We start from the raw sequence: 67,066 nt of genomic DNA on the forward strand, positions 1-67,066 counted from the left end.
CTATTGTGAAACCGTTGTGTAAATAAGCACTAGCTTAATGACTTCTAAAAGCGGACAACTCGGAAACGCACCCATCCCTTGAGTAATTAATATAAATACAACACTCACCCTATGGTAAGACTCGCGTGACGTTCCATAATAACCCTTGAAGAGACACACTAATGAAACACTACATTTAATGGAGGTAAAATTATTTTAAAATTAAATAAAAGGACAAAAGCGGAATTTCTGGTAGGTGCGAGGGCGGAATTCGCAAAATTAAGCCACAAAAGACAATTAATAAGAGACTTTTTTGTGTGGGTATAGTTTCTAAAAAGTTCGACAACCTAATACTTAATTAAAATTCTCGTTAATTGCAATGAGGAGCTTAAGGCCGCGTTTTAATTAATTCAAGTACGAGAGCAAATTATCCGTAAACGACACTTCCCGGCGGATTTTCGCGAATTTTTGTCAATTCCCTCCCCAAATATAATTTGGTGTCTCCTCGGCAATCCTTCATTCCGTCTGCAGCCGTCCGCAACACGGACGTTAATTAAAAGTTCACCCATTAAGACGATCTTATTTATGCAATTGCATTAACTGTCTTCTCGTCGACAAGAAAGTACCACCTCTAGTTACACTAATGGGATTTTATTTCTTTTCTTCCCCCCCGATCGAATTACACGGGACAGTCGCCCGATTTTCCAGCACAATTCGACCTGTTTGCTCAAAAGATGGATGTTCGTTTTAATGTGCGAATTTAACGGGCATAATGGCAATTGATTTATTCGCGCTTCACTCCCGCGGATTATTAATGGCGCCACGTTATTTTTCGAAATTGAATTTTTAATGTACTGTGAACGTTTCAGGGGTTTCAGTCAAGATTTTACGAGATTAATGCGTGATTTACGGGCGTTATTGACCCGGCGGAAGCGACTGGACAAATAGGGTGCGTGTGCCTCGAAGAACTCATGCAAATATGCGAATCACGGAGCTCCTCGAACTCTGCAGTAAAACTCTTCCAAGTGCTCATCAGTTATAGGAAGAGATTTTATTTCCTTCGTTTTAATAATCGTTATAACGGGCTTTAGTGCGAACATAAAACTTTCATATACGCGAGCAGAATTAATCTCAAATTCGCGACGTCTTTTACGTTTGATTTTTATCCAAGTTGTACGAGTTGCAAGTTTATTTCCTTTTGTTGAACGGAATTGTATACAAAATGTACACTTTTCGGCCATGAATTTCGAATTACGTAGAGTGGCATCTCGTTGAAAGTATCTTTCAATTTGTAAGTCGCATATATGGGATTTTTTGCTCTACATGTGGCCTTGTTATTGCAACTTGCAGTCGCTTTTCTCTCAAAAATCAATTTGGTTTTTACCAAGAAACAATTTCCGAGGCGCTCACTTTCGCCATCAAGGTGAAACCGAGGAGATAGGAAATTCACCAAAAGCATTCCTTGCGACCTCCTGGAGCGGGACTCTTCACTGAATTATTCACTCGGTTAAAATATTGATAACTCCATTCTACTTCCCTTGAAAGATTTGCACTATCAGTCGGCCTGGTGTTTTCGCAACTGCACTAAAAATAATTATCCCTTTTAGCTTTATTTCCTTTATCTGAACTGTTTTCCTTTTGTGTAAAAGCTTCATAATGAGATAACGTTACGCCATAACTGGATATAATGGAAGGGCCTGCGGCAACAGCTTGTTCATTTTTCCCCTATTACTGCGCTTAATGGTATTTGAAAAGCAGTGAATATTATATTAATATGTGAGATAAAAATACAAATCGGAGTTCGAACACGCGGAAATCCGATTATAACACCAAGAAATTGAAATTAGGATAAAAATCGTTTTAGCCATTTAAAAAATCGTCCGACTCAACTCCAGGCTAATTATCCCATTCCCGACACGTTCTAAGCGAAAATTAGCTCCATTTCCACCCCGCTGAATTTTTCACGCCGAGACAAGAGGCCTTTTGTACAAAAAAACACGTAATATCCTCTCTGATAAAAATGTAATTTTCCCTATTCGAAATCTTGTTTATGAGCCTTTCGTCACGAAACAATTAACCAAACGTCACACGTCGATTTTTTAGGTGCCCTGAAATTTCGGTCTAGCTCAATCCCAGCGGCTCTCACTGAACTTTAATATTGGGGCTTCCCAGTTTAAGTGCCACATTTCACCTGTGTTTCGCCGCCTCGAAATTATTCGCCCAAGTTAACTTTTATGTGTGAGAGTTATTTTATTGCAAGCGTGCATCCCTCGCTTCCTAATCAAGTCTCACCCTCTATTGTCATAAAAATACAATTCGGACTGATGTAAAGGGCGCTTGACCCTCTGAAGAGGGGCTCTGAGGGTGGGCTGTGGAGATAACGAGACGAGGTGCACGTGGGCCAGCATTTCACTTACGGGGAAATATTTTAGGGCAGGTAAGAATGAATTTTACGCCCAGGCTTGAACATGGAGAAAGGAAGTTGGAACTAGTCAGATAGGATAGAACTCACCATTTGCGACTACCGAAATACGAATTAATTCTAGTAAATCTCTGCAATTCTGAATATTTTAAATGGATACTCACAAAAAATTACAACCTAAACAGTTTAATCAGCTCAATGATACTGCAATATTTCTTGTCATTTGTTGAAAACAGTTATTAAAAAAAAAAACAAATTTTGGAGCAATTTCAATTTAATTTACCTCTGAAAAGGGCCCTAAGGGTGGACTGTGGAGATAACGAGATAGGTGCACGTGGGTTAGCATTTCACTTATAGGGAAATATTTTAAAGGCAGGTAAGCTATAAATTTTATGCCCAGGCCGGGCCATCGAAACTCGAGCATGGAACAATTCAAAAACAGAAGTTGAAACTAATCAAAAAAGCAAATACTTTCATCAAAATTATGTCACTTTAAATTTACCTAAAAAGGGTAAAAAAGTAACGTCCAGTTTTTGCAATTTCTAATAAGCAAATTCGAATTTCCAGTTACAGTAGACTCTTTGATAATTTTAAGTTTTTCCAGTCCCCTGGATTTCTCTCAATAAATTGAAAAATTTCAATTTATTTTGGTCCCCTCGTTAATTTGAACTGAAATTTAGAACTTTTTTCCTGCCAACACTCTATAATTTAGATTTTTCCCTCCCAAACTGTCGTTAATTTCAAGTATTTTGCGTGGGCGGACAACAAAAACAGAAAATGTCTGAACAAGCCAGTCTTAAAAATTCCATTACAGCTTTAAAATTAAAATCAAATTTTTTAACTCTTTCAATAAAGGGTTCTTGGAAGTTTCGTCGTAGCATAAATCAGTTTCACCAGAAGAATTCATAGCTTACAAAACATAAGTTTTACGATATTTTTTCAAAGTGGAGTTAGTGGATTTAACGCTCTCTTCTCTGATTGGTTTGTTTATTCTGACTATTGTCAGTTTGCTTTTAAACTCTCGTTTATTTGAATTTTTTCTTCTTTCTCTCGATTACTTGAATAACACTATATTTTGAACTCTCAATAATTTGAACTATTTGCCAGGTCCCTTGAATTTCAAATTATCGAGAGTCTACTGTACCTGCAAACAGGGTGTTATAGAAATCACGAAATTTGTTTATTGTCTTGTAGATTTCATCTGTCTTAAAGCAGAAACAAGGAATTGAACAAATATCCTTCGAATTAATACAAATATTAATTTTTGAAAAGCACCAAAGTTAGAGGATGCGAAAATCTATCATTTCCAAATAAAATTCTAAATCTGGCTCTAAACCTATAGAATCCCGAAATCTGACTATTGTCGTGTAGATGTCTTTTGTCTGATGACATAAACGAGGGATTGTTCAAAAATCCATAGAATTAACAAAAATATGAATTTTTGAAAACGACGAAAATTGGTGGATGCAAAAATCTGTCATTTGCAATTAAAAATTTTAAATCTGCCTCTAAACCTTTAGAATAACGAAATGTGTCTGGTGTCTAGTAGATTTCATCTGGTATTAAGACAGAAACGAGGAATTGTACAAATATCTACAGAATTAACAAGAATACAAATTTTCGAAAACGACCAAGTTTGGTTGATGCAAAAATTTATCATTTCCAAATAAAAATTCTAAATCTGGGTCTAAACCTTTAGAATCGCGAAATTTGTCTACTGATTTCATATCTGTTAAGACAGAAACGTGGAATTGTACAAATACCTACACAATTAAGAAAAATACGAATTTTTGAAAACGACCAAAATTAATGGATGAGAAAATCCATCATTTCCGAACAAAAATTGTAAATTTGGCTCTCAACTTTTAGAATTATGAAATCCGTCTTTTGTCCCGTAGATTTAATGTTTTAAGACAGAAACTAGGAATTGTACAAATATCTACAGAATTAACAAAAATTCAAATTTAAAAAAAACGGACTAGTTGTATTAACTATGAAAACAAAGTGGCAAAAGCTCATGACAGAAATTCAAGAGCCACCGTTGATGCTACAAACATTTAAAACCTTTATTTGTAGAAAACAGTTATGAAAAAGAAAAGAACACATTTTGGAGCAATTTCAATTTAATTTACCGAGCAATCTTCTTCAAGCAAAATTATATGTCTATTTGTTTTCATCAATTTTATTCCTTCCGATGCAAAAATGACATGAAATCGATTACTATAAAAATACCATATTTGTGGCTGTTTACAAGAAAAATACATTTCTCGTTATTATCTGGGTGTATTTCAGCTAAAATCGTAAAATGAGTAGAGTAGCTTTCATCTGATACATAATTTGTCTCTCACGACGCTATCTTAAGTATTGAATTATGACTCCCAAGGGAAATGAGCCCTGCAGGGGAATTCTGCATTTATAAGAACTACTTTTAAATTGTTTTTTCTATTTATCTCCACCAATTGCAGACTAATAAAACCGTCATAATTTGATTTCCCAGCAGGAAATAACCATTTCAACTCACAATACAAAACAATTAGTTGGGTGCAAACTTTATTGAAAATAAATTAATAAAGCTAGTTCAATAAATACGTAATTGAGCGTCCAACTTCAATTACTGTAGAACCCGTCTTGACCAAAACCTTCTTTTCCCCAACATCAACCTTAAAAATACTACCGGGGTCTATCAATACTTTATCCTTGGTCGGTTGCTGGAAAAGCGGGATTTTTCGATACCCCAAAGCGGGGTCTTCGAACCTCCACAGTTGTACCGCCTGAGGATCTGAAATTACAAAATACAAAACAATAAAAGTACCCTCCTTCTGCTTGTCTCACTTTTAATCTGTTTAACATTTTTCGCCAATTTCTGCACGACCTTGTTGTACGTGTCCCCGTCGCTGACTGTCAGTGAGTGCGAGAAAAGTCCCGAATTGGGTATAGGATTTGAGAACTCCACTTTCACTCCTGGATTACTCGCAAATTGGACGAAAGGAGACCCCGGACAACACTCTTTCATTTTTTCCTCTGCTGCTCCGTCGTCTGTGTATCGCACAACTACCACATCCACGTTCAGAGTATTAGCTAAATAAATCTTGTTCTTATTCAAGACGTCGGCTTCGTCGAACTCGAGAGTCAATGCGAGCGCTTTGGGGCCGAGTTGGTCGACTTTTTCGCGAGTTGCCTGAACGAAAGGCATTACACGCTTCATGTATTTCTTCAGTTCGGGTTTTGAGCCGAATTCCGTGGCTAAGACTTTATTGTCCGGAAATTTCCCATTTTTCTGCAAGGGAGAAGTGGTACAGGATTTTACTTTTACACTAGATAAACATGTCGCATAAATAAACACTCTTCTTTATCTTTCCTACCTCAAAGTGGCTCTTCAGCGTCGTAAGAATGCAGCTCTGCCACGGCGGAAACGTCTTCGCCACCCAAATATTGAGAATGTCCGGTTGGGCTACCGGCGCCGGTTTCGGATTTGCCTTCGTTTTGATCCCCTGCATGTACGCCTTCAGGTGGATTCGGAACGAATGCGCTGTCTCCATCAGATACTCTGACGATTTAATTTTGATCTCATCGATTGATCCGACTTGCGGCCACTTTGCTTTGAAAATGCTGCTTTGCTGCGGTGGAATCGGTAAGTTATAAGGGGAATTAAACGGATGATTAGAGACGTACTTTGCCCAGCAATTCCCAGACCTTTTCAGCGACGTGTGGACAGATTGGAGCTAGGAGGATTGCTTGAACTTCGATGAAACGAACGATTAGATCAACGTGCATCCCATCTAGACAAAGCTCCCGGTATTTGTCTCTGACCGACTGGAGCTCGAAGAATCCGGTCCGGAGGCCCTCTTTGAACAGCATCTTGCCATAAAACTCGTCTGTTTCTTTGATTTTCAAGTTTAGTTCGCTTTGGAACACTTCATCGTTAAAGGTAGTGGCCGCGCCAGTTCTAGAAGAGATTTTTCAAAGAAATTAACGCAATTACTTCCGGGATAATCTCCTTAAGTCGCGCGCTTTTAAATGAGCGCAAAAAACTGATCGCTGATTACTTTAAAACAACTCCGGTTTCCAATTCAACCTTCATCATGTTAATTTGCTTAAAAACTCTAATGAAAATCAATACGAAATTAGGTGATTACTTAGCTGATCATTTAATTACCTTATAAAACTCCGTTCGCCCGTAAACTCACCTCAGAGTCTGTTTATTCCCCAGAATCTCCTTCACCCACTCTATAAAAGTATAAAGTCTTAAAATCCCCGCATCGGCCATGCTTTCCACGAAATTAGCGTCTTCAACGGAGTCACCGGCGTCAGCAAGGCACAGTCGCGTTCCATCAGCGCTGAATTTGTCCACAGCTTCACTGAGAGTCAAGAAGTTACCGTCGCTCTTCGACATCTTCGCCGAGTTAAGAAGAAGATGACCGTTGGCACGGACGCTTTTCGGCCACCGGTCCTCCTCCTGAGGCCATATCGCGCAGTGATTATAAATAAAGTACGTCAAATGGTTCTGAACCAAATCCTTCCCAGAGACACGGACATCCACCGGGTACCAGAACTCGAACTCGCGTTTCATCAAATCAAGACTCTCTTTCTTAACTCCTGATGGTACAGGAGCGTTTTTGAAGAAGATATAGTCCCAGACTTCCGGCGTCATTTGCTCGGGTTTTAGCCCAAGAGCGTTGGGTTTGTTGGCCCGGAAAGAGTTCCCTTGGAGAAGATGCGCGACTGTGTAATATGCCATGTAAATGGTTGAGTCCGACAAGGACTCAATCAACCATTGTTGGTCCCATGGTAGTTTAGAACCCAATCCGTACGTGCGTGAGCACGCATGTTCGTGCAACCAATCCAAGCACCCATTAAAGTTACGTCGAACTTCGTCATGGTACGTGTTCATTTTGTCGAGAGCTTGATGGGCTAATTTCTTCCACGACTCTTCACCGTAGTCCAAGAACCACTGGTCGCACAAAGCCACAACGCATTCGTCGCCAGAGCGCGAAATTATCGTTTTTTCCGGTTCGTAATAAACGACCCCTTCTTTAGCATCGATTAGCTTCTTCTGCAGGTTCTTTTTGATGTCCTGGACCTTCTTCCCTTTGAACTCCCCAATGACCATAACACCGTCGTAGAAACTTTTTAGATAGACGAGTTCTTTAGCCTCTAGAAGCTTCTCCCTGTCGTTCTGACTCTGGATTTTCAACTTGTCGTACAAAAACACAGCGGAGAGAGTCCCTAATTCCGGTACTTCAAGGATGGGTACGGGTTCATACGGAAGAACCATTTCATCGGTGATTCCGTATTTTTCCCGGAACGGCTGCTTCTTTTTAAGGTCCACCAGAGCGGCGTAGTCGTCGGGAGAATCGGATGGTACGCTGGTAACGATACCTGTGCCTTTGTCTTCTTTGATGGTCAACATAGGCAAGGCGTAGATTTTGTCGTACTGAGTCATAGGCGCTTTGAGGGCGCACCCAAGAAGATCCTAAAGAGTTCCCATTAGATCGGAAAAATAAAGAAAGTTTTTACCTGTCCCAAGATCTCCTCAACCACCTCAAATTTCCCATCAACTGAAGTATATCCTTGGTAACTCATGTTAAGCGCGGACCTCCGAGTACAAATAAAAATCTCTCCTGATTTGGTACTAAATGCGATGTACTTCATATCGGGTCTGACCCAACAGTTGGTTTGGCCATACATGGTCTCTGGTCGCATAGTCGCCGCCACCAAGAAGACTTCTTTATTTTTGACTTTGCTAAAGTAAGAGTTTCAAACTGAGGAAATGGGAATAAGAGACATACTTTAGTTTGGCTGGGTAAGGTTTCAACAGCTTCATTTTAATGAGGGTGTACTCTTGGGGCCCCACTCCTTCACCTGTGGATCTGTCATGGTCCATGCAAGGTTGCCCATCACGCGGGGAATAGATAGTGTACCTTTTCCCAAACTTAATCTTATTGCGTTCTTTCAAACGAAGAAATTGCCACCGTACGAAAGAATCGTAAAACGGATTGACATCAGTGGTGATAAAAGTCCGCCGCCAATCGACATGCACCCCAAAACGATCAAGATCTTGGATCGCCAGAGGTGGGAAATAGTCCAACCAGTAATCCGCATCCGCGAATTTCTTTATTTCGTCGTCTTTAAGTCCAAGACTGTACATAATCTGCCATTGGTACTTGGCGGCGGCGGTTTTAGCCACCGCTTTACTCTAAAACTTTCAATTAGAAACAAATTATAGTATGGGTAGTCCCAACCTTCTTCCCTTTGCTCTTGTCTTTGGGAACCACATCGTCGAGTTCCTCAGGGGTAGTTTCATCCTCCCCTTCCGGAAATTTGGGTGGAAACCCAAAACTCTCCATTTCCCGTTTTAGTTTATCAGCGCACGCTTTAATCGGCATTCCAGTGACATGAAATCCGAATGGAAACAGCGCCTTTTTGCCTTTCAAGCGGTGATAACGAACCGCGAACTCTGCTTTTGACATGGAGAAAGTGTGCCCCAAGTGCAGCCGCCCATTCATGTAAGGGTACGGAAACGTGCACATGTACTTCTCATCCTCCGATTTTCGGGGGTTCTGAGGGGCGTCGACTTCATGAATTTTCTCTCGTTTCCATCGCTCTTGAACTTCTTGTTCGATTTTTTGCAAATACTCGACTTTGAAAGTTCCTTTGCGTTCAATTGCGGCCTACAATAAGTTGTTATGCATTATAAAATAAGTGTGCGGGTCACTTACCATTTTTGGAATATTATTTAATTGAAAAATTAGTAGAAATATGAGCACATATGTCACCACATGGCACTACTTAACCTCAACAATAACTGTCAACGAGACAACACGTTTGAACGGTCTGATGCAACAACACGTAATGCGAACCTAATTAATTTGCTCGGTGCAGTAAAAAACGTGGATATGTTTGTTCCCACGTGTCTCTGACCTCTTGCATCACCTGTTTTTACGGTTTGATTGCGTGACGTTTAGAAGTGTGGTTATGAAAAAAATGGAAAATTTTATTTACAAGATTTTTATTTATTCAACTAAAATGGAAATAACACAACAATTATGTACAAGGATCAGTCTAATCGTACTCCTACGACTTTTTTTCGCTATCCTCTTTTTCTTTCTCCAAAAGCAGTGCGCTCTTAATCCCCGCTTTCTCTAGCTCTTCAATTAAATCCCCAGATCTGTGCATTTGCAACAAGATATCACAGCCCCCCACAAACTCTCCGTTTATATAAACTTGTGGAATTGTCGGCCAATTTGAAAAGTCTTTTATACCTGCAAAAACAATTAGTTCAGGTTCTTTTACTCTTTTTATTACCTTGTCGCAGAGAATCGTCCTCCAAAACATCGTGAGCCTCATACTTCACCCCATGCATTCTTAGAATCTGGACTACGGCATTGCTAAAACCACAACGGGGCTGCTCAGGCACCCCTTTCATAAAAAGAACAACTTTACTTTTATCTACAAGTTTCTTAATGTCTTCGGCTGGTTTAGCACTGTAGAGCCTCACCAGAGTGGTGGCGGTGCGAAGGAAGTTGCTACTTTTTGAAAATACGTTTAAATTCATGTTTGAAAATAAGTTACCTAACCTCAAATTTACGTTATTTTAAATGACAGGCTGCAAAGCTGGTTAAAACGCGCATGCGTGGGCGTGTCTAAAGTTCTTAAATTAAAAAATTAAGAAACCGGCACTTTTAAATATATTGTAATTAAGTCTCATTATTTATTAAATTACATAGAACTTCAAAACGATTTCTCTTTGCTATTAAATGTGCATCATTTCTGTGTAATTAATTATTTTTTTGTTCAATCTAGGGACTTTCGCACCGTGATTTCATTCTAAGTTGGCAGTTGTTTGACATCTTTAGAGTTGACGGAAAAGTGAGCCGCAAAATCGATTTGTTTAATTTTTAACTAATATTTTAGGCAATTATTGCTGTTGCGAATTGCTTTACTGATTGTTAGATGCACCTGCTTTTGTTGAAAAACATTTGTAAGGAAATGATGTGATTTTTGTTTATTGTCTTTATGTTGGGCTAAAACTTGGAAAACATTGAGGTAAGACCGCGTTTGACAACTTTGGGTTTTAGTAGAAATATCTCATCACTTTAAAGGCTAGTTAGCCAATGGTCGTAATTATAATTCCGACCTGAAACCTCATGTTTGGTGTCTTTAATTCTAAATTGGTTTGTTCCAATAAAACCTTGTTAAACTTCTTGTATTCGTATTCAAATTCGTGTATTGTTAATGATTTTTAACAGTTTTTCATAAAGCATACGTTGCGCATGATTTTACATAAATAAAGGTTAATGTTTCTTTAGTTAAACAACTAAATATCTTTAATCACTTAGTTAAAGTTAATGTGCAAACTTTTACATTGTAAAACATTTTTCCTACTTTTTTACAAGTGTAATTAGTGAACGCGACTTTTTATTGTTGTAATTGTAAGGTAGGTTGGACTTTTTGGTATAACTTTCCAAGACGTCTTTTAATTTTCTCTTTTTAGGCGATGTCGTGGCCACAGTGGTCACCTGCCACTCAGCCACCAGTACCATCGGTACTGAACCCAGCTCAGCCCGTTATAAATTCCGCTCCAGCTGTGGTCCCCCCGGGTATGCAATACACCCCGGAACAATGGGCACAACTCCAACAACAAAACTGGAACCAATGGGCACAATGGCAGCAACAGTACCAACAGTGGCACCAACAATACGGCGCTGAGGTACTCTACCCCTTTGAAACTTTATTAATCTCATTAATTTCTTAGTACCAGAAATCTATCAACGCTCTTGCTGCTCAGGCGCAACTACCAAATGTTGCTGTTCCTCCTCCGTTGCCAACGGAGGTGAAGCCACCGCCCCCGGCTGAGGAGCCTCCTCCTAATATTCCTGCTTATACTACAGCACCGCCGCCGCAGCAACCCCAACGACAACAAGGGTATAATTTAGCGAAAGCTAGCGAGCAGCGGCCTCCAGTTCACTACCCTAAGAACAACAACCAGAACTGGCAAAATCGCGATTATCGTTTCGGAGAAAATAAAAGACAGTATGACCAAGGGGGTGACGATCCTAAACGACCAATGTTAAACAAACCTGATTGGTCAAGTCAGCCCCCACCCAGAAGAGAAAATATTGAGGAGTTATCCGAGGCTGAGAAAAAATTTGATAAACAGTTTGCAGATTGGGAGGCGCAGTTTAATAAATGGAAGGAACAGAACGCTGAGCATCCCGATAAGGAGCAATACAGAGAATATGAAAAAAAATGGGAGAGTTGGAGGGCACAGTTATTAGAACGACGCGAACAAATGAAGAGAAAAAGACTTGGTTTGAGTGTTGAATCGCCTAATCGATCAAGAGCGGGGAATCTTCAAAATCAGAGTTTGAATTCGCCACAGGGTTTGAACCAACAGAAGGGTCTAAACGTTCTTCCTAAATTGGGGGCGCCCCTTAGCACTCCAAACGCCATTTTTTCTAAACCGCCTCCAACTATGAACGACGAACCGTTAAAGTTCAAAGACCAGAAAATTGTTCCTGAGTTGGACGATGTTGGTGATTTCTTCAAACCTAACACTGGGGGCGGGATTCCAGGGTTGGACTTAGTTAAAGACGATCTCAAGTCAGGACAGAAGGAAAGTGACGATGTCGTGTTTGTTGATCCTGAAGAACGAGAAAAAGAGAAAAAGGGACCTGATTTCGACGCTATTTCCAAGGGTATTAATACTATTTTAGGCGACCAAAAACTACTCAATATGTTGTCGCTAGTCTCCCAAACTCAAATTCCTAAACAAAGTGATAGTCTCACTAACACTGTCTCTAGAATCAAAGATGGCAGCAACTTGGAGTCAAACTCTCAGCTTCCGTTTCCTGAGCAATCAAACCAGAGTTACGAGGAACATTCCAATCATAGCGAAACTTATGGACAAAGGGAATTTGTCAATAATTTTGACGACCAAACCAGAAGCAGTTTCACAATGACTCAAAACGAGGAAACGCGATTTGAAGGTTCCGGTAATTTTAATCGGAACCAAAATCAATTTGGGAATAGATTCGGCAATTTCAAAGGAAACCGATTTGGACCACCAGAAGATCAATTTAACAGAGACAGATTTGGGCCGGGAGGACCAGACGAGGGAGATCGATTTCGACCAAATCAAGATCGATTTGGCCCCAATCAACGCTTTGGACCGAATCAAGATAGATTTGGGCTTAATCAAGACAATTTCGGACCGAATCAAGAGCGGTTTGGCCCTAACAAGGATAACTTTGGCCCCATTCAAGATAGGTTTGGTCTTAATCAAAATAGGTTTGGATTCGGCCAAGAGAGGTTTGGCCCCAATCAAGATAAGTTTGTTTCCAATCAAGATAATTTTGGTTCAAACCAAGGCAGATTTAATGCTGAAGATAATTTCGGGCCGAACCAGAACAAATTCGCTCCGAATAAAGAGAGATTTGGACCAGGTCAAGACAGGTTTGGTCCTAATCAGGACAGATTTGGTGGACCCAACCAAAATCAGGATCGATTTGGAGGTCCTAATCAAAATCAGGATCGGTTTGGAGGTCCTAATCAAAATCCGGAGCGATTTGGAGGTCCTAATCAAAATCCGGAGCGATTTGGCGGTCCTAATAAAAATTCGGATCGATTTGGAGGTCCTAATCAAAATCAGGAGCGATTTGGAGGTCCTAATCAAAATCAAGATCGATTTGGTGGTCCGAATCAAAATCAAGATCGTTTTGGACCAAATCAAGATCGGTTCAGTGGCGATCAAGATAGATTTGGCCCCAATCAAGACAAGTTCGCTCCCAATCAAGATCGGTTCGGTTCCAATCAAGATAATCGTTTTGATACTAATCAAGACAGGTTTCCTCCTAATCAGGATCGTTTCGGTCCCAATCAAGAGAGATTTCCTCAGCACCCCAATCAACCTGAAGAGCTTTTTTCAAAGCGCAATTTGGGACCTAAAGGACAATTTGGCTTCGGTGGTGATAATTTTAATAAAGGTGATTTTAACAAATACAAAAATGAGCAGTTTGAAGAAAACTGTGATGATTATGATTATGATGCAGTGGCGGCAAATTTTGAGACTGAAGAACCACCGAGAAGCCTTGAAGAACCTTGGAAAAAAGACGCAGATTTTCAGCAACAGCAAGTGCCAGAAGTTGAGATGGAATCGAAACCAGCTGAAGAAAAATCAAATGGTATTTTCCAGGCAGCGACAGTCATTGATTATGACCATAAGTCTATCAAGAGTGGTAATCATGGAGTTGTTTGCAAATCAAAATATTTTACTCTTATTTTTAGTGGAACCTGAGGTACTGATTGAGCCAATTTTTATGTTTGATTATCGACACAAGCCTTTGAGTCGCATTCCATTGCCGCAAAGACCCAAATGGCTATCTGAAACCGTGAAGAATATTAGAGAGTTTGATCCTCCAGTGGTAAGACAGTACGAACCTCCGAATCTGCGAAGGTAAATTTGACTAAAAGGTTTGGAGATGTTCTCATTGGTCCCATTTAGGTACCCACCATCGGAGAACTGGCGAAACGATCATTACCAAGAAAACCGTTCTCATAATCGTCGGTACGAAGACCGTTCTTCCTTCGATGATCGTCGATCTTACAATGATCGATCTTACGAAGACGCTTCTTTTGATGACCGCCGGTCTTACAATGATCGCTCTTACGAAGAAGGTCCTCCGTTCGACCGATCTTATAATGAAGATGGTAAAAAAGATTGGAACTCGTCAAAATGGGAAGACAAAAAGTACAATGAAGAACGAAGACCTTTACAAAGAATGGAACTGGAAGAGGAAAAAATCAGCGACACTGAGTGGCCGGAAGATGAAGACATGGAGCCTCGAAACCCAGAAGTTCCCAAGTTTTTAAAAAGTGAGACTAACAAGCCCATTTCGAATAAAAACGCGATTTTGATCGAGGACTTGATAAGTGCACCGGGTCGGTATAAGAGACCACCGCGAATTGTGATAATTTTGAGAGGCCCTCCTGGTAGTGGAAAGACATTCTTAGCGAAACTCATCAAAGATAAGGAAGTTGAAAATGGGGGCTCCGCTCCACGTATTTTATCTCTCGACGATTATTTTATGATAGAACAAGAGAAAGAAGTGACTGAAGACGGAAAGAAAGTGACCGTCAAGGAAATGGTGTACGAGTTTGAGGCCGAAATGGAGGAGTCCTACAGGAGTTCCCTCATTAAGTCTTTTAAAAAGACCATAACTGATGGCTACTTTTCTTTTATTATCGTCGACAATATTAATGATAAAGTCAAGTATTTCGGGGAAATGTGGAGTTTTGCGAAACAGAACGGATTTCAGGTTTGTGGTATTTTTTAGTGGCTCCAAAACTACAGTTGTTTAGGTTTACATATGTCAACTGGATCTGGACGTTCAAACGTGTTCAAAACGCAACATTCATGGACGCTCTGAAGCGGACATAGAAAAATGCGTCGCGAATTGGGAAGCCACGCCGTCTCACCACCCAATTCTCGACCCCACAAGTCTTCTCCAATCCGCATCCATCCCAGAAGTCGAAATGGAAGAAGTCAATTCTCCCGAGAGTGACGTGCGTGAACATGACGGGTCGGAGGTAAGACCATGGTCAGAAGAACAACCCATGTTAGTTCTTAGGAATTGGCCATTGAAGACTTATTTATTATGTAACCCGTACTGTTTTTTTCACAGCACTGACAAAATGGTGTTTGAAATCGATCGTTTTATTTTTTTTAATTACGTTGTTTCTCTTTCTGTTCTTTTATTTTTTAATATCGTACTAAAAAGTCAGTCTCCCTCAGGACCAAGTAGCTAGAAGCAAGTGGGACAATTTCGACTGTTCTGTTGATAATCTCGGTAAGTTTTCAAGAAATCAAAAATCTTGGCTTAGTATTTTATTAGTGTAAGATAGTTTTGCGGGTGACGCATTTTACGAGTTGTAAAGTGTGTCGGGTTGGTGTTTTCAGCCCAGCGTGGGCCCCACAAATGGTACTCGCAGTCAAGCATTATTTTATGTTTTGACGCTTTCACGTCTAGAAAAAATACAGTTTTCACGTTTATTGGCGACTTTATTGAAATTATTTTAATTTCCTTTGCGAAGTTGCGAAATTGAGTCCTACTCAAAAAACTGTGTTTACTGCGACACTTTTTTCTAGATCGATGTAACGCCCAATTGACTCTTGGAACGATTATCTTTTATTTAGCGCTTCCAGGACTCCAGGAATTTTCGTGTCGCGCAACCGTGCTGTGCTGCATTGTGCACTTTTATATGTTGCAGCAAAACTCGATGGCGTCAGCAAGCCGCTTCGTCAGCGAACCATGGAAGAATACCTCCAACTGGACACCGACTGGACTCCCATCAAACCCGCCAAACCCGGCCAAAAGAGAGTAATGTCTCTGCGAGCTTCCGAGCGTTTTTTACGTTTTTTTGCAGGTTCGGTGGGCAGATCTGGAGGAACAAAAACAACAGGAGAAGATGAGAGCCATCGGGTTCGTCGTGGGACACACGAATTGGGACAGAATGATGGATCCGACTGGCGGCAGTTCGGCGCTAACTCAAACTAAATACATCGAACGAACTGGACGCTATAAAGTCGATCAGAAGTAAAGAAATAAAGCGCTTTTTTTAAGTTTACTAGTTTATATTCGATGTATAAGTGAAATAAAACAAAACGTTTCTAAGGTTTCCCGGCTTTTTCGTTAGTTCGGAGTTTGACGGGGATTTGCGTATAGCGATCAACGGATGTCTTCGCAGCGGCCGGATTATTTCTTCCTTTGGTCAAAGTTGTTGAGTTTAAAAATTCGACTTCTCCTTTGCGCTTTTGGGCTTCCGGGGTTCTAGCTTGCACGATGATAACCTGCTGGGTGCTATTCATTTCTTGCATGTGCTCTTGAATACAATTTTGGAGAATGTTGAGGAAAAATAAAAACGACAGCAGCGTCAACGCCGATAACGCAACACTGTGTTTTCCGCTGCCTTTCGAACTATGACTGCTGAAATTATTTATGTAAAAATGTGATTTGTTTAGTTTTAACTTACTGGCTGTGGATGGTACCACTAGACGGTCCACTATAATGCGTCCTTTCCAACAAACTCGGCTTAGCGGCCAGTTTGGGCACTAGCGGATTTAAGGACAAAGACATGTTTTCTTTGCGTTGCACTAAACACTTGTGCGGAATAATCCGGGAGCTTTGTAGTGTAACTTCGGTAACTGTTTATGCGGATGACAATTTTGAGCGGATATAATAGTTTTATAATCGCTTCTAATTGTTGCGATGACGCTAACTTCTCTTAAGGCGCAGATTTTTGTTTAATTGGTTAAATGTAGCGGCGCCGGTTACGGCCATTTTCACGCAGCGTTGCCGGCGAAACGGTATAGTTCCACTGGTTTTTACCGGTTCACTATTTTTTTAGTTCTTTTGACGTTTATTGTATTGTTTGGTACTTCGACAATTCTGAAAGGAACTCTTAAAAAAACTCGTTTTTTTAAACATTCTTTATTACTTCTACTACATTACAAATAAGCGGACTCTATGCTCTTTATGTATTGTATATGTAGACTTTTCAGTCAGAACCTTAGTTATAATTTGGTTTAAGTAAAATATTGGAGGTTTGATGAATAAATAACTTTATTGTAGTCGTGTTACAATTTATACTGTACATGAACCCCAATCGCTCGCAGCGTTCGCCCATTCGCTCAACCTTTCAATCATGATAAAAATAACCACATCCAACAAGCATGGACCAGTCCTTGATTTCCATCATTTCGACTAAAATCGTGTGCCATTATGAAAAAATAAATACTATTTTACAAATAAATTATTGCGTGAACAAAACGGTACTAGTTCAAACTTCGTTACATTCCAAATATGCTTGACGGCAGTTATCTCCGGACCTTCCTCTCCTTCCAGCTTCGTAGAGCAGGTCGAAAGTGGCCGAATTCGTTGATCTTTCCAAGATAAAACTGGCGGCGTAACTGTAATTTGATAATTAGTAACTTATTTGAAGAGGATGAAGTCGTACCTTCCGAGATGGCAGTAGAGGGAACTCTGCCCGACGTCGGTGGAGCACTCGCTGTTGGCATCACACATGAACTTCTGCATGCACGAACTTTCAGCGGTGGACAACGACCGCATGTACCCCTTCATCATGGCGATTCCAGCAACGGCGGCGTCGCTGATGGAGTCTTTCTTTCCGATGTTACGAGCGGCCATGGAGCGGTGCGAGAACGACGTCTTCAAAGCATCCAAGAGGTTCACCACGATGTTGATGAACTAGAAGTTGGGAGTTAGGTGGCGCCACGAAATGGTTAATTAGTCGGGTTAATAACGTACCTCCCCAGCTTGTCTAGCCAACATGTTGACCTGATTCGGATCCCTAAGCACCGTTGACATAATCGCCGCCAGAACTCCCTGTGCAACGCAAGCCACTACTAGTGCGAATTTTACATATATACACGCTGACAATGCTACCAAGCAGAAGCCGAACCGATCCGACCAAACAACGCACTAACCTGCATAGGTGAGCCGTTATCGACTTTGTCGATGCCGTCGCCGCCGCCGCCGGCGCCACCCCCAAGGATAGCTGTGAGGATCTTCAGACCGACCGAGAGGAGGTTAGCCCAAGGGGAAGGCGCGACGCCTGTGTCGTCTAATCCTTCTGATTTGTTCGGACCTTGATGAGTGCCGGGGTTGAAGATCATCTGCATGACCATGCCTGAGGAATTTTTTATTTCATGAGACGGGTTTTGATGAGTGGGTGCAACGTACCTAAGAGATTTGACCAAGAGAAACCCCCTCCGTTGTCGGAGATGCTGTTGGTTTGGATGTCATCTAAATCATCGAGGGCCACTTTTTTAATTGCGTTCGGCTTTTCGGCGAACTTACGTTCTATCCTCTGCGCGGGAAGTTGGGGGGTGCGCACAGGGACGAAGCCGCCGTCGGAGGGGTATGAAATTGTGCTGACTATGGAGCTGCTGACTAGAAGGGCGAAGAAGGCCCAACCGACTGATTGCTTGTACATTCTAGAAGATAAATAAGGACAATCTTATTTCACTTTTTTTCTACATAAAAACAAATAAAAGTCCCCTTTTGTTTGTTTCTTTTCCATCGGCTATTTGCGCGGAATCCGGATAAGCGTTCCGGTTCTATTACCTTCCGGAACACAACCAGCTTCACCCATTTAAAACAACATGTGAACCTACTTGTAAGTTCGTTTTTTCCCGGAGAATTTTTAACGGTACTTTCGGCACAACCGCCCGATCGAATTCCATTCCGTGCCATTTGTAGGTCACCGTTATTTGACTTTACCGTAATTTGTTAATTGAATAATCATCGTCACGTCGCTCTGTGCCAGAATCAAAAAGCACGAGAAGAACAGAATTCCTCTTCGGCCTACTTAAGCGTGCGATTGTGATGGTACTTTCTATGTTGTAATTTCTAGAACGCGATTTCTGAGTTTTTTAATGCCGCCCGTATTGGATAACTACGATAATTGGGGTCTCTTTTAACCCATTTTTTGTAATTGTTGGTGATTAGAGGTGGGTAAATGACCGGTGGTTGCCGTTATTATCATATCTCGGGATTGTAAGATGCGGTTCATTTCTTGCGCGATCGTCGAATTTACCACAACTGGGTCGGGTTTGGAGAGTAGGTCATTGGTCGGTGGACTTGTTGCACAGTGCATCAACCTTAACCAAGACATTGCCAGAGGGACAATCCTCTGGAAGAGCACTAAATACCAAAATACCTCGTAAAGATTTCCTCGAAAAACCAGGTATTGGACCCAAAAATCCACCTTTTTTTTTCACTGTTCCACCCTAAAGTGATAAGCCTTCCAACTCACCTTAAAATTCTTCACTAGATCACAGTCACAACAGGTAGACAGACATGCACTTGTCAAGATAACTACTGCAAATGCTTCTTAGATACCTTGAACTTGAGTTTATATACGATGACCCACTTACCTGTAGTCGGAAACGCCAGTGAGGAGTAAGCACAGCGGTAGTCAAACTTGATGGCACTCTCCTACCACTTCGCATATCATCTCTTCACCATATTGACCACCACTTGTCGTACTTGTTAATTTGTTTTAATTGCGTATGATCTATCAAGGAACTGGGTTCAATAATTGAGGCTATCTTTGAAATAATTGTAAAGAGCGAATATTAATAATGTAGGATGCTAAAAATGGATCAGTTAACAGATCGGTTAATTATTTTGGTAAATATGTACACGTAACGGTGATAAAAGTAAATTTAACTGTTATTTTCGAAGATATATTCGAAATTTTTTATATTATAGACACAGGTTGAATAACCGAGAAAGTCCTTTGTTTATGACAATAACTTACATTTAATTTACTTATTGTTTATGTTAAGGTCCGGTTGGTTAAGAAAGTTCAAGATTGAGTCATATTTTCGGAAATCGAACTTTCCGGGATTTAAACTGATCCGGATCTGAACTTAAGCGAGTTCAATGGCTTTTGAACGAAGGTGTCTGGGAGGTTTTAGATAATAAGTGGAAAAATTTTGACTGTTGTTTATCAGCAGTTTTTTTCAGGACTTTTTTAGGAGGATTCGTGAAGGCTTGTTTACGGTAATTTGTTTTGATCAGGTTCTGAAAGGTGTGCCATTTTCTAAGATAGCGTTAATTTTCCCATTTTCAGTGGTTTGGCCTAAAATATGTGGGAATTCTAAGCGAAGTTGGTCACCCTTAAATTTTTTTTCTTCCAATATCAACGAAAATTTGGCATTTATAAATTCCGTGGGAAATATTTTGGCCAAAATGTTTTAATTTGTAATGTACTGAGTGTTTAAATAAAATAAATTCTAGAAATTTTTACAAGACAAATATGTAATAGAAAATCTACTCGTGGGATATAATAGCGAATTAAATATTTTTTAAAAGAAAAATATTTTATTGGCGTTATTGGACATCACGTACTTCAAAATGGCGGCCAAATAATACATTTCAAGTTTTCTTTTTTTAATTTATTGTAAAAATAATCCTAAACAGCTTACTTTCCATATTTAAAAAATACAAGAAGGTAAAAAAGAATGTTTTTTTGAAATTTGTACTTTTAGAAAAATTGGAATTTGTCATTTGGTCGTCAGTTTGAAATATGTAGTGTTAAGTAGTATCAATGGAGTATTTTTTCTTAAAACAAAATAATTGTCTTGTAAAATACGTAAAATTAATTTTTCTAATCCATGCATGTAAGAAATGGGGAATTTTAAGCAAATTTTTGTTGAAATCGCCTGAAAATTTTTTTGTTGGCCGCTTCACCTGGATTTCCCCATTCATATGCGAACTGCAACGCGGCGCTTCGTCCTTGGCGACCAAGTAACTGTCAGGTCACATTTCTGCAATGAAGACGGTGTAATTTTATGGATTTTAATGCAGCCTACATTTGATTTTTCTGTGTCCATTTCTTCATGCGGTGACGTGCACTTTTTTAACTTGTGCGAACAAGGTGATACAGAAACCAAAAGTATGCTTCTGAAACTAGGTTATCTCGATGCGTTCATTGTGTAAGAAATCATCACTTTAAGTTAATGAAACTTCGGCTCGTTATCAGTGATTTATTGCTTTTAGTCGCGTCTGGTTTTGTGATAAAGCTAGTTAACAAGAAGTCTTGGTATTTTTATAGAAATATTTGGTGCAAATGCCTTGTTCACTTTTCTACTTTCTTTGCTTTCTCTGATTTCCAACAAAAAGATGCTTGATCTTTTCAACTTGTAACCTCCATCGGCTGCAGTATTAGACACAAAACTTTGAATATTCAGCCATCTGTGCTCCGACCTTCTGATTAACAGTACACCCAATTAAATATGAACAATCGACAATGGTATTAAACGCTTCCTACACAAGAATAATGACAATTTCTAGTAGTTTTCCCTGATTGTAAGTTGTCAAGCAATAAAATTTCGTAATCTGAGCATTTACATCTTGGAGTTTCTGTGACATAACGGAACGCTCCTAACTGTACCTCAATAACATACTTGGATGAAAATATTAGCACATACATGGCATCCTTTCGTCGGACCAAAATAAATAAATGCAGTACCAAATGGTACGATTATAATAGTGCAGTTATAGTTACGGGTCACAAACAACGCGGAGATGAGGTGAATGGAACTATGCTGGAAATCGTAACGTGAAAAGAAATTCTTGGGAATTCGCGATCTCATCTCATAGTTATCAATTTGTATCTTGCAATTAGTGCTCTTTAGATTCGGTCGGGATTTTCAAAACTGATACGAAATCAAACATGAACTAGTTTTGATCACTTTTATTTATTTATCTCCATTTACCCCGTACTGAATATTCCAATGCGGTTTTATGTGAAATTGTGCTGGTACTACATAATTATCTGGTAATTTTGGCAAAAGTGATTTGTGGCATGACCTAGAAATGCGTTTTTAGGAGTTTTATTTTTTTATCAGTTTGCTTTGAAATTTTAATTGGATGTTATCAAGGAAAGGTGGGAATAGATTCTGAGAAGTTTTAGAAATCTGATTTTTTAATCTATTTTATCTAGAATTTTGTAATTTGGTAGAATTAATGAATGACTCAAAAATAGTAACTTCCTCAAATTTCATAGCCGTAGCACTAAAATTACTAAAATTACGAATTTTAGTGGTGGAGGATGGATTTTTTTTTCTTATTTTTTTAAATGAACATTTCTTGAATTTGTATCTTTTGCTCTAGAATTTTGCAAATTGGTAGAGTTAACGAATCACTCAAAAATAGTAGTTTCTCCAAATTTTATAGGTGTAGCACCAAAAATACGAATTTTAGTGGTGGATAATAGAAATTTTTGATTGTTTTTTAAAATGAAAATTTGTAGAATTTGTGTCTTTTGCACTAGTATATTGTAATTTTGTAAAGTTAATGAATGACTCAAAAATAGTAACTTCCCTAAATTTTATAGTCATAGCACTAAAATTACAAAAATTACGAATTTTAGTGGTGGATGATACAAATTTTTGCTTCTTTTTTAAAATGAAAATTTCTGGAATTTGTGTCTTTTACTCTAGAATTTTGCAAATTGGCAGAGTTAATTAATGCCTCTAAAATAGTAACTTCGCCAATTTTTTTTAGTCGTAGCACTAAAATTACAAATATAAGGATATCAGAGATATTTTAAAAATAAAAAAAATGTAAATCTCGTAGTTTGGATGCCACACTATCGAAATTTGGCATGGTTACTACTTTGTTAATCAAGCTGAATCATAAATCTCTAGAGCAAAAAGGACAAATTTTAGAAATTGTTATTAAATATCCACTCTTTTCTCATAACAAAATGGAGAAATCGGGCTAAAACGCAAAAAACAATTATTTCTATTGGCTGGCATTGTCTTTATCGCAGAATTTTTTACAGCAAAAAACGCACCTGAACAACCAACCCGATCGTAACTCTTCATTCATTGGCTACATTGATTTCTAAAACTGAGATTGATTCGATGAATTTTAAACCAATTAAGAAATATCAAAGAATCAATTCATTGGATGGAGATCACAAAAAACACCCTAAACAGAAGAAAACCAGCTCTAGATTAGCTGAACAACTTTTCTTTGTTTGTTTATTGATCGGAAAAGACAAAAAATGTGCTTATAAATCATAAAAAATAGTAACTTCTCCAAATTTTATAGCAGTAGCACGGAAATTACCAAAATTACGATTTTTGAACGAAAATTGAACGAGCAAAACTTTCTAGAAGATCGCAGATAAATAATTTTTCAGTTTGACATTATTGAGATTATTATATTAGATAGATCTTTAAATCACAGGTGGTTCTTTGGATTCCTCAAGTTCTTTCAACCAACTTTTCAGGTTTCTCTCTTTCGATTCTTGTATCGACATTCCTGAATTGTTTTCGTTTCTCCTTTTAAATATATTTGTTCTCCTACTGTTTTCATGGATCTGAACGAGGAGAGAATTTTACTTTCCTTCGTTCCTTCCAACACTTTATTTTTGTTCGACAATTCTAATAGCAGGAAACAACCTTTAGAAAGTTCCCTCAACCACCTCAAATTACCCGTTTTTAAATTTTTATCGGCAATTTGACGTCGTCTCAGGACTTCTATTTTAACAAAAAAAATAAAGAATTCTATTTAAACTTATTTAACACAGTGAATATTCGCAATTTTGTACAAATGTCGTGTTGTTTTTTTATATTTTCTTTGATTCTTCTGGCTTTCCTGAAGCACCCAGTGATCTCTGTCCGACTGTCTTCATTAGCAATGCCATTGAACGCTTCCTCCTCAATAATAGTAGTTTTCCTTCCATCGACTTCTGGCACAACACCAATTCGAACGATTATGCATAATCGTGTCATAGCGAATTCTGAGAAGCGGTGAACGGAACCATCCTGGAAATCGTACCGTGAAAAGAAATTCCCGGGAATTCGCGAACACACTCACCTTTCTTCTTCTTCTGAGTCATCGTTGTAACTAATTAAGTCCCTCACTTTGGCCTGGAATACTTCGTTTTTCTTGTTATCAGGGGATTTCCTGTTTATTTTCCTTTTAATGACATAATGGAGGATGATAAGCATTACATAAAGTGATAGGGTGAAAGAGACTAGGAAAGAAACGAAGAAAACCAAAAGAACAAGCCACATTTGTATTTACAGAAAAGTAGCACTACTACTGTTAGGAGTGCCGCGATAAAACGTGTACTCCCCATTGGTACTGTAATCACTCATTATCGACACTCTTTGTCCATCCTCATCTATCTCGTAATCTCGATGACTTTTATCTTTGGGCGCATTTTTATTAACACACACGTAAATAGCAGAGGCGACAGTTGCCATGAACGCGATGATGATGATGATAATGCTGGGGTGAGACTTAAACTCTTCTGCCACTACGTCCATGGTTGGCAAAACACATTCACTTACTGTCACGTCGTGCACTTTTCTACTGTTATCATTGCAATTTCATGAATCACGATGATAACAGCGGAAACGAATTTTACTTGACTTGTGCGAATGGGACGCTCGACACTGAACAAATATTTACAAGAAATTTAATGGCGGAATTTTACTGATTACAATAAATCTACATCTAGGGAGATCGTAACAACTTCATTGTAGCTACTTCTGACACAGGCGGGTATTTATTATCAATGTGGTCGAAGCAACTAAATTCGGCCTCAGTGTCAAAACTGTTATTCGAGAATCGTTCCTTGCTTCGCACGACAGAGTCCACACCCTCGTATTTGCAATAAGTGTCATTTTCATTTAAGTACGTTGAAAACTTTGGCTTACAGTGGCATCTTTGAAAGCTCAAGAAGGCGAATAAGATCAAGAAGAACAAGAGGAAAATCGCGGTGACGCTGCCAAAGATGATCGACTCTGTTACGTGGGTTTTGGCGAAGGAAAAGACGTGGAGAAATTCTAAAACAATCTAAACACAATTTGAATTGTTGAGTTGGTTTTGGGATTTTTCTTACTTGCGTTGCGATTGCTGCTACGATTTCTGACATTTTCACAGCACATGTGGCTGGTTTTTCAGGACTGGTGTGGAAAAGTGGCAATAAATTTCTTATCTCTTGTGGGCAAATTAGCTATGTATACACATATGAATAACTTTTCTGTAATATCGATATCACTTTTTAGAAAGATAGATCAATCATTTCAAATCAACAATTTTGTGGTTTTCCAATTTAACCCGAAGAGTGAAATTTTGCAGTTTATTTTATTTATTTCCGGTATTGCATGATACCCTTCAGAATTTATCCTGTTTTTCTCAAGGTGCACTCGATTTCGGCCAAACAAATTCACTTTTAAAAACGTTTCAAATTTAAGGATTTTGCCCATTTTAAAAGGTATTTTAAAAAACAAGTAAAATCCTTAATTAATTTTGTGATGTAATATTGTGGATATTGATCTGACAGATAAGGAAAATCCGCATTTGATTAAATTATTATCATTTAGTTCTTGGTTTCTTTTTGAAGTTTGTGGATGGTTAAGATAGGCAGCCAAGTTTACAAATGTGTAATGTTCAACTAAGTACGGCATGCTTTATGACGAAGCAAAAATTTCTTTCTTTTGATTTTTATAATTCAATTCCCTTTTTTTGAAGGCAGAAACACTTCGAGAATTTTGAATCAAACGAGCCCTTAAAAATAAACCTTTTTAAGAAACTCAAAGGGCTTAAAAATGTTAAATTTTGCATCTAACTCTTAAAATTTTTGACGTACACATAAATGTCGGATTGGGATTTGGTCAGGTTAGCTAAAAATTTGTTCTTAGATTTTTCGAAAGTGGAAAATTTGATTTAGTCGAATGAAACTTCATGACTAATATTTAGTATGTCAAATTTTTGCGGCGGTCGATATCTCCCTTATCTTTTGGAGTAAACTTGAGTTATTATACATCAGTGTACGCAGAATTTTTCGCAGACTCCAAATCTGGGATTTAAATTCAGATCCGACAACAAATAACTCAGGTATGGCCGATCAAAGTTTCGGAAAGTTGATTTTCATTTTTTCTCATTTTTCGTAATTTTTAAACTTAAATATCTCGGAATCTATTTGAGATATTGAGATGCGGTTTGCGCCATTCTTTTTCTCGGCTCATTCTACGTTAGAAAATGTTCTCAAAAGCCCAAAATTCGATAGTCGATTTTTCGCGAAAAAAAAATCCGACTCAATCGATGAAAATTTTTCATGTTTTTTATTTTTGGCCATAACTAGTAAACTATTTCTCCGACAGATCTCAAATTTGGCCAGTAGATAGGTTTTGAGCTCCTCTTTCGATTCATGTATAATTCAATACTATTAAACGTCGTTTTCATTTTGGAAACATTGATTGAAAATCACCCTAAAATGATGTTTCCAAAACAGTTTTTGGCCAATACCTCGTTTATTTATTACGCAAACTCAACAAATTTGGGTCTCATTTTACGCAGAATTTTACGCTGAATTCAAAAACATGATAATTTTTTAATTTTTGTCAACAAATAACCGAGTTATGGCCGTTTGAAATTTTGGGTTTTCGCCAGAGGGCCAAATTTTCCAAGGTTCAAAACAAATCATGCTCGATATCTCGGGAACTATTTCAGATATTGAGATGTGGTTTGCGCCATCGTTTTTCTCGCGATTTTTTACATAAGAAATAGTTCTTTGATTTGTCTACAGTCGAAATTTGCAAATTTTCGCAAAAATTCATAACTAAAACCATGCCAAATTTCTGTTAACGATATCTCGCTTATTTTTTAGAGTAAACTTAAGTTATTATAACATCAATGTACGTAGAATTTTCCGCAGATTCCAAATCTGGGATTTAAATTCAGATCCGACAACAAATAACTGAGTTATGGCCGATCAAAGTTTCGGAAAGTTGATTTTCAATTTTTTTCATTTTTCGTAATTTTTAAAGTTAAATATCTCGGAAACTATTTGAGATATTGAGATGCGGTTTGCGCCATTGTTTTTCTCGGCTCATTTTTCGTTGGAAAATGTTCTCAAAAGCCCAAAATTCGATAGTCGATTTTTCACGAAAAAAAAATCCGACTCAAACGATGAAAATTTTTTATTTTTTTTATTTTTGGCCATATCTTGTAAACTATTTGTCCGATCGATCTCAAGTTTAGCCAGTAGATAGATTTTGAGCTCCTCTTTTGACTGATGTATAATTCAAAGCTATTAAACGTCGTTTTCACCTTGAAAACATTGATTGAAAATCACCCTAAAATGACGTTTTCAAAACAGTTTTTGGTTAATGCCTCGTTTATTTATTAAGCAAACTCAACAAATTTGGGTCTCATTTTACGCAGAATTTTACGCTGAATTCAAAAACATGATAATTTTTAAATTTTTGTCAACAAATAACCAAGTTATGGCCGTTTGAAATTTTGGGTTTTCGCCAGAGGGCCAAATTTTCCAAGGTTCAAAACAAATCATGCTCGATATCTCGGGAACTATTTCAGAAATTGATTTGAAGTTTGCGCCATCGTTTTTCTCGCCATTTTTTACATAAGAAATAGTTCTTTGACTTTTCTACAGTCGAAATTTGCAAATTTTCGTAAAAATTGATGACTAAAACTATGGCCAAATTTCTGACATCGATATCTCGTTAATTTTTTAGAGTAAACTGAAGTTATTATACATCAGTGTACGCAGAATTTTACGCAGATTTCAAATCTAGGATTTAAATTCAGATTCGACAACAGATAACTGAGTTATGGCCGATCAAACTTTCCGAAAGTTGATTTTCAATTTTTTTCATTTTTCGTAATTTTTAAAGTTAAATATCTCGGAAACTATTTGAGATATTGAGATGCGGTTTGCGCCATTCTTTTTCTCGGCTCATTTTACGTTAGAAAATGTTCTCAAAAGCCCAAAATTCGATAGTCGATTTTTCGCGAAAAAAAATTACGACTCAAACGATGAAAATTTTTCATTTTTTTTATTTTTGGCCATAACTCGTAAACGATTTGTCCGATAGATCTCAAATTTGGCCAGTAGATAGATTTTGAACTCCTCTTTCGACTGATGTGTAATTCAATGCTATTAAACGTCGTTTTTATTTTGGAAACATTGGTTGAAAATCACCCTAAAATGATGTTTTCAAAACAGTTTTTGGCCAATACCTCGTTTATTTATTAAGCAAACTCAACAAATTTGGGTCTCATTTTACGCAGAATGTCACGCTGAATCCAAAAACATGTGATTTTTTAATTTTCGTCAACAAATAACCGAGTTATGGCTGTTTGAATTTTTGGGTTTTCGCCAGAGGGCCAAATTTTTGAAGGTTCGAAACAATTCGTGCTCGATATCTCGGAAACTATTTCAGATGTTCAGATGCGGTTTGCGCCATCGTTTTTCTCGTTATTTTTTACATAAGAAATAGTTCTTTGATTTTTCTACAGTCGAAATTTGCACATTTTCGCTAAAATTCATGACTACAACTATGCCAAACTTCTGATATCGACATCTCGTTTATTTTTTGGAGTATTGTAGCTCATTTATTTATTTTTATTGATTATTGATGCTTCTAAGTACAGTTTGGTGATAGTTTGAGAAATATGACAGTTCTTATTTGACATCCCGCAGGAATTGCAAATTTTTAAAGGTTTGAAACAATCTGTGTTAAATATCTCTAAAACTACGACAGATCGAAAGAAACAGTTTTCGCCATAGTTTTTCTCGCGATTTTTTCCGTGTGTCACTAAATTACTGAGGCTCCAATTCCAATGTCAATGTCAGTTCAATCCATCGAAAAGTTAGAAATAAAAACGCTAATGAACAAGTGGCAAAAAATGTCTTTATCGGAGTTCCCGTCAGTTTAGCAATAATCGTGGCAGAGGAATATTGATTTTACAGTGCCAAATTGTTTAAATTTGGATTATTTTGGACGTTTGCTTCTAACACTTACAGAAACAAAAATTAAAAATGCCTTTTAATTCACACCGAAAATTATCTCGTTTATTTGTAAGGTGAATCTAAAGCCATTTATACTTATTTTGCGCAAATTTTCAAGTAGAATTCAAATCTGTTTTTGAAATTTCCGTAAGATAACTGAATTAAAAGCACTTCGTGATACTGCCAGGTACTAATGTTATGCAGCCAACAAAACGCGGACCATTTGAATAAAACATCCCAGCAATAAACTATTCTATTTATGTACAAAATTCTTAACAATCAGTCATTATCAGTGATGGTATCCACATCTATGTGCACATCCTGATCCTGCGTAGAATCCGCGTTATTCTCTCCTCCTTTTCCTCCTTCCTTGGAGTGCCTCCACTTCATCCTCCTGTTTTGAAACCACACTTTAACTTGCGCGTCGGTCAAACCTAAAGTAGCCGCCAATTGTCTCCGATCAGGCTTCGTAATGTACTTCTGCAACTGAAACCTTCTCTCCAATCCCTTTCTTTGGAGATTACTGAAGACAGCTCTTGACCACGACCTCTTCCTCTTATTATTGTTCTGCGCCAGAGTGAGATTCGGTGAGGTGGATGGCGGCGGAGGTGGTACCGGAAGACGCACAGCTAAAAGAGTAATAAAATGATAAGCGTAATATAACAGTGAATGAAGGATGTGAAGGCTAATTATGTTTTCATCGATAGATTTTTCTTGGAAGCTGTAAATCTAATAAACAAGCGATAAAAATTAGGAAGCGCATCGTTTGTATATTCTTATAGGTCGCGCGTGATGCTTCCCAGACTGTGTCGTGGTGTTTATTGCTAGAAGGTTGTTTGTGAGATGGCATCCTGTAGTCCCGTACAACTCCTTCATTGTTTCATTGCAAAATTGTGGTATTTCGGTCCGTATTTACGCAATAAAATGTCGTAACCAGAGGAATAAAATCGAATTCGGACGCCAAATAAACACCACGGGTGATAAATGGTCGGTTTTAATCTAAATACCATATAACCTGGTAAGTATATTTATTTAAGTTTTGTTTTATTGGAAACACCACGATATAATCGTTAAAGTTAACTGGTTTATTTCCAGGCACAACAAATCAAAGCAAATGTTCTCTGGATATAGATGCGTGTCTATTAGCATCATCTAAACACTTAAGGGGCCCTGTATATACAAACTAGGAATACTTAAACCTAACAACTGTAAACTGAAGCATCTGAAAGTGTTTATGATAATACTATACACCGAACATTGTTTATGTTGGAGCACAAAATTTGGTACTCATCAACGGTTTTAAGGATGTATATTTACAAACCATTATAGTCTGTTTTCAATTTTATTGCCGTTCCACCACACTGATTTGATTTTTATGACGGCAACGTATTTTTTTTTATCTAACGTGTGTGGACGAGAAAATTATACAGCCCGCATAAAGACATTTTATGGCATTATGACACCACCAAAGATCATCGTAAATAATAAAATTCGATTAATTACGAATGTGACTGCTCATAAAAGAATGAAACGCCGTTTAGAATACTATTGTGGGATCGGCAGGTTGTAAATTAGCGAAATCTACGCGATGACACATTTCTTATAGGCAAGAATTATACCATCGTTAACGTCATCGAAGCATTTAACATTTCTGTTTGAGAGTGTGAAGCGAGATGTGATTCAACAGTCTACTTTTTCATTTCTCGTCTGGGGGTAATTACCAATTGGTCCTATAATTTTGTACCAGGAAAAAATAATGGAAATTATTGGCGGTGAATTAGGTTTTTGGGTACAAAAAAAGATTGTGTAAGTTCTGTCAATGTAATGTGTTGGAATTAAAGTATTTGTTTCCGTTTTTGAACAGCAATCGCATCTAAGGGAATTTTTATTTTAGTTGTAACATGTTTTTTAGCTTAGAATTCATTTTAGAATTTTTCGAAAGTCGAAAATTTGAAAATTTGTTCCTGACTAAAACTTATTTTTTGGAGTAAACTTGAGTTATTATACATCTTTGTACGCAGAATTTTCCGCAGATTCCAAATCTGAGATTGAAATTCAGATCCGACAACAAATAACTGAGTTATGGCCGATCAAAGTTTCGAATAGTTGATTTTCATTTTTTCTCATTTTTCCCAATTTTGAAAGTTAAATATCTCGAAAACTATTAGAGATATTGAGATGCGGTTTGCGCCATCGTTTTCCTCGGCTCATTTTACGTTAGAAAAAGTTTTCAAAAGCTCAAAATTCGATAGTCGATTTTTCGCGAAAAAAAATTCCGACTCAATCGATGAAAATTTTTCTATTTTTTTAATTTTGGCCATAACTCGTAAACTATTTGTCCGATCGATCTCAAATTCGGCCAGTTGATAGATTTTAAGTTCCTCTTTCGATTTATGTAAAACACAAAGGTATTAAACGTCGTTTTCACCTTGAAAACAGTGATTAAAAATCACTCCAAAATTACCTCTTCAAAACAGTTTTTGGCCAATGCCTCGTTTATTTATTAAGCAAACTCAACAAATTTCGGCTTGTTTTACGCAGAATGTCACGCTAAATCCAAAGCCGCCAGAATTTTTCATTTTCGTCAACAAATAACTGAGTTATGGCCGTTTGAATTTTTGGGTTGTCGCCAGAGGGCCAAATTTTTGAAGGTTTGAAACAATTCGTGCCCAATATTTCGGAAACTATTACAGATATTGAGATGCGGTTTGCGCCATCGTTTTTCTCGCGATTTTTTGCATTAGAAATGGTTGTTAGATTTTTTAAAAGTCGAAATTTACAAATTTTTGCAAAAATTTATGACTAAAACTATGCCAAACTTTGGATATCGACGTCTCGCTTATTTTTTGGAGTAAACTTGAGTTATTATACATCGGTGTAACGCAGAATTTTCCGCAGATTCCAAATCTGGGATTGAAATTCAGATCCGGCAACAAGTAACTGAGTTATGGCCGATCAAAGTTTCGGATAGTTGATTTTCATTTTTCCTAATTTTTCCGAATTTTTAACGTCAAATATCTCGAAAACTATTGCAGATATTGAGATGCGGTTTGCGCCATCGTTTTCCTCGGCTCATTTTACGTTAGAAAAAGTTTTCAAAAGCCCAAAAATCGATAGTCGAAAAAAAATTCCGACTCAAACGATGAAAAATTTTCAATTTTTTTATTTTTGGCCATAACTCGTAAACTATTTGTCTGATCGATCTTAAATTTGGCCAGTTGATAGATTTTGAGCTCCTTTTTCGATTGGTGCAAACACAAAGGTATTAAACATCGTTTTCACCTTAAAAACAGTGATTGAAAATTACTCCTAAATGACCTCGTCAAAACAGTTTTTGGTCAATGCCTCGTTTATTTATTAAGCAAACTCAACAAATTTCGGCTCATTTTTCGCAGAATGTTACGCTGAATCCAAAGCCGCAAGAATTTTTAATTTTCGTCAACAAATAACTGAGTTATGGCCGTTTGAATTTTTGGGTTGTCGCCAAAGGGCCAAATTTTTGAAGGTTCGAAACAATTCGTGCCCGATATCTCGGAAACTATTACAGATATTGAGATGCGGTTTCCGCCATCCTTTTTCTTGTGATTTTTTACATACAAAATTGTTCTTAGATTTTCCAAAAGTCGAAAGTTGCAGTTTTTAGCGAAAATTCATGACTAAAACTATGCCAAACTTCTGATATAGATATCTCGCTTATTTTTGGAGTAAACTTGCGTTATTAAAGCTCATTTATTTAATTTTACCTATTTATTATTGATGCCCGTACAATGTGGTGACAATTTAGCAAATACGACAGTTCTTGTTTGATATCCGCAGGAATTGCAATTTTTTGCAGGAAAAACGAGGTTTAGTTTAATAAATTCTTTCAGTAGAAACTTCATGACTGAAATTGAATCTAAAAGCAGTGAATCCTGTCATTATCATTATTATTTTAATTAGTTTTAGAGGGTTTCATGTCTATTTAGATTCTGAGATATTCCTCACGCTATTAGGTTCTCAACTTTCCTACTAAGCTCAAGTTCTGAAGTTCTCACGAGTTCAAAAAACTGCTTGCTTTCCTTTTTCCTAAATTTTGAAGATGCCAAGTGGTTAGATTTTTATTTTTTTATTTCAAATCTGGCGTCTACAAAAAACTCTTTGCTGGAAAAATGAGATTAGATAAAGTCTAGACAGACCTAAGCGGCTCAAATCTAAAATTTTGAACCTCTGGAAGCTAAAAACTTTAAAGTTACATGAGATTAAAATACTTTGCCCGCGAAAATCTGTCCGATATTTTCTAATTTTGAATGTTGTCCGCATGTTCTCTCCATGGCTGTTCTGTCTTAATTTTTTATGGTGAAATTTGGCAAACCGCCCATAAAGCCCCATAAAGCAAACACGATTTTAATGAATTAAATTATAATATCAATGATGGGTAACGACCAATTTGAAAACCAGTCTTTATAATCGTGACAAATGGTCCCAAACAAGTTAAGTGACTAAATTATTAGCAGGAAACTGCAGGAGGGAACCTTCTAATGGCTTTTTCATATAAACTTGATCGACGATTCCTGCTGAGATTATGATTACCAGAAGTTGGATGTGTGTAAACTATTGGGAATATCATTGGGACGTGGTCGTTTTGCAATTTATTGCATAGATAAATCCTCCAAGTAACTGTACAAACAAATAAATTTGGAACCGGTGGGAAACAACCTTGGAGAACCTTCTAATCATCATATTTCATAAAAATAACTGGGAAAACTGATCGGAAAGCCTTATTTAAATAAGCGTCAATAATTACCAATTTTATTGGTACTGGAGCCCACGTGGTACCAGCGGGGTACTTTCAACGTGGTAATGGAATATCACTTCTTAATTTATTGTTGCTTTCTTTGGTTTTTGGCACACACTCTTGCGGAAACATAAAAAACATGAAGACGATGTTTATTTGATCAGATGTTAATTCAGTTTGCGTCATTTCGCATTTCCTTCTTTCTCAAAAATATTTCGTCCATTCTAACAGCGATGAGTTTTTTGAACCAGCTTTCCTCGAAATTCAGGATAACCTCTGTGATAACACCACACCAGAAATGCCAATAAAATTCGCAAAAGAGACACGAGTTCCGGAAGTCAATCCATTACGATTTATTACACTGTAAGCGCACGTTTATTACTTTAATTACCTGTATCGTTTTATTTAATTACGAATGTCACATAAATAAAATGTCATAATTAAACATACTAATCGCGACGTTTCCGTGAAATCGTTCGTTTTCTAAATTATAAATAAATCTAAAATTGCATCCGATCGATGACAATTTCAGAAATTCGAAATTCTTTCAAAATAAAGTGCTAACTCCATCTCCGACGTAAATTTTTTATGGAATTTAGTAAACACTCAATTTGTTTTATGGAAGTGTGAATATAATAAAGAACAGAATTTATAGCTCAATTTATGTTCATTTTTTTCGTTCTCGCGATTTTTACATTCGTAATGTAATAATAAAGATGACACGTGATCGTTAAGCAACATGTTTAAACGAGCTTAATTAAAATTAATGGTTTAAATAATGTTTAAATTTGTTTTCATATTGTAATGATTTCATTTAGAAATAGTCGTTAAGACATAACGTAAAAATTATTTTATTGAGACGATAAGCGGCTGTAAACTTTTATTGGTTGTACTTTTCTGATAATGGAAGAGTTGTTAAAAGTAGATAACATGTGTTAAGTGGTGCCTTTCTTTGTAAACGGGGCTTGATTTATTTTATTTCTTATAATAAAAATATTTGTAAGTTTTTTTATCATATTTTGTTGAGGAATTATTATTTTACGTCCACACCGAATTTTAAAAGTTAAAAATTTTTGTAAGCTAGAGAGTTATTTTTTACCTAATTCTGTGTAGAATTACTAATTAAGTAATTAACGTTGCACTCATAAAGGATTATAAAGGAGTTACAGTTGTTCACTTACTGGACTTCCCTCGCTACTTATTTGTTTAACTTTGGATATTTGACAAGGTCGAAAAATTAATTTCCGCTCCTAATTTATAACACGAAACTGAGAATAAAAACTATAATAAATTTAATTAGGGAAAAGCCATCAATTTTTTTCGTTTATTTCAAAGCATCTGAAATTTTTATCGCTTTTGCATGTAGCTACGATTTTATTTTACATATTTTCTTGTGTAATTAATTAATTAGTAATTATGTAATTAGAAGTTGTGCTTGAAATTAGTAATAAAATTAAGTATAATAATTATTAATTTCTTGATTTTTTCAAATTTGCCTGTAATTTGATTGGTAATTAATAATTAAAAGCAACTGTTAAGTAATATTCTGTCATCTTACCAATCAAATAATTATTTTTTTAAGAATTAATTTTATTAGAGACAGGTTTCAAAGAAAAACAAAAATCAATCTTTATGTTATATTAATTCAAATAAATTAAGTTTTATTTGAACGGCTTGGATATACATTTTAATTAAGTACTAATTACAAATTACAATATTTAATTGAAGGATTTTACAGGCAGCTCTTCTTAATCAAAATTGACAGTAATTTGCTTTTGGAAAAAAGAGCAAACATCTTCATTTTAAAACGTCTTAATTAACAAAAATTATAATTAACTAATAGTCTTAATTAAATAAAAAACTGAAGACCGCATTTAGGGGATAGTATAATTTTCAAGGGTGCAGCACTTGAATTATTGCTTAATTCAGCTTAATTAATTAGAACATTGAATTGAATGTTTACCTGGCCTGGTGGCGAAGGGCCTAATGGGCTGCACGGTGTAAACCCCCGCCGCTGCCGCCGCCGCGAACCCATGATGGTATCCCAAAAACTCCCCCACATTGTCGTGTCCAATGGAAACTCCTTTTCCAATCTCTTCGGAACTCAAGCGACAACACCTGAACAAAGAAGTAACACAATCCGAACAAGGCACCGCCACAGTTGCTAAAGGTTTGGCCACACTAACACTTTTGTTATTTTTGAAGGGCTCATCAGCTAACAGTCTATCAATACCAAATTTGAGTGAGTCTTTATCAGATTTCGTCCGTGACATATCCATCTTCAGGTGTTAATTAACGTGAACTGATTGACGACTTGTACAGCATAGTCGTGTTTAGTTAATAGGCACTAATTGGCGACTAATGGTGCGGTAATAGGTTGGTCCACGCGTCGACTTGCGGTGCTAAGATGCTGGGAGGAGCGATGGCCACAGTTTATCTCATTGGTTTCTGATTTTGTTAATGTTCTTAGGCGGTGTCTCGCAGCTGCTGGAGATGATGGGAACAGTGGCGGCGGCGAGCGAAATTCGCAGGGGGGAGCAAAAGCTATCATTCCTCTAACTTCAAATGGTCACTAAAAAGACTACATTTGAACTGAAAGTTTTAATTTTACGTCTTCTGGAGGTAATTAACTGGTTATTCTTAATTACAAACCGGTAGCTGGTAACTGAAAATTAAATTCTCTCCACGAACATAAATAGCTAATAAAATTAATTAGAATTTATTTCGCTTCTCTTGAATTGAAGTAATTACAAAGAGGTTTCTGACCATGATTCTAAAACAACATTGCTGCAATTTGTTTTTATAAATTTCTATAAATTTTTAATTGAAAATGTAGATAAATACTTACTGAACCAAATAATCCAAAGTAGGAGATTTTTCTAGGCGCAAAATTTTAAAAATTTTAAATGCAGCTTTGTGATTGGTTGTTCAGTATGGTAAGTTACACATTCTTGCCGAATGTCAAACAAAAACTGCCAAATTTGTCAAATTGTCATCAAATATATTTATTTTTGTTATTTTTAGTACAAATTAGTTTTTATTACAACTTTAGGTTTTTTATATGATATTTTGCAATTAGTAGAAAACTTGACAGTTGTCTGTAGAGCCATCTATTGTACAAGATTGATTACTTCTTCGAATTATGAACATTTATTTGTATTTCTTTGCGTAAATATATGAATAATAATTTTTACTTATTCTGTTACTTTGTAAACAAGTGGGAAAGAAAATTTGCTAACGAAACGGTGTAATTTTCAAATGATACAACAATTCTATACCAGCTCATTAGTATTAAGCTCATTAGTATCGGTCCATTCATTAAAAAGTTAAGTTGGCAGCAGCTCTTAGTGATTTTAGTCGGTAACAATTGGCAGCAAAAGCGTTTGACCTTGACACAATCGTCTTTCACAACACTGTCAAAATCTCTATTAAAATCATTCTTTTGAAAGAATTTTTTAATTATTTATTGATTAATACACTTAACTTTGACAACGTGTTAACCTCAAAAATTGCTACATTCAATTTTCCCCTAATTTTCTCCCTAAAAAATTGAAAGCCTGCATGATTTACACTCAAAAATTTTCGAAAATTTACACTAGAGAGTGGACTGATGGCAATGAGCTGCACTTGAGAGTGATTTGGTTCCGTAAGTTGGTGACACTGAAAAAAAACTTGAAAAATGTCATTTTATAATTGAGGAGTTATTTTTCACAACTCAATAAATCCATTTTATAAATTTTTACAAAGTTTTAGAAAAAACGATAATTTGTTTAATTTTCTTCAAATTTACTTCAACTATTTTGGCATAAGAGGGTAACATAATGTTTTAGCAAGAGATTTTTCACTGAATAAAAAATATACATTGTTAGATTTACCCAAAATAATCTCAAATTTACATCAAACCCAATATCAGTCAAAATTGGATTTATTGAGTTTTGAAAAATAACTCTTCAATTGTCATAGAAACCTAAAACGGTTGTCAAAACTGTTGTCAACGTCAGTAAACGACTCTGTTCCAACTTCTCATGGCCTGCTTAATTCAGTGATTACAGGGTATTTTGACGCAACAAAATTAAAATGTCAAAACTGACAACCATTTTCCGAATACAGCTGCGACATGACTTTTGATCGTTGAAGCCTATCTTATTTCCACTTCTTCATTGAAAACACTTTGCGTTGGCTTTTTTATTTGATCGTTAGTCGTGTCAAAATCTTCCCACATCATGCATTAGTCGCCCAGCCCCATGGTTGGTGTAAACCCACGTTGTTCACTTCCATCCTTTAGTTTATTTATAATTAATAAAAATCTTGAGAATGACTGGATTTATTTCGTTGCAAAATATTTAGATTGTGTCCGCGCCAATACCGCCTTGCTATATTGCTTTCTCAAACAAACCGTAAAACAGTTTGATGGGCAAAAATTGGACATGTTTAGAGCGTAACCGCTACTTTATCATGTCATTAAAACCGAAAAACGACGATAATCGGTAATAAAACCTAACAATATCGTAGTTCATCTCTTCGTCGAAGACCCACAAGAGTCTGTAACCCCCATAACAGGGGCCGACCTATGACAGTTAACTGCTCGTAAAATTGCATCCTCTTCTTGTAAACACAACGCATGTAATACTTAGTTGAGTACAATGAGACTGTGATTTTGTCACGATGCCGACGGGAACACATAACCCATTCTCGCTCCTCCAGGAGCCAATGTTTGGAAGATGTCAGGAAAACGCATTCAACACCAGTGGCGTGCCCTATATTCCCCTCTGATTCATTGGGCAAATATTCCAAATTGTTGAATCTCAAAAAACATCAAAGAATTTCCTTGCGGCGATGACGTACCAGCGGGAAATTGGTTTACGTGTTTTTAATAATATTTTCTTGTACAAATAAACGAGACGTTTTATTGCACCACGCAATTACTCACAACTGATTTATTAACAAAATTGTTTTAGCGATCGCTTCTAATTTGCGTAATCGCTTTCGAAGCACCAAGTCGATAAACTCTGCAACTAATGTTACCTTCACACTTGTGTTAGATTTTGTCTCCATTAGTTGCACTTTTCACACTTGGCGTGAGATTTCGCACCGTGCATGCTTAATCGCGACCAGGACCGGCTTCAGCAAAATCAGGAATTTTTATTGTGCCGACACATTCTGTCTATTTTTTCGCGTTGAAAAGCTAATTGAAGCAATAAACAGTACGCAAAAAATAACATTCTGATATTTTATAAATAAACGAAACTGTTCACTTCCAATATGAAATACGTCAATTATTTTTGGAGTTTTATAGTTTATTTTTTCAAGGGATTATGACCGAAATCTCTGTAATAATACTAAAATTTGGTTTACTGTGTTTAAAATATGTTAATTGTGGTTTTGTGTAAAACTGGAGGTTTGGAAAAGAGTGTTAATGGTCGAACGCGCTCCCATTTCGCCATCGACTTTAGTGCTTGTAAGTTCATCTGCAGCACACATTTGTGTCCTCTCGCATTATCCAGTTTATGTTAAAGTTTATTAGGGCAAAGCTCCCATAACTCTGATTTTATTAAAGTAGTATTTATTTTTCGTCGTAATTTTTGTATTTACACGGTATCTCGGCTACTTGCGCGTAAAACACGTCGGCAATGTCCATGCTCATACTGCGGAATCGCTGATTGAAAATGCACTCATGTCCAGTGAAAGGCTTAGCTGAGACTGTGAACACCTGATTAATAACCACACATAAAAGTCACATGCTAATGTGAGCATGTTATTAGTATGTAATAAAGTATATAGTTATTCATTCGGGCAGTAATTCTCGCTGCAGGGTTCCAGGGAACGCCCGCTGTTAAACCTCACCTTTAATGGTATTATTTATGCCCATCGCAGGGGTCGTTCGAGTCCTGGAGGACTCCTCGCGACGATGAAAACCGATTTCATTACACGAATTTCGGAAAAGAATTCCACGACGATTTACGATCACTAAAACTTGATAAAAATGCTAATCATATCTGATTTGCATGGACACAAATTTCGGAGATTTATCACTTCAGACACCTGTTGGTACCAACTGAATTGACAATCGAAATTTAATTAAAACATGTACACATACTGAATAAATAAAAATGTCAAATGGCAGGAACGTGGATTTAGAGGGAATAAATCAGGATAACGCGCGCGAGATCTGACGTTTCGTTTATTTTTCTTTGATTTAATCCCTCTAAGAGAGGTCGTTGTTTGTGTGTGGTCTGGCGCATAAATGCTAATAACGATATATCATCTCTTAGTCGTGGTCTCAACCTGCTTTTGCCAACTTATTTAATGCCTTTTTAAACGGGCCGGGATGTGGGGGCCCATTATCATTCAAATACACCAAATGTTCTACCCGGGGGCGCCCTTCCAAAATCTTCCGGTTGATAAAATAGTGAAAAGCTGTCTTGATGACCTGAAAATCTAACGTATCTACAGTCGCTGAAAACTGATCTGGGGAAAGCAAATTGTCAACGACAGACTGAAACTTTTCTCTTTGGCTTCAGGCTAATTGAAAATTAATTCCGAAAGCTACACTGAAAACACTGAAAATTTTGGGAAAGTTGAGTCGCTATAAGGTGAAGAAGGTTAACTGAACTAGAATTTTCTCATCGTAAAAGTTTAGGTATTGATGAAAATATAATACGAAATTATATTACTTTGCCTTCTTATTTTAAGAAAGTTTATTAATTGCTATATCAAAAAAGTAAACTTAAGGGCAGAGAATTTACCGGAGCAATTTTAAGAACTCGGCAGAATTTGAAAGGGATAAGTTAGATGCCTGTAATGGATACATGTCAATTTTGGTTAACCGATGGCTCCACAAGCAACTGAAAAGTTTTTGATTGATATTTCGCAATTTTTACAGCTGTGTCCACTTTGACAATAATTTTTTATAAAGTAACTTTGGATATTTTAGGATGATAAGCTTGGTATTATTGGCTAAAAAATGAATTTAGACACATTGACAGAACTTTGACGATTGTTTTTTGTCCCCCAATGCTTACAGTCGGTTTAGTTTGCAAATGCCCACGTTGACAGTAATTTTTTTATTTGAGGTTGGAATTTTGATGAATTAACTGTCGAAACTTTAAGATGACATGGTTGGCATCATGGTCTCTCCAGATTGTGACATTTGTCAATTTTGACATGAAAATTGCTGTGCATCAAAGTTACAGTCGGTTTCAGTTCCAAGTGTCCACTTTGACAGTAATTTTTTTATTTAAGGTTTTAATCTTGATGAATTAATTTTCGAAACTTTAAGATGACATGGTTGGCATCATGGTCTTTCCAGATTATGACATTTGTCAATTTTGACATGACAATTGCTGTGCATCAAAGTTGCGTAATTATTTAGTGCGAGCTTTAATCATATTCCAAGTGAAGTGAAATATTCCTCAGATGCGATTACTGTTTAAAAACGGTAACAAACAAATTTAATTACGACGCATTACAATGACAGATCATTTGTATCCTAAAACAACACTGCCATTGCAACATTTGCAACAAGAACGAATTACACGATGAAAATTTTAAAATTTGTGACCTTGAGTGGACATTTGCAACCTAAACCAACTGTAATTCACACAACATTTGCAACAGGAACGAATCACACGATGGAAACTTTCAAATTTGCAACCAACTGTCAAAAAAAATCTGTGTAACTCGCTCTACTGAACAACCAATCACAGAACCGAATTTTAAACTTGGCTCTCAGCTATTCAGTTTTGCTCACTCGAATTCTAACAGCCCGCAGTGGTTTGGAAAATTGTCATTTTTACCCGAAATCCTGCTTTCATAACTGTTTATCGTTTTTTCAGTGCCGCAAAACAGCACGCCGTGTTACACCGATATCATCATTTAATCCTTGTTCTCCACGCTCTGCTACGCCCCTGCATAACAGAACTCGCATTATAATTTATCTCAATTTGTCAGCCCGAAATAAATATAAATTTTTAATTCCACAAGTAGTCCTATTAAAATGATAAACGTTAATGTTTTATTAATATTTACCTTGGAATTTCCTTAAAAAATTCAAACGTTTTGAAACATAAAACTGTCAAAATCTGGCTCGTCGCTAATTTTTCACGTGACACGTTAACCCGCTATTTTCACGCCAGTGAATGGAAAAATAGCCGGTGCATCCAATTAAGGCGGATAATCAATTATTAAGTGTCATGTGTACATTTTTGTGAAAGAATTTTTCTCTCGATCTCGTTTGTCGCCTATTTACTTTTCCTTGTTTGCGTAAGAATGATTGCCGTGCGTTTATTATCCGATGCACCGGCAGAAAAAGGGCATTTATCAAATCTAATGGCGCTGTGGTGGACCATGAAGTTAGAAGTCACATTCGAGACTCTTAACACGGTTCAAATCGTTGGTCCGCACGACTAACATAAGGTCCTGAAAGAAGAAATATGAGAAATTATTCTTGTCTCTGCGTGAATTCAAATTACTATTAAGTTGACTGTGGTAATCGTATAGTTGTCGTAAATACTTGGAAATATCACTTTACACTTTATTATGGGTTTTATGATCATTATTAATATTATGATTACAGTTTATTAAAATTGTCGTTGATGTCCAGTTTACACGAAGGTCTGCTACGACTTCTGGTCTTGTACGACCTCAACTCACGCCAGTTTTACGATCTTGTCGATAACAACACCAAAAAAACAACCGTGAAGAGATAACACTTTATTAGTTTACATACGAACTCGCTGTGAAGTTCAATTTGCGGTAATCAATTGTGTGGTAATTGGTGTAAGCTTCGGATAAGTGCACGAGTGCGTAATAGAGGTTCTCAGGGTCGGCTTCAGGCCAGACGTCCCTTTTCGTTCTTGGCCGAGGGTTGTAAGACCCTCGAGTTGGTCTCTGTACCCTAATGGGTCTCCTAGTTGGCCTTCGGCGACGCACAGGGCGAAAGAAAGCAGCAGGAGGCATAGTCGTCATGTCCACTACCATCGTCGTGGTCTTACCTTTGATAGCTTGCACCAGAAGACACAACAAGTAGCCACCAAAAGCTAAGAAAGCCAACGTCGTCACAGAGATCTGGAAAATACTCTGGACGCTCTTTTTCCCACTTTTCTTCGAATTGTCTTCTTCGTAATGGACGTGGTAACCGCCCCGATCATTGTTCTTGCGTTTTGACTGAAGGGCCAACGCCTCTGGTTCTAACTTCTCCTCGGCCTTTTCCTCCACGTCTTCTTTAAACGTACTTCTGACCTGGAGGAGCTTCTCCAACGGCAACTCACTCAAAGTCTTTACATCCACCAACGAAGAAATATCTTGAGGGATGGCAACTGGGATTGTGAGCACCACCAACAACAAGAACATCTTCGCGACAACGACACAACGAACATTGACTTTTGTGTCGTCGGAAACAATTATCTTCATCTTCCACATGACAGACCATGCGAAGTTCAGACACCGTTGAACCTTCGACCATGTTGGTTGTGCTCCTCTTCGCATTGTTAGCAATCTCCTCCGCCGAAGAAAGAACAGTCTTCGGCAAGTTAAAATCCGGGTTTCAACTCGCAGGAAAGCTGCTGGGAATTGACCAAGCGAACGGTGTGGCCCAACTCGTGAGCGAAGCGTTTGGAAAAACGCACCGAAAAGGCGATGGTGGTGAAGCCACTGGGAATATCTTCTCTGGATTTTTGAGGGTGTTAGGTTTCGATTCGAAGAGAATCGGAGCCATTGCGGTCAACGCCATCATCTTTGTCGCTCAACTGGTAATGGTAAGTTTAATAGGGTCGGTGCTACATCTTCGTATTACAGATAAGTTCCTCATTGTCACGACCATCGCAAATCACCCAAGCACGAACTGTCAGAGATGGAACTCCTTTAGATTGGATGATGAGCACTCCGGAGGTCATGAAGATGTTTACCCACATCAAAGACAAGGATTTACCCGAACATATTATCATGTATATTAAAGAACGCGCCTTGGATGAGGACTCTGATTGTGTCCAACTGTTGGTTTGCAAAGGAGCACCGTTCGTCTGGGGGATGCAGAAGGTTTTGGATGGAAATAGCACTGTTAAAGGGATGAAATCTCTGTATGCTTTTCTTCCGACTTTAGAGGAAGTCGTGGATCACGCGGATTTATGTGACAAGAAGCATCCTTATTGTTTTGTGCACTTATAAATAATAAAAGAGTCTTGTGGAAGTTTTATTAGTTAAAAATCAGTTCCAAGTCGTGACAGAGCTTGTGTCTTTCTTGCGATCTACCACTTCTTAAGTCGCACAGGATCTGCAACTTGCATTTAGCGCCACAGGTTGGCCTCGCTGGACTGTCGCGGTAGTAATACCTGAGAAGACGATCAGAAGGAGTCAAAGAAGCTGAAGTTACTCACTTGTAAAACAGTTCAAATAGATCAGGATCCTCCACGAGGTCATCAATTAGCTTCGACCAGTCCTTGGGGCGCAGCGCCTGCATCTTGAAGGCATTTTTGGCAGAGTACAGCCGGTACCACTTTGGTTCCTGCCCGTCTTTGTTGGCTTCCTCCAGGTCAAAAGTCCACGTTTCGTGATCGACAACCTCCTGCAATCTCACTCTGTAAAAAATGATCCCCAGGAGTTGATTCTTACTCTGGTGGTGTTGTCGTGGTCACCATCCACGTAGTATATCCTGTAAGCTGGATTGTGATTTTCGAACGTGGTGACAGATGGGCCCAAATACGCCACCCCCACTGGCTTGCCTGTAAATTTGAATTTTTGTTTATCTTTCTTTCTGTATTTCCTCCTCCTTTTTATCTCCTTACTGCTCGATTCTAAGTCGTAAAAAACTTCGAACTCATCTGCGTGGGTGTGACCGTAAAATTGCCCTTGAACTGTGTCTTCGTACCGTTCAACTAAAGCATTAAAGTTTCTAGACCAGACTTTCATGCAGTCGGTAGTTCCTGGTGGAATGTGACCTGAAGAACTAATTTGTTACGCTTGTCGTTGGAGGTCTCACGTTTTACCAATAATGTGGACTTTTTCTCCGCGGTTTTCCGCTTCCTGGAGCTCATGAGCCAGCCATTGAAGTTCTTTCGCAGGGTCTGTGCTATTGACCACTAACCACCTAAAAATTCATGTCAATTAACGACTTCTTTTGGTGGAGTCTTACCAACTGAGAGTATGACAATAATTGGTGTTCAGAGAAATAATCCGAAAACCAGGCCGTAAAAGAACTGAGTAAAATCCTCCATGGAGAACAGTGTTCCCCGCACTTGCCGGCAACCATTTCCTCCACTGGTCCGCGATGGTCGTGTACAACCACGAGATGGAATGATTGGGATGGTGAACCCACGGCGGCGCGAAACTTCCTGCAGGAATCGCTTCGTGGTTCCCCAAAGCGGGAAAAATGGGAGTGCTAGGAAAAACCTCAAACATTTGTTGCACTGTTTCTTTTATAATCTCCAAATTCCCACTTTTAGTCTGATTCCAAATATCGTGCGGTGGTAAATCTCCAGTCCAGATAATATAATCGATATCGGGATGATCCTTTGCGATGCTCCTCAACATATTCTCAATAAGAACCTTCGGAGAATCGCATTTCTGGTAGCTCCCCCATTTCCCAGCATGTTCAACATCCCCCGTCAAGGGCGGAGTACTTGTAGCTCTACAACACAAAGGTTCCTCGCAGTTGGCGGCACTGCCTTCTGCATAATCAGGGTCGTAATGCGTGTCCGAAAGATGTAAAACTTTAAAAGTTGGTAATCCTGGTTGCGGCGGTTCTTTTTCTACAATTTTGGGTTTCGGGACGTCCGGGAAATCAATCTCCCACTCGTGACCAGGAGTGGTGACGTTGCCACAAACTTCGCCCAGACAGAGGCCACAAATTTCCACAGGTCCTAGAATAAAATTATGGTAAAATTAATAAAAAATTATGGAAACGAAGAGAAATTTGAAGGGCTTACCGAGGGTTACTGTTTTTAGAGCTGGGAGAATTTCAGGCCCGAAAGTGTCGAAGATGCCGGTGCAGACGGTTTCGCTTTCAATTTTAAAAGTTGTGCAGAGGGAGATGAATTGGGCCCGAATCTCTTCGAAGGATTTGCCTTTGGTGATTTCGCGTTGAAGGAGGCCCACTCCTAAAGAGGAAATTCAGTGAAAAATTATCTAAAAATAGTGAAATTATGTAATCTGTGTGGTCGCTTCGAAAAAATTCAATTCCGTATGTTGCGGTGTAATAAAACCGGCTCCATACGAAAAACACGTTTCCACGACCATAAAATTTTCCTTTATGTAAGACAGTCAAATTAAGATCTTCCGATGAATTTATTAAAAGTAAAATTGTGCGTACCGAGCCGACAGAGAGGACAGGAAACCCTCGAGATGACAGCATCTCCGAGTTGTTTAGAAGATCGTTCCGAGAACTCGTTTTCCTTCACAAATTTCTTCTCAGGAACCTCAACCTGAAAGCCAAGGTTGCTTCTAAATGAAGAAATAAATAAATAAGAACCTTGGTCGCTGGTGGTAACACATGATTACGAGTAGACTCGCTTATTAACGGTTCATTATGTGGCTTAATTTTGTAATCCCAATGATCTTCGAAGTTGTGAACATTCACTGCGTGGATAGGAGTGGCCCCTGGAAATTAAAGAGTTTACGAAAGACGTTACATAACTTATTTACATGAATGAGTTCAAACAAACTGCAAGTACAACAATTAAAGTTAAAACCACGCACCTGTCGATGTTAGTTGGTAGATGAGGACGCAGAGAAGAAGACCACTCGAACGCTTCGGTGTCTAGAACAGCTGATAAAGGAGGAAGAAGTGAAAATGAAAGCACTCACCATCTTGACTCCGCGGGTTTTCACTCGCGAATCAAGAGAACATTTTGTACCTTAATATTTTATTCTGCAGTTCAACATTCAAGGCTGCCCACTAAATACAAACTACACATCGGTGGTTTTGTTTAATAATAATGCAAACATTAACAATAACAAACGTTTATACAGGAAGCTCTCCTAATTAGATTCTGTTGCGGATTTATAGTGATTAAAAAAGATTTGTTGTTTTATCGGCGAACACGCGCATCCACAGGAGTTCCTAAATTTCGCCTTTTTTAACGAAAATTTCGCTTGGTTTCATTTTTAAAATAGCCAATTTGGATTCTGGGGAGGTTTGCCATTATCATGGTTTTACCATTTGAATTTTATTCAATTTTCGTTTTTCCGCATTTTGCGTAAGTTTTTATTCCCCACATGTCTCATACTGACGTCACTTGTTGAATTAGATAAATCTAAATCTATAATACCTCATTAAAGTTGCGGTTGGTTTCTCGGGTTAATTAACATTTTGTCTACACAACCGTTTTATTGTGAACAAAGGCAAATTAATTCTTATCTGATGACCTGTAAAGGATTTTGTGTATGTAGTTAGCAAGGACAATATTTTTATAATTTTACGATTTGGGCATTGATACCTAATTATATTGTTAAGATCTTCATGGATTCTTGTTATACAATTAATTGGTTGTATGTACTTGGTAATGAAGCGATTCTGTTTTTTTGCTAATTATTTTTTGCCAAGGATCTTTTTTGGGATTTCCGATGTGTTTTATATACTTTGACACTGTTTTTTCATGCTCACCTTGGTCACACCGATATTTAACTTGCAACCCAATTAATTAATTGCTTTTTATTTGTCTTCATAGCGCAATATTCCTACAGTTTGTTTTTCTATTTCTTCATCCAAGAAAAAATTATATGTAGGTAAGTACAAAGTGAGAAAATCGCTCGATTTTACGAAAAGTTTTTAATCGTTGTAATTTTCAATTTGCAATAAAAATATAGTTTTATTACAAGTACCTAAAATACAGTTTTTGCGGACCAATCGTTGCTCTTTAGCCGCTTCGTATTTTTGTTACCATGCCACCAAAGTTGGTTACTATCAGATTGTTTATAATAAACACAAAAATTACTTTTTTGCATAAAATTTGGAATGCTGAAAATGAGGGGAATTGCACTGAACCACTATGCTAGTTGTCATGGCAACTTTTTGGGATTGAGTCCGAAAAAGACTCACTTTTGGGACTTAAATGAGTCCGTAAAACAGCTACTTTTGAGACTGCATACCTACTAAAAAGATCTTTTAAAATAAGTAGAAAAAACTTTTTATCTCACGTTTCAATTTGAGAAATGAAATATTTTTACAACTGTATTAAAAACACGTGATTTCGTCATCAATTGTAATCATTTAAATACGTCTCCGTGCTATTGTTAACAATGTTTAACGCAACATTGCATTCGATAATATTAATTAATTTCTCTGTGTCAGAAGAAGGCGCGACATTTCATCATACAAATTGTTTTTATCTCTCCATGGGTGTATAATTACTCCATGTAATCATAAATCTGTAGAACAACATCCGATTTTTTTTATTACTAAATTTCGGCCATCTCGGCCGTCTCGTTTTCCTACCTCTATGATTCTCGCGTCACTTTGACAGCTGTTATCGCGCTTAACCTAACTTTTCAAAATGTCGCGCGTGGATTTGGGTTTCGCCGAACCATGCGCGTCTTGGCAGGTAGAGAGCTACCAATTCCCCAGTAAAATAGGGGGAAAACCCGCTTGGCTGGACCTGGGGCACATTCCCCAACCCCAACACCTCCTGTGTGATTTGTGCCAACAACCTCAAATTTTCTTGTGTCAGGTTTATGCCCCGTTCGAGGACGACGACGCTAATTTCCACAGAACTGTCTTTATTTTCATTTGTCGGAAGGCTGAATGCTGTCAGGTGAAGGCCCTCCGGTGTAGTCTTCCACGGGGGAATGAGTATTATTCGTCTGAGCCTCCAGGGGAGGGAAAAGATCCGAGTTTTTCGGTGGCAAAATGGGCGACTTTGTGTAAGGTTTGTGGGTGCTGGGGGCAGAAGAAGTGTAGTAAGTGTGGTAGAGCGACGTACTGTGGACGCGAGCACCAAGTCATTGATTGGAAAGAAGGGCACAAGAATGAGTGTGAGACTGGAGATGAAGAACGCGTGTCTTCAATTCTTTTCAGAGAGTTTGAGCTGGTGATGGACGAAGAAGAACACACCGAAGAACCCGTGGATGAGAGTGAAGAGATAAGGAAATTCGAGGAGATGCAACGTGATGGTAACCTGGGAAGTATGAGTGATATTGATGATAGCGACATGGAAAAGTATGCTATTTCTGAACCTGATAAGGCTTTTGCCAAATTCAAAAAACGAATTGCTGATAATCCTGATCAGATATTACGGTATGAGCGTGGGGGACAACCGCTGTGGATTGCTGATCAGCCAAAACCAGACTTTGTACCTGATTGTGAATATTGTTCAAGCCCTAGACAGTTCGAGTTTCAAATTATGCCGCAATTACTGTCGGTTTTGCATGAAAACGACTTAGATATTGGTGTCCTTGCGGTCTACACTTGCAGTAAAAGTTGTCCTGAGGGTGATAAATACAAAAGCGAGTTTGTTTTCAAGCAGGATGTTAAGAGATGATTTCAGGCCATAAATATTTTGATAATCCCTGATAAGGCGAAGATTATATTGTAAAAGATAAGTACATTTGCAAATGGCTAATAAAAATCAATTTGAACGAAATTGTTTTATTAAAGACCACCAAACCAACTAAAGCAAGACTAGTGAGAAAACATTTATTACAATAATTTAAACGGCATCCAAAATCTGGACAATAATAAATTAAATAAATAGCATTGAAGCTAATTTAAGTACGGCAAGATTTGTACTAAATCTAGGAAGTACTGACTATTATAAATATGGACGGTTATATCACAATTTCCCTTAAGACTGACTCATTTTCTCGAATTGCTTGATCAACGAGTACGTGTTTAATTCCTCAACTTCTTCGTCTCCGTCAAGCAGCTCCGATAACGACCGTGCTCGTTTCAAACCATTAGAAGGCCCCCTTGTATGGTCCCCACTGTACACCAACGACACCGATCGTCCAGGCTTCATCTTCTCCATTTCCTGCTCTTGTTCCAAAGCCGCCATTAAATCCGGCTGTGACTTCTTCCGTTCGCGTCTCAACTCATCTTCACGTCTCTGGAACTCTTGCAACTCCCTCTTCATTTTTTCTTCAGCTGGGATGAACCCATTTCTGACCATCTTGCCTGCACCCATTGTAACTTTCGCCGGTTCCAACGTCACGTCGGGTATCCACACTCTTTGGGGCTCAGCCTTGGGTTTGAGGGCCACAAGACTCATCTTTCCGTGCATTCTTAAGAACTTCTGCATTACTCCTTTGGTGGAGGAGTTTTGTACGAACTTTCGTGCGTTTTTCGAGGAGTCTCTGTCGAAACCGTTCGTTCCTGAGGTTCTGGGGGTGGCCGCTGGCTCGGGGCTTGGCGTTTTGTACCCGTTGGTGTGCTCTTCAGGTTCATTGTTATTTAAGAGGTTGTATTTCTGACGGAGTTCTTTTTCGCGTTGAAGCGCTTCCTGGATCTCTCGCTGGATACGGTCGAAAGTCTCGTTTCCTGCCGTTTCCATGTTGTAAGGACACCTGTTGATGGGGATAATCAGGATGTGGAAATGCACACATTCACACGTACCTTCAAGTGCGGGAAACGTACTGACATCACTTTTTGCTAATTGGCGATCGGTTTTGTTATCATTAGACGACTTTTTATCGTTTATGTTTTTGAAGTATGCTTGCGCGGCACGTTGATTTGGGGACAGATAAAAACCGTTGTTGGCTGCATGTTGGGTTGCCTACACAAAAGAGAAACGTACGTCTGAGATTGCTCGAGCGAGGATAACTACGATAATAATTCAATTATTCCAATCACAGAGCGGTAATGAAGGAAATTCATCCGTGAAATTGACAATGGAACAATAATTTATCATTTTTTCGGGGCATTTATCCGATTTTTGAGCGATTATTATGTGACGTGGCTCGCCGGCCTACTTGAATAATGAACAAACTTGACCTCTCCGGACGTCATGGCACCATTTGCCAACTGGATTATGCTAATTTTTTTCACCTACAATCTCGCAGTTGTTTGGTTTTCCTATTTGCGTTTCTTTTTAGCGAAAAAAGTTTAGATTTCGGCTATCCCGCGCAATTTTCGTATTTTGCACAGAGCCGGACTCGTATTTAAATGCGTGATCCATCGTTGCATTCACTCAATCTAAGTCGCCCTTGACATTCCAAAGTGTCTTTGATTACATCTTTTCGATTCTATCACTTTGACAAATGTCAATTTTGAGATTATGAAGAAAATATGTCGTAAAATACCAATTTATATAAAAATACATTGAATAATGACTAACAGAATCTCTTTTATCAATGTTTTCACCTTAAATTAGTCAATGCCAAATCACTTGAACAAAAGAATGCGCCTTCAATCAAAGACATGACTCGAAGATGATTTTTATTTGATTCCCAGATAAATCAGATTGCTCATCACCTCATCGATAATAAAGTGTTGCAATTAAGTGGACGAAAGATAAAAAACACAAAAACACACTTGAATGCAATTAATAGGATTTCCGTGCTTGGGTTCCCCCCTGGGGCCGCCCCTGTGTGCCATCCTGAGTCACCCGTCATCTGCCTACCACCGCGTCGGCTTCAAGTCCCGACGTACGTCCCCTCCCATTGAATTTCGGAGATTCCAATCCCATGGAGGTCATGGACCAGCTCCCATTTACAGTTTCAAAAAGTAGACCATGGTATCGCACGATACAGTTATCCAAGTGTAATCCTGTCGGTGGTGGTGAGATGGCAGCACTGTGAAACGTCAAACTGACATTTGGTGTAGTGACACTGTTTACTAAATTCTTAAAAAAAGCGCAGTGATGACTCTAATAAACCCCGACGAGCATCGAAATAAAGTGGTGGCAGGTGATGGCGAGGCGGCTATTAAAGTGAAAACTCCGAAGCGGATCCTCCACTTCAGTGATGGTATTTTGGAGGAGTATAGTGATGATGAGGTAGACAACACACCCAAGGAGGAGCAGGCTGTTGTTGATCCTGTAAGTCAAAGGTTTGCGTATAGATGGCGCAGTCGACGTTTCATGTTTCAGAGCACTTTAACTTGGGGGCCGTGGGTTTGGTACAAGACATGGCGTGCAGGTGCCGGCACTTTGGCGGTAGTTGATTCAATTGGGGAGTTTCTGGCGGCCTTCTTCGGGATCACAACCCCGAAATATTATTTCGAATTGGAAGAGTATAAGAAGAGAGAGGCTGAGTCTAAAGCTGAGCACGACAAGAAGCAAGGATGGTCGGAGGCCTCCACTGAGAATTTCAATTTGAATGAGATCAATACAAAGCAGCCCCAACCCGTAGAGGTCTAAATGTAACAAACAGGTATAAAACAATAAAGATAAATTCGGAGTTATGCAACCAATAATACACCAATTGCACCGTACACAACTTTTTCTTGTAACTCGTGAAGGTCGGATCTTTAAATCTGAACTTTTCGCGAAAGCGAGAGTGAAGAAATTACAATTGTAAATAAAGTAAGAAGTACGGCGAGGCGTTGGCAGTCAGCTGAGCGCTAAGTGGGTGTATTTTTAAAAAGAGATTTCTCGAGTCAGCTCGTGCTCCACTCTAAAGCACTAAAACAAAGTTGGAATTTTAAACAGCAATTTAAAAGCTGTTCCGCGGCGCGCTCGCCAACTTTTTTCAAAAAGGAATAAGAAAAAGCCGTAAAGAACCATGACCTAGCCCTACTACTCGGCTTTAGTACGCTGCTGCTACGCAAGACGTCGTCGACTCTCTCTCATTCATAATTAGTGAGAGTTTTTAAACGGCGTGGCTCGATCCATCGACGTGACGTCATCCCCGTATTGTCGACAGACGCCTCAACTTTACGAAATTACTCAAACTTTTCTTCGTTGGGGTTTTTCCGAGGCCGAGAACGTTTGTCTTATTTAATATGCAACGTACAAGTTCAAATTCGCGAAGAGAAACTGACACTCATTAGAATGTTCGGAGTTTTTTGTCTTCATAACTTGCGAAGGAATGATTGAGCGCCATCCATCAAAATTCAAACACTCCACCAAGTTTGACGGGTGTAATAAAAGTTTATTATCGGATAGAGGCGAAATAGTTGGGATTTTTATCAAACGCAAACATCGACGATTGCGTTTTATCTTGTGTGAGGATCAAGTGTTCTTGCAACTGGTTAAGTGGTTTTTCTGATCTTTTTATCTGCTATGATTCATGACGGAATTATGTTATTTTCACTTAAAATTATCGAACTTATCCGGCTCAAAAGACCAGATACTTGTAGTCGAAAGGCGAAAAAACCCATTTCAAATGTTATAATTTGTTTAGAATTGGAGATATTTTTGGGCCAGCCATATATGCAATAAATCATGTTCTTGAATCTAATCCCCAAAAAGAATTTGTTTTCCGCCATAATCTATTTATCGCAACTAAAATTCCTGCAAACACTCCGCCACCGCAAACACCCCGTCCACTTCTTCCTCCTTTTGTGTTCCTTAAAAGTGTTAAAACCCCCTTCCCCCGACACTAGTTACATCTATCGGTGGGGCTAATTAATCATTCGTGAGCATTGAGAGCGTTTCCCTGTCGGGGGTTATTTATCATTTGGGGGTGTTTGGCGCGGTGCGCGGTAAGGGAAAGCTCCAACATTGTAGGACGTGTGAGCGGGCGGACGGGGTGAAGGGACCACGTCCCTGGTCCAGGGTAATTACCCGGATGCTGAAGCCCCGCCCGACCAATGGCAAGCCGGGGAGAGCCACCCTCGTGTTGTTGCCGATCGATTCTTGAGCACGCATGCGTTCAACCGGACACTGGCCAGCTGGACATGGTGTTAGGGGTTTATGAAGGGCGGTAAGGGCACCCGCCGGGGTCAAAGGGTCGCTCTACCTGAGGAGTGGACATGTGTAAGGGTGACAGTTAACAGTGAGGGCATAATTTGGGGAGGAAGGGGGCGATGGGTTATTGGAAACGAAAACCCAAAGGACGTTTTGTCCTTTATTGACTAATTATTCAGGAAAACGGAAAATTAAATTAATCTTTTGACGAAAAAATAACTTATTGCCGTGCAAAAAATGGGCAGCGAAATGAAATTCCGCTTTTATTAAGAATAATTCGATACCGGTGTTGTACAACCCGAGATACTTGATCAAGACAAGCCAAGAGACAACGAAATAATTAAAGAAATTTGAGATAACAGAGCTGATGAAGACAAACGTAATAAATTTCCAGAACAATTATACCGGAGAAGTTGTTGGAAAAAACTTCTGCGAAGTTTATTTTAAGCACGATTAAGGATCGTAAGACGAGTTGTAGCCTTTTTAAGTTTCCAGATTAAAATTTCTTTTAGTGGCGCGTCGATTTTAATCTCAACTGAAAAATCCCTATTTTGACGTGTCCTGACCCCTTTCGTTTCTCCTGTTGTCGGACGTTGCGGTGAATCTTCCGTTTTTTGTGCCCCATTCCAGGTAGTTTCTGTTCCGGTCGCCGGGCAATATGGAACAGTTGCATTCAAAATTTGCATACAATCCAGCTGTACATCTACCTGAGCCGAATTAACAACAAAAAAGGGTTTTTCATGATTAGAGAGGAGTTGTGAGGTCGGGCGTTACCAAACGCACGTTACAGATGTTCCGTGGAGATAACCGGCAGACGGTAAAGGACTCATACCGACTTACCCCCATGCAGATCACAGTCTGAACACTGAATTATATATGCGCGGTGCGAGTATATAATTTGGTTACAACATTTGCATATGGCGGCGGTGGTGCAAGCTGAATTTGTGCCACAGCACGTCGAGGAGCCAATCAAAATGGGACGAAAAATCTGAGGGGGCTGCCGCGAGAAACGGTTAAAAACCGCAGTCAAAATTTACTTATACAGGGTGATTTTGAAATAGGAGCGGAAAAGACGTTTTCAGTGATTTTTTTTTAATTTTAAGGTAAATGTAAAAATTCTAAAATCCCGATCTTACTCGGCGCCACTGATATACACAAAATAATCTTAACAACAACGCAGAGCATTTTGTTCGTTAATAATGTACCTATGCATAGTAACCTTAGTAATCATTGGCGTAGCATGAAAATTGGAATCAATTTCTTCAATTTTTGTCTTGAAACTGAGACAGCAATTTAAAAAACGAAACTTGCCAAATTCTTTCATTTACAATAAGCTGTAATGGATTTTTTTTCTGCCTCTATTTCAAAATCACCCAGTATACAGGGCGATTTCGAAAATTTTTGCGCAAACCGGATTTTCTCCGGAAGAGGAAACAATCAACTTGTTCACTTGATATAACAAAATTACTTAGTCCCGGTTTCCGCCCCAGCACACTTTCTTTCATGGTAAACCAGTCGGAAGAGAACCAGAGTGACCAATGTCCAGCCCAGCACGAGTCCATTTTCGGCTAATTATATGTCGTTTAGCGTGAGCGCGGGTCAGCTATAAATCAAGCAATGTCCAGCGCGGCACGCCCCTGTTCCACACCCTGTTTACCCATAATATTTGCCCAAGGTTCACTCAGGCGAAGAGTGCATGGTCATTCCGACACGAGACCCTCCAGCACTCGTTTAACCAGATTTTGATTAGTTTGCTTTTATTCTTAAGGGCGTTGGACCGATGGATAAAGGGGAAACAGAAAAAAAGGGGTTTTTACCGGTTTTAAGTAAACAACTGGAGACTTAAGTCTACAAGTGTTTTAAGTAACTTGTGCAATTTGTTCTCAATCTCTTTCGCGTCGTTCCGGCCCAGTAGTAAAATCCAGTACCCGGAGTGTCTCAAGCTTTGTTTTGGTGTTAATTTCGAATTCTGCAAATCCGCCCCTGATCGCCGCTTAGACTGTGCCGTTCGCCATTCCCTCTCAATCGCTATATTCACGTTCGTCGCCCGGAAGATAGCCGACGGCCCGGATTTGCCCGGAGCCATGACGCGATGTCAAGTTTGACGTGAACGCGGTGGCGGCTTCAAACGCGGCTAATGGCTCGTCTTTGTCACGGGAAAGGGCGTCGACCAGACGAGTGCTCTTCATCTCCTCGATCTAAAACGAAAGGCAACAGTTACAAGGACCGCTGCACGGAGTCTCCGGGGCCCGCGGCCTCGAAATACACTGATGGATGACTCCACATATAGATCAATACATCCAGTGGCACGCATGAACAACCTGAGCCCACCCGCTAATAAGTTATTTACACGTCACGTGTACCTGACAATGTGTAATCCATCAAATGGGGGTCGTTGCCAACGAGGACGCTAACTGAAGACGAGCCATTCATCGTCTTCAAAGTGGTAAATGGAGACGACGAGGGCAAAAAGTAATATGTGGGCGAGTAGGGGGCGGCGATCGCTCATTCTGTCAATAGATGGGGGCGGCGGGCGGGGATCTAATTCCTCCAAAAATATGTATTATATCCGGGCTTAAAACCGCCATGTTTCAGACGAGTCGCGAAATTTATTGCGGAATAGCGAAGGTTCTTTGAGAGAACCTTGAGGCGCTTTTTAATTTCTAATTTCGATCCACTTCCGCTGCTAATCGTTGACTCTTTTTTCCAGATATTCACCGCACTGCTACTTGTTGCTGCTTGAAAAATATTTACTTCTCTTCGCAGGGAACACTTAAAGGATAATAATTATTATTCCGAAAGATTATATTTATATTTTATAGTCTACGTATACAAAATAGTCCATTAACTTTGCAATTCTATTCTAGGTGTTGCATAAGCACGTTGTGATGTTACCATTTAAGTTCTCTCTTTGAAAAATAAATCATTAAACAAAACACGTGACGTCGTTTACCAGATTCGTCGATTCCTTCCCTTGGTCATAAAATTTGATGCATGTTTTTTTTATGGTCGCAGCAAGGAAGACGTTATATCCCCGGACGTGATTCACGTCTTGGGAGGATGATGGCGGGCCATATCGTGAATAATTTCACGTACGGTCACGAGGGACACTTTAGACACACACTGTATCTAATGCGGAAGATAAGCTCGTAATAATCCTGGGGGAGACAAGGATAATGGCCGAAACTCCACCCCACACGCGGCTTGGTCATTTCGACGCCCTCTGCAACAAAATGGAAGCGGATCGATAGCAAATTTTCGAAATTAACCTTATCAGAGATGGGGTGACTTTATTTTTTATAGGAAACGGTTGTCTGCATAAAGATAATGACGTTAGTTTACGAATTAAAGTGGAGAGGTCGAGAATTTTTTCGGAAATGTTGGGCGATCTAACAATTTTTTTTGTGTATACCATAAAATCGGTTTTGTACCAATAAATACAGTAGACTCTCGATAATTTGAAGTTTAAGGGTTCTTGGAAGTTTAGTTGTTACATAAATCCGTTTCACCAGAAGAATTCATAGCTTAGAAAAGATTAGTTTTACGATATTTCTTCAAAGTGGAGTGGATTTTAGTTCTCTTTTCTGATTGGTTTGTTTATTCTGACTATTGTCTGTTTGCCTTCAAACTTTCGTTTAATTCAATTTTTTCTTCTCTTTTTTTCGGGTATTTGAATCACACTATATTTTGAACTCGCGATAATTTGAACTTTTTACCAGGTGAGACTATTTCTATGTTCAAAGAGCCGTATTCTTGAACCGTTCGAGTTGAGACGTATACGAGTCGTATACGACTTTTCACCGATGACTCGATGCGAACGATGAATCCATACAGCGAGTCGTATACGCGAAAGTCGATCTGGCAACATCGTAATCTCACCCGTTCGACACGACTCGTACGATTTAACACGTGCGGTCTAAAATACCGATCGAGTTGAATCCGCGAGAGAGATTTCTTTTTCGTTTGGCGGTTTTTTGTAACTTTTCGCGCTCTTTTGTGGTTGATCTAACCTTAAAAGAGCTTGAGCATCTTTGCAAGTGTGCACACAAGTGTTTAGGTGTTGAACATTTTGTAAAACTGTTGTGTATTGTACATCCGTTGTTTTTACAACGTTCTAACTATCAGAACTGCGTTTCAAGCAATATTTGTTTGAAAATGGAAGAATTGCTAATGTTGGACTTGTTGGATGAAGAGGAAGAAGAAGAAGCAGCAACAGCAACTGTGGTGGAAGCTCCACGGCAGCCCCGATCGCGTGTCGATGCCTTATCATCTTTAAACAACGACCAGTTTAGAACTTTCTTCCGTATTTCCAAAGACTTGTTTAATTTTGTTGTGGAGATAGTGTCACCCTACTTAAGGCCCCCGAGTAGAGCAACTGATTTAGAAATTCCTGTTCGTGTAAGTATAAATGCAAAACTCGTTAATCATACAAAACAGAACACAAGCGCACATTTGAGTTTTGATTCTTGTAGGTCTTGGCTGCGCTTCGTTTTTTTGCATCAGGGAGTTACCAAATGGACGTCGGTTCAAATGTGTTTATGTCCATGTCTCAAGCCTCAGTGAGCCGTTGTATTTCCGAAGTGAGTGATGCCTTAAACAGCCCTGCAATTTTTGGAGAATATGTAAAGTTCCCAAGAAGTTATGCAGAATTGGATGCAGTTCAACTTCAGTTTTTTCAAAAATACAACTTTCCTGGTGTTGTTGGTTGTATTGACTGTACCCACGTGGCAATTGTTGCTCCTCCAACTGACGATCCTGAACGACCAGCCCATATCTACATCAATCGTAAAGGATACCATTCTTTAAACGTCCAACTGATTTGCGATTCATCTCTCCGAATTTTAAATGTAAATGCTTCGCATCCAGGAAGTTCACATGACTCTTTTATTTGGAATAATTCAAATGTGCTGCCAGTAATGAGAAGAATTTATGAAGATAGACGTGGTACTTATTATCTACTAGGTACGTATTATTTTTTTTGAATTATTTTTCTTATTTTGTTTTCTTAGGAGATTCTGGTTATGCTCTGCGACCTTGGTGTTTGACACCCCTGGATGAAGAACTAGCTCCGAATACTCCAGAACATAACTATAACACTGCTCAGAAACGTGTAAGGAGCATTATTGAACGGTGTAATGGAGTTCTAAAAAATAGGTTCAGATGTCTATTGAAACATCGAGTTTTACACTATTCTCCTCAACGAGCTGGTCATATTGTGAATGCATGTGTTGTTTTACACAACTTATGTATTCAACATAACATACCAGATTTAAATGAAGATGACGGAAACAACGATTGCGATGGTATCTATATTTACAGCAGTAAAAAAAATTGTTTTAACTGTTTCTTTTTTCTTTGCAGGAATTTTTAATCTAGAGCTTCAAAATGTTGTCGCAGCACCAGTAGCCCGTCATGTCGATCCATTACTAACAGAAGGAAGGCAAGTTCGCAATGCCTTAATTGCAAGCCGATTCAGAAATCAATGAAGTTACCGTAAATGTTCATGGAAAGAATTCACACTTCCGAAGAGTCGATCTGGGTGTGATTTTTTGGCGCCAGAACGGAAAAGAATTTATTTGGACATGAGTTGTGTTATCAGCAATAGACTTTTCTTTTCCGACAGTGTGAGTACAAAAATACATTACATTATGAGTTTTGATTGTTATTTTTTTCATGTGTTCGTGAAAAACTGGAAGATGCCCTCAATTGTTCGAAGAATTGAAAGTTTCAATGGATAGTTTTGAACTTCAATTTCTTTGTTTTTTTTATTATAAATGTATTTAATTGTAAATTTGTATACTAAAGGACAAGAGCTTTGTTTATAAGTTAAAAATTAATTTTTCTTTGAACCCATTATAATTTTCTTCGGTAACTAATAAAAAACGTAATTAAACCTGAAATTTTATATTGTTTATTGAACGTAATTGAAGTGCTAAAGGGCTGTGACATTTAAAAAAATGAAATCGGTGCGAAAACACTGTTTACATTTATGAAAACCGTTAAGTTTGTTCTTTAAAAAGACGTATTGAACTATCATTTTAGGATTTGTTCATGAGAAAAACTGAATTTTACTCGACTCCGTTGGAAATTTTCTGGATGTACATAGCCCTTTTATCCATTAAACACTTCAATTAATTAATAACTAAAAAATTAATTACATATCATATTTTTTCTTTTTTATACTTAATAGTTCTGCACTTATTTTAACTTGGGTTTCCATTAACTCTACTTGTCTCTCTAATATGTTAATTTTTTTGTTATAATATTCTCGTTTTATCTGCAGTTTATCTTTTAAATAATGTGAATACTCTAATCTGGAGTTGTTTTCCGCGTTTCGTTTACGCCTAGCCGGAATGGGCCGATGTTGCATTGGAGGATTTTGTGGTTTTGGGGAAACTTGTGGGGTTCTAGAAGTTGATGGGAGTGGTGCACTGGTTTCTAAGGAAAAATACAATAGGTTGGGTTGATGATATGAAATAAGGAAAAGCGATGTATACCATTAAAAGTGCAAGGGCTTTCTTGAACCGCAACATCACCACGAATTGCGACAGGTTTAATGAAGGTCTGGAAAATTTGCGTGTCCAGTTTGCCCATTTTCAATTGCATTGAAGGCCCGCCACCCGTTTTCAGACGATCGGCAACATTTTGCCGCGCCTTCGCTTTGACGCGTGCATACATGTCTTGCCAGGTCTAACAACATACTATTTGAAAACAAGTAAATAAAACTTAAGTAATACTTTTCTCCACTGTTTCCAATGTTTGGTGGGTCCTCCAATGTTATTTAAAATTTCGGACACCTCTACCCATTTTTTTGAGATGTCGCGGTTGGTAAAAGTGGGGGTTGTTTTACCGGTAATCATTTGCATATTGTTAGTAAGAAATTCGGTAAGTACCTCTTTTTGTTCTTCACTTACTTTCGACATTTTAAATTTAAATCTGTCAATATTTTAGTGATATTTATTTGATCCTAAGTTCCTCCCTAAATCTGGTGAGATTACAATGTTGCCATATCGACTTACGCTTATACGATGCGATCGGTCGCGAGAACGTACGCGTCGAGTCATCGGTGGAAAGTCGTATACGACTCGTATACGTCTCAACTCGAACGGTTCAAGAATACGGCTCTCAGGGGTCGATTTCAAGTGTGACTTGCGTTACTGCAAATCCCATTTGCAACATAGCAACGCCAATCACATTGCTCATACCTTGGCAACGGTTGCAAATTTGCGTTAACGCAGTGACTTGAAATCGACCTGATAGTCTTCTAGATCATAGACTCTTTTGGTAGGATCTCAAAGAATTTCTGAAATTATTTACGGCTTTGCGAATTTTAAAGGATCTTCATACTTTTCGGGGATTTTTTTATTTTTTTCTGGAGCTTGCTGGTGATCTACACTTTGAAATTTTGGTCCGATTTGAATACCTACAGTGAAATTGGGAACCGGAGGACTAATCAACCACAAAAAAAAATTCAAAAATTTAAGTCAATTTATTTATTTCAGATTATAGTTTTTTACATGTTTCTAGACGCTTGAACTGAAAAATTTTCAAACCTCTTGTTTGTTTTTTAAATTTTTTTGGGCCAATTTTCTCAAATTTACAAAGTGTTATTTAAATTTTAAATTGATGATGTTATTCAGAACACTTTAGGATCATTTAAATAAGAATAATTCAATTCTCGAATACAAATATTGCAATTTTAGGAATTTATGTTTAGAAGAAACACCCAGAAAACTGCAAAAAATTTGAAAAACAAATCGTCGGAAAAGTGAAATTTACCGTCGTAAAAATTTGGATGGTGCTAAAGAATTCTTTAAAAAAATTTCATAATTCTACACAATTTTAGGAAATTTAATTTTTTTTCCCGAATGGTTGAAATTTGCAGGAGTTAAAAAATGGGATTCCAGTAATCTTTTTCCAGAATGTTTAAAACTGCCGGGCTGGAATTCCAAGGAATGTAAAATTGTATGAATCTTAAAATATCTGTTTATATGATGATAAGTACCTTACATAATTTAGGTCTTTGTGGACGAGTCCTATTATGACAGAGCGAGCGTCCATAAAATGGAAGAAATAGCTGAAATAGTGTCGAAAGCTAAGAAATCTTTATTTCCTGCTACGTCCAGAAATGTGTATGAAGAAACTTACAACGAATACAGGAGGTAAAATGGTATTTTGACACTAACAAGCGGCCGTTTTACTTTATCTTCGCGGACGCCGCTCATAAAGAGTCGGTTTATGGACGCCAAACGATATCGTAAAACATTATTATACAAACGATTATTAAACAATCGGATAATTATCAGACTTGGTGATGGTAATTTTGGTCGTAAAAACACTTTACAGAGGTTTAAAAATTTAAAAATTTTTGGAAATGTTATAATAATTAAGGGATATTTTGCCAATTTTAGGAATTTTAGAATTCTCTCACAGACTTAGAAATCTGAACTTAAAGCTGAAATTTGTGTCCAATAATTAAGGGAATCATATTAACCTAAAAAGATCGAAAATCTTTACGATGTTGGAAAATCGATGATGATTTTAGCAATTTTAAATAAACTCTCTGAAATTGGCAATTTAAAAAAAAACTGAAAAACCGGAAAATCTGAAAATAAGAATCTCAGGAATGATTAACATATTTAAAATATTATGAGCTGAGGACAAGAAAGTGGAAGTAATAAGCTTAAAACTTTCCCATTTAGGGCTCTAGAGATCTGAAAATGCAAGGGTCTGAAAGCTAAACCTAAAGATTTAAAGAACCTGAAAAGAACCTTGAAAAACTTTTGCTTTCAGAATTGTGTATGTAACTCAGCAATAATTCCACTCCACCCTGCATATGCAGAAAGTGTTTTATTCGTAACTTTCGCCTAGTAATTTCTTTCTTCCATGTCGTTTACTTCCGCCCCTTTTTGGCTTCCTTCCCAAACCCCCAACCGTCACCGGTATAAAATTTCTGCGTATAATTGATGCAAAAAGGTCAGGGTCGCGACCCAGCATCCGCACGAAGAATCTTGACACAGTTCGTTTGCTGCATTTTTTTTGTGAACGTAAATAATAGAATGGTGTCATATTCTGGGGTGAAGGGTTACCTGAACACAATGAAAAACACCCTGAAGACAGAGTCTGGGGTGACGCGCATATATTATTATGGGGTGGGAAAGGGTTAAAAAAAACTATGCAAAAAAGGGTAGCCCGGATCCACATTGTTGCGGATGGCATAATATGCAAAATTTCCCCTATTTGTTCGAGCCACTAAGGGTTGCATTTTAATATATGAGATTCTCGCTTTGTTAACATGTATGAATGCTTAACTAGATGTATTCACGGACACGAATGCGACTGTCATAACTGAACGGTTATCAATGAAGAATTGATGGTTTCGGCACACCCAGCGAACACAAACCATAAAAACCGAAAAACATAAATCCCTCGATGACGGAGCGTTGGTTATATTTTATGCAAGAGATCGATCGCTGTTTGTTTTGTTTTGTGAGGTCGCGATTTTCATGTTGAACTAATAAAGTATTCCGGAAGATTTTCATTAATCTAAAGAGAAACTTAATTTTTTATTAGTTTTAAATGACGTTAGTACACTTTTACGTTCACCGGGATAATTAATTGGTGCCATCAGCAACTCAACAACTGAAAGTGGCTCTTTGAATTAAATTTTAACAAGGGAGATTAGAACGTCCCCACTAACAGCTTCATTAATTATTGATAGTTGAATAAAGGGACAAAATTTCTAATAAGAAGACCCGTCGTTTCCCACCGTCTTGAATCTATCATCCCCTTGATTTCACCCTTCGATCACAATCCTTTTGCATACGTCGATCGGTTGAACGGTCCAGGTAAAGGGATAATGCATATTCAATATTTCACACGAAGATTTGGGTCGTTGCGCTGGGGTCGCCTCAAGACTTTAATTAACAATTCTGCGCTATTACCGGCCCGGTATTCGATACAACACGTTGAATGCCAGATGAAGTTACAGAACGGCGCTAGTGCGAGGGAGTTGGGCTGATTCCGGCCCTTTATGAGGGGTCCCCTTGTACTTACGTCTTCTGAATAATAAGAAGCTCAACGCTAAAGTAAAATATCACAAACCTAAAACGTTAGCTGCACGTGACCCGCCGATTGATTTTATTTTATGCGAGGAAAACATGGGAAAGCTTCCGCCTCCCTCCCTCAAATTGAAATTCATACAGGGGCGGAAAAGGCCACGTTTACCCCAGAATTAAAAAAATTGCTCCAGCATTTTAAAATTAGTCGATGATGTATGATTTTATCGCTCCGAAAATTGAATTATCGCTCATTGAAAAACTTTCACAGCACACAATATAACCGCAAATGATGGCAGGATGGTAGCTACAGTATAATCCATCATGTGTGTTTCAATAGGATGAGTATTTAATCCCGTCATTGTACGAAACGGTTCAGCTCGGTAAAAGGCGTCCCAATCAAAATTCAATGGTAAACACAACTAAAAAATAAAGGGGCGACTTTTCCTATTCGAGTGTTTGCTACCTGCGAAATTTATAAACTTCCAACATTATCGGATATTGAAAAGTTACACAAACACACACTTTGAAAAGTCGACTTATTGAATGTAAACAACGGAAAGATTAGAAGTGTGCATTCTACAGGTTCCTCTTTTTATTTTATAATTATTGTTTGCTCGTTTTGCGCGTTGCGGGATCAACTTTTTAAATGAAAATTTAAAATCTTTCCAAGATAAACTTTGCGGTGTTTTCAATTTAGACGCAGATTTTTCGCGCGATTAAGCAAATTGCCGCTCATGGTGATTGAGGTGGCGTGAAATCGACGCTACATTTTGCTTAATTGCTCCTTTAAGAAGTCCTGACACGAAATGACAATCTAATTAGAATCATACCGCATTTTGCGCGCTAATTTTTCCTATCGAAATACAGTGCGTTGCATAATGATAGTCCCACCCCCATTTTTTATTATTTCTTATTTTTTTTTATAACAAATTTGGTGCTTCAGTCCTGTCACAAGACACCAAAGAATTAAACTTAAATTGTACGCTAAAAAATATCTAAATTGGTGTACATTATAACGAAGGCAAAGACTGAATTCGATTTTCAGTTGTTGCAAAATAATCGACGCACCTAATAATTTGACACTTTCAGTGTATTCGTTAATTGTGTTATAGATTATGAGCCGTAGAAATCAATTAAATGAACTTGAAAAAGGACGAATTATTGAATTAAACCAAGTCGGCGCGTCCTATTGGAAGACTACTTGGGAGATCGGACCATGTAATAAGAAATTTTCTATAAGATCAAGGGAATTATGAAAGTCAACAGGACGAAAAAGAAAACTGTCTAGGCGCACTGAAGCACTAGTGCTGAGAAATGCTTCAAATTCTTAAAAAAGTGCGAATCAAATTCGTCGAGTGCTGAATTTGCAAGTCGATAAAATTACAGTTTGGCGAATATTTAAAAGAAGCCTCCATATTTGTCGTCAGAAAATGATTCGCGGGCCTTCCTTGAGCCGTAATGACCAACTTATATATTATAAGAGACGATATGACAGGTCAATGGAACCTGGTATGCTCAAATTTACATCTAAAATCAATTCATAAAATGATAAGATTTAAAAATCTGATTTTGAGTTAATTTTTTCTTTTTTTTACTTACAAGGCATATTCAGTGACGAAAAAATCTTCAATTTTGATAGACTAGATGGTAATAGTACTACTGGCATGATCAAAGAAAAGAAAAACGATATTTTAGCAAAAATCGCCTGATTTAAATCCCATCGAGAATGTTTGGGGAACATTGCAAGAAAGTTTTATGCCAATAATAAATATTATTATCAGACAGAAGATTTAAAACGCCCCATAACTGCAGTTTGGGAAGATTTACCACAAGATTCTATGGAAAACAGAATTTTTAAGTTAATTAAAAAGCAGGGTGGTTATACTGGTTATTAAAGTTGTTAAATTTGTTTATTAAACTTTCATAAAAGCAGTTATTTCTCACTTCTTAGTGCGTCTATCATTTTTCAACCACTGAAAATCGATTTTTGACTTCCAATCAATGTAAAATGGACCTATTTTCGTAATTTTTAGTGTGTAATACTATTTAGTAATACAATTATTGGGGCAAAATTAAAATCCTAAATACCCGCATGTAAGTTTTAATAATAAAAAGTAACATATATGTGCGTCTATCATTTTGCAATGGACTACACCGAGCGATAAAAGTTACAATTTTAAGTAAAAATATATGAATATCCTTCAGGAGCACTGTCATATCCAAATGCAGTTGACGTTGAATGTCAGCCAGTAACATTACAACAGACTGTGACGGGTGTTGAGAGCCATCGGCGTGTGCTAAATCACATTCCCAACGCCACCGAACATAATATCTGTCAAGTATGATAAGAAGCATTCGTGTATGTGATAATTAGTCTTGGCTGCTGGTAGCAGCCCAGAAAAGCCGTTGCCACATGACCATTGACACCATAAGCTGTATTTGTTTGGGGCGGTGTGCATGTTAACTGAGTACACATATATTATAGGACCATTGTTTTAGCGAGGAATGTATTAGCAGTCGGAAGTCGTATTCGGGCACCAGCGGCCAACAAAATGTTGCCTGGAATAGTAAGAGGAGGAGAAGAGTATTTATTATGCGAAATGGTGGAAGGGAGATAATTAGGATCGCGTCGTCGTTCTAATTGTTCTTTGTTTGAAATTTCTAGTTTGGTCTTTGTTTTTTGTTTGTTTATATTTGGCGCTTTTTGGTGTCGCTGGAAGATCCCCGGGCGAGCGTGCCCTCCTGAGCGCTGACGAAGCTCTTGCGGTGACATTGTTCAAGTCACAGGGTGATTTGTGTCGGGGCCGCCTCTGCCCTGTCTCCTTTCTTGTACTGTCTAACCCCATATTGCTTTACGTCAACTGAACTGACACTGCATTCTTCGCGATCGAAACCGACGGCGACGTACGCTGTTCCGTGGCTTTGTTTTGTGCTTTACTAAATATATTTTGATAAATTGAGAGTTTTATTCAAAGAAATCCTGTCTTCCGCGTACTATTTGTCTTAGTTTTTCCACCCAAATCGGATTTTGATGTTCCAGATAGTTTCATAATTTTCAGATGAAACGACAACCGTAAACCTTTTATACAATAATCCTCCAAAGGGCTATGAAACTCGTGATATATAAGCTATTAGGTTTAAGATGCGGCCACGTCGTAAATAGCGCGAAATAACGCGGCTGTTCGACTCTTGGAGCTCGAAGGGCCATAAAGACGGTTACTGCCCTATTTTGTTGGAGGAAGAAAGACGCTCGTTTAATTATCGGGACACTCAGAAGGATTGAGACGTCGAAGTACTCAAAAATTGACACCGACAACATTTTCAAATCGTTACTAATTACAAATTTTGGCTCGCACCTTTCCAGATTTCAGTCTAACGGTTTCAAAATTTTGATCTTGCAGGTCTCCGAGATCCAAAATTATTATTATTTGATGCATGACGGTTTAAATTTCTTAAAACAGCAAGAATAGGATTTTTTTTTAATTTGGAGATTTGTCATGAAATTGACCGGAAGATAGAATTTCAAATTAAATAGGGGAAAATTTTAAGAAGAGTTTTTTAGTGGACGCTTAACTTTTCTTTTAGCGAAAAAAAAAACGCTTTTTATTTTTAAACCATCAGTCAAATGAAAAAATATCAAAATATCAAAAACATTTTGAATGAAATTCTACATAAGGCGACATTTAAA

General features: G+C 38.1%; 13 protein-coding genes and 1 long non-coding RNA gene across 21 annotated transcripts; 4 read left to right on the forward strand and 10 right to left on the reverse strand.

Annotated features, from left to right (window-relative positions):
• Positions 1–4,934: 4,934 nt before the first annotated feature.
• Positions 4,935–9,364, reverse strand: LeuRS (Leucyl-tRNA synthetase). Its single transcript, XM_088043491.1, has 9 exons — positions 9,121–9,364; positions 8,644–9,072; positions 8,191–8,597; positions 7,919–8,144; positions 6,589–7,874; positions 6,074–6,347; positions 5,764–6,018; positions 5,234–5,678; positions 4,935–5,180 (listed from the first exon to the last, which is right to left on the reverse strand). The coding sequence occupies exons 1-9, from the start codon at positions 9,121–9,123 to the stop codon at positions 4,975–4,977; spliced, it is 3,531 nt and encodes a 1,176-aa protein (XP_087899617.1). The 5' UTR covers positions 9,124–9,364; the 3' UTR covers positions 4,935–4,974.
• A 29-nt stretch (positions 9,365–9,393) lies between these two features.
• On the reverse strand, positions 9,394–10,040 carry Grx5 (Glutaredoxin 5). The gene is made up of 2 exons (XM_088042646.1): positions 9,707–10,040; positions 9,394–9,663 (listed from the first exon to the last, which is right to left on the reverse strand). The coding sequence occupies exons 1-2, from the start codon at positions 9,954–9,956 to the stop codon at positions 9,476–9,478; spliced, it is 438 nt and encodes a 145-aa protein (XP_087898772.1). The 5' UTR covers positions 9,957–10,040; the 3' UTR covers positions 9,394–9,475.
• A 188-nt stretch (positions 10,041–10,228) lies between these two features.
• Positions 10,229–16,078, forward strand: LOC148170406 (uncharacterized). Of its 4 annotated transcripts, none has more exons than XM_088042639.1 (11): positions 10,229–10,270; positions 10,316–10,447; positions 10,798–10,838; positions 10,896–11,111; positions 11,157–13,638; positions 13,688–13,856; positions 13,905–14,718; positions 14,762–14,989; positions 15,195–15,249; positions 15,671–15,780; positions 15,827–16,078. In XM_088042639.1, the coding sequence occupies exons 4-11, from the start codon at positions 10,899–10,901 to the stop codon at positions 15,998–16,000; spliced, it is 4,245 nt and encodes a 1,414-aa protein (XP_087898765.1). In that variant the 5' UTR covers positions 10,229–10,270; positions 10,316–10,447; positions 10,798–10,838; positions 10,896–10,898; the 3' UTR covers positions 16,001–16,078. The 4 variants fall into 4 exon arrangements, with proteins under 4 accessions (XP_087898765.1, XP_087898766.1, XP_087898764.1 ...); XM_088042640.1 differs by lacking the exon at positions 10,798–10,838 and having other exon boundaries at positions 11,157–13,386; positions 13,453–13,638; XM_088042638.1 differs by lacking the exon at positions 10,798–10,838.
• Positions 16,071–16,542, reverse strand: LOC148170407 (uncharacterized). The gene is made up of 2 exons (XM_088042648.1): positions 16,433–16,542; positions 16,071–16,386 (listed from the first exon to the last, which is right to left on the reverse strand). Exons 1-2 carry the CDS (start codon positions 16,534–16,536, stop codon positions 16,071–16,073), a joined length of 420 nt encoding a protein of 139 aa, XP_087898774.1. The 5' UTR covers positions 16,537–16,542.
• Positions 16,543–16,899: 357 nt separating this feature from the next.
• Positions 16,900–19,327, reverse strand: LOC148170408 (uncharacterized). Of its 4 annotated transcripts, XM_088042644.1 has the most exons (7): positions 19,238–19,327; positions 18,280–18,416; positions 18,163–18,225; positions 17,907–18,109; positions 17,728–17,805; positions 17,417–17,667; positions 16,900–17,369 (listed from the first exon to the last, which is right to left on the reverse strand). In XM_088042644.1, exons 2-7 carry the CDS (start codon positions 18,413–18,415, stop codon positions 17,240–17,242), a joined length of 861 nt encoding a protein of 286 aa, XP_087898770.1. In that variant the 5' UTR covers position 18,416; positions 19,238–19,327; the 3' UTR covers positions 16,900–17,239. The 4 variants fall into 4 exon arrangements, with proteins under 4 accessions (XP_087898770.1, XP_087898769.1, XP_087898768.1 ...); XM_088042642.1 differs by having other exon boundaries at positions 16,901–17,369; positions 18,163–18,416; XM_088042643.1 differs by lacking the exon at positions 19,238–19,327 and having other exon boundaries at positions 18,163–18,493.
• A 4,301-nt stretch (positions 19,328–23,628) lies between these two features.
• LOC148170409 (uncharacterized) lies at positions 23,629–24,020 on the reverse strand. Its single transcript, XR_015770571.1, has 2 exons — positions 23,821–24,020; positions 23,629–23,768 (listed from the first exon to the last, which is right to left on the reverse strand). It is a non-coding gene; the product is annotated as an uncharacterized LOC148170409 (long non-coding RNA).
• Positions 24,021–24,456: 436 nt separating this feature from the next.
• LOC148170410 (uncharacterized) lies at positions 24,457–24,949 on the reverse strand. Its single transcript, XM_088043439.1, has 2 exons — positions 24,854–24,949; positions 24,457–24,807 (listed from the first exon to the last, which is right to left on the reverse strand). The coding sequence occupies exons 1-2, from the start codon at positions 24,884–24,886 to the stop codon at positions 24,466–24,468; spliced, it is 375 nt and encodes a 124-aa protein (XP_087899565.1). The 5' UTR covers positions 24,887–24,949; the 3' UTR covers positions 24,457–24,465.
• A 3,997-nt stretch (positions 24,950–28,946) lies between these two features.
• On the reverse strand, positions 28,947–35,998 carry H2.0 (Homeodomain protein 2.0). Its single transcript, XM_088043451.1, has 2 exons — positions 35,506–35,998; positions 28,947–29,397 (listed from the first exon to the last, which is right to left on the reverse strand). Exons 1-2 carry the CDS (start codon positions 35,819–35,821, stop codon positions 29,048–29,050), a joined length of 666 nt encoding a protein of 221 aa, XP_087899577.1. The 5' UTR covers positions 35,822–35,998; the 3' UTR covers positions 28,947–29,047.
• A 6,259-nt stretch (positions 35,999–42,257) lies between these two features.
• LOC148170412 (uncharacterized) lies at positions 42,258–42,962 on the reverse strand. Its single transcript, XM_088043442.1, has one exon. The coding sequence runs from the start codon at positions 42,960–42,962 to the stop codon at positions 42,258–42,260; it is 705 nt and encodes a 234-aa protein (XP_087899568.1).
• Positions 42,963–42,964: 2 nt separating this feature from the next.
• Positions 42,965–43,706, forward strand: LOC148170413 (uncharacterized). Its single transcript, XM_088043443.1, has 2 exons — positions 42,965–43,291; positions 43,338–43,706. The coding sequence occupies exons 1-2, from the start codon at positions 42,971–42,973 to the stop codon at positions 43,704–43,706; spliced, it is 690 nt and encodes a 229-aa protein (XP_087899569.1). The 5' UTR covers positions 42,965–42,970.
• A 12-nt stretch (positions 43,707–43,718) lies between these two features.
• On the reverse strand, positions 43,719–46,462 carry LOC148170414 (sphingomyelin phosphodiesterase-like). Of its 2 annotated transcripts, XM_088043441.1 has the most exons (11): positions 46,341–46,461; positions 46,233–46,293; positions 46,006–46,133; positions 45,847–45,958; positions 45,464–45,634; positions 44,671–45,397; positions 44,525–44,625; positions 44,324–44,476; positions 44,151–44,260; positions 43,916–44,103; positions 43,719–43,870 (listed from the first exon to the last, which is right to left on the reverse strand). In XM_088043441.1, exons 1-11 carry the CDS (start codon positions 46,341–46,343, stop codon positions 43,735–43,737), a joined length of 1,890 nt encoding a protein of 629 aa, XP_087899567.1. In that variant the 5' UTR covers positions 46,344–46,461; the 3' UTR covers positions 43,719–43,734. The 2 variants fall into 2 exon arrangements, with proteins under 2 accessions (XP_087899567.1, XP_087899566.1); XM_088043440.1 differs by having other exon boundaries at positions 44,151–44,476; positions 46,341–46,462.
• A 1,514-nt stretch (positions 46,463–47,976) lies between these two features.
• Positions 47,977–49,101, forward strand: Zfrp8 (Zinc finger protein RP-8). The gene has a single exon (XM_088043860.1). It carries the CDS (start codon positions 48,029–48,031, stop codon positions 49,010–49,012), a length of 984 nt encoding a protein of 327 aa, XP_087899986.1. The 5' UTR covers positions 47,977–48,028; the 3' UTR covers positions 49,013–49,101.
• Positions 49,102–49,103: 2 nt separating this feature from the next.
• mdu (mitotic spindle positioning protein meduse) lies at positions 49,104–50,267 on the reverse strand. Its single transcript, XM_088043862.1, has 2 exons — positions 50,083–50,267; positions 49,104–50,033 (listed from the first exon to the last, which is right to left on the reverse strand). The coding sequence occupies exon 2, from the start codon at positions 50,018–50,020 to the stop codon at positions 49,316–49,318; it is 705 nt and encodes a 234-aa protein (XP_087899988.1). The 5' UTR covers positions 50,021–50,033; positions 50,083–50,267; the 3' UTR covers positions 49,104–49,315.
• A 964-nt stretch (positions 50,268–51,231) lies between these two features.
• Positions 51,232–56,255, forward strand: LOC148170417 (protein FAM177A). The gene is made up of 3 exons (XM_088043683.1): positions 51,232–51,505; positions 51,557–51,839; positions 56,028–56,255. The coding sequence occupies exons 1-2, from the start codon at positions 51,329–51,331 to the stop codon at positions 51,824–51,826; spliced, it is 447 nt and encodes a 148-aa protein (XP_087899809.1). The 5' UTR covers positions 51,232–51,328; the 3' UTR covers positions 51,827–51,839; positions 56,028–56,255.
• The last annotated feature ends 10,811 nt before the right edge of the window (positions 56,256–67,066 follow it).

The sequence above is a fragment of the Gnatocerus cornutus genome, chromosome 8 (genome assembly GCF_029298725.1).
Source record: "Gnatocerus cornutus isolate USDA-ARS CGAHR chromosome 8, icGnaCorn1.1, whole genome shotgun sequence".
Taxonomy (NCBI): Eukaryota; Metazoa; Arthropoda; class Insecta; order Coleoptera; family Tenebrionidae; genus Gnatocerus; species Gnatocerus cornutus.

Excerpts from the sequence above, each read along its gene's own strand:
- LeuRS (XM_088043491.1), bottom strand. Across the intron at positions 8,145-8,190 it reads CCTTACCCAGCCAAACTAAA|CAAAGTCAAAAATAAAGAAG; the intron begins GTATGTCTCTTA and ends CTCTTACTTTAG. Across the intron at positions 5,181-5,233 it reads AAATGTTAAACAGATTAAAA|ATCCTCAGGCGGTACAACTG; the intron begins GTGAGACAAGCA and ends TTGTAATTTCAG.
- Grx5 (XM_088042646.1), bottom strand. The coding sequence starts at position 9,956 with ATGAATTTAAACGTATTTTCAAAAAGTAGCAACTTCCTTCGCACCGCC. Across the intron at positions 9,664-9,706 it reads GGACGATTCTCTGCGACAAG|GTATAAAAGACTTTTCAAAT; the intron begins GTAATAAAAAGA and ends TTGTTTTTGCAG.
- LOC148170406 (XM_088042639.1), top strand. The coding sequence starts at position 10,899 with ATGTCGTGGCCACAGTGGTCACCTGCCACTCAGCCACCAGTACCATCG. Across the intron at positions 13,857-13,904 it reads GAACCTCCGAATCTGCGAAG|GTACCCACCATCGGAGAACT; the intron begins GTAAATTTGACT and ends GGTCCCATTTAG. Across the intron at positions 14,990-15,194 it reads GTGAACATGACGGGTCGGAG|GACCAAGTAGCTAGAAGCAA; the intron begins GTAAGACCATGG and ends AGTCTCCCTCAG.
- LOC148170407 (XM_088042648.1), bottom strand. The coding sequence starts at position 16,536 with ATGTCTTTGTCCTTAAATCCGCTAGTGCCCAAACTGGCCGCTAAGCCG. Across the intron at positions 16,387-16,432 it reads AGTGGTACCATCCACAGCCA|CAGTCATAGTTCGAAAGGCA; the intron begins GTAAGTTAAAAC and ends AAATAATTTCAG.
- LOC148170408 (XM_088042643.1), bottom strand. The coding sequence starts at position 18,415 with ATGTACAAGCAATCAGTCGGTTGGGCCTTCTTCGCCCTTCTAGTCAGC. Across the intron at positions 17,806-17,906 it reads ATAACGGCTCACCTATGCAG|GGAGTTCTGGCGGCGATTAT; the intron begins GTTAGTGCGTTG and ends TGCGTTGCACAG. Across the intron at positions 17,370-17,416 it reads CTCTACTGCCATCTCGGAAG|TTACGCCGCCAGTTTTATCT; the intron begins GTACGACTTCAT and ends ATCAAATTACAG.
- LOC148170410 (XM_088043439.1), bottom strand. The coding sequence starts at position 24,886 with ATGTCAGAAATCGTAGCAGCAATCGCAACGCAA. Across the intron at positions 24,808-24,853 it reads TAGCAGCAATCGCAACGCAA|ATTGTTTTAGAATTTCTCCA; the intron begins GTAAGAAAAATC and ends AATTGTGTTTAG.
- H2.0 (XM_088043451.1), bottom strand. The coding sequence starts at position 35,821 with ATGGATATGTCACGGACGAAATCTGATAAAGACTCACTCAAATTTGGT. Across the intron at positions 29,398-35,505 it reads GCCCTTCGCCACCAGGCCAG|CTGTGCGTCTTCCGGTACCA; the intron begins GTAAACATTCAA and ends TTACTCTTTTAG.
- LOC148170412 (XM_088043442.1), bottom strand. The coding sequence starts at position 42,962 with ATGTGGAAGATGAAGATAATTGTTTCCGACGACACAAAAGTCAATGTT.
- LOC148170413 (XM_088043443.1), top strand. The coding sequence starts at position 42,971 with ATGCGAAGTTCAGACACCGTTGAACCTTCGACCATGTTGGTTGTGCTC. Across the intron at positions 43,292-43,337 it reads TCATCTTTGTCGCTCAACTG|ATAAGTTCCTCATTGTCACG; the intron begins GTAATGGTAAGT and ends TTCGTATTACAG.
- LOC148170414 (XM_088043440.1), bottom strand. Across the intron at positions 45,398-45,463 it reads TCTAAAAACAGTAACCCTCG|GACCTGTGGAAATTTGTGGC; the intron begins GTAAGCCCTTCA and ends ATTTTATTCTAG. Across the intron at positions 44,104-44,150 it reads ACCACGACAACACCACCAGA|GAGGTTGTCGATCACGAAAC; the intron begins GTAAGAATCAAC and ends GTGAGATTGCAG.
- Zfrp8 (XM_088043860.1), top strand. The coding sequence starts at position 48,029 with ATGTCGCGCGTGGATTTGGGTTTCGCCGAACCATGCGCGTCTTGGCAG.
- mdu (XM_088043862.1), bottom strand. The coding sequence starts at position 50,020 with ATGGAAACGGCAGGAAACGAGACTTTCGACCGTATCCAGCGAGAGATC.
- LOC148170417 (XM_088043683.1), top strand. The coding sequence starts at position 51,329 with ATGACTCTAATAAACCCCGACGAGCATCGAAATAAAGTGGTGGCAGGT. Across the intron at positions 51,506-51,556 it reads AGCAGGCTGTTGTTGATCCT|AGCACTTTAACTTGGGGGCC; the intron begins GTAAGTCAAAGG and ends TTCATGTTTCAG.